General features: G+C 44.1%; 1 protein-coding gene across 1 annotated transcript; it reads left to right on the top strand.

The window, feature by feature from the left end:
- The first annotated feature begins 20,507 nt into the window (after nt 1–20,507).
- Evx1 (even-skipped homeobox 1) lies at nt 20,508–23,894 on the top strand. The gene is made up of 3 exons (XM_048337812.1): nt 20,508–20,997; nt 22,560–22,822; nt 23,346–23,894. The coding sequence occupies exons 1-3, from the start codon at nt 20,571–20,573 to the stop codon at nt 23,892–23,894; spliced, it is 1,239 nt and encodes a 412-aa protein (XP_048193769.1). The 5' UTR covers nt 20,508–20,570.
- The last annotated feature ends 48,195 nt before the right edge of the window (nt 23,895–72,089 follow it).

Genomic DNA, 72,089 nt, shown 5'->3' with positions numbered 1-72,089 from the left:
AAATTAACTTACTAATGGAAAGATCAGAGAGAAGTGAACAGTGATAACAATCTTGTATTCTTGTGATGAGGAAGGGTTATGATTTAAAAAAATCTTTATTGTACTATGTGGGAGGAAATACTTATCTAATGCATGCCCATTTAGAAAGATATCAAATTTTGAAGAAATACACACTGTGGCAAGTTAATGCCCTTTATACCCCCTCTCCCACCACCCCAAAGCAACAGTTGGCTAAATGTTTCTCCAGATATATGTATATGTAAAATATACATATGTTTCCTATATAATCATCCATGAAAAGTCACTGATCATATCTGATTAGTTGCAGAGTTTGCTTACAATAATTTTCTCCATTTTATCAAATATGCAATCCTATCATGCTATACAAACTTTCTGTGGGTTTTTTGTTTTGTTTTGCAATGTATTCTTTCCATTTAGTATGTTCTGAGACCCATTTGGCGGTGAGCACAGATTTCCTTTGTCTATATAGTATATTCCTTTGTGAATATGTTCTAGTTTTAGGTAACCATTATTTAACTTACATGTTGCTGATACATTGGAATATTTGCACTTTTTTTCGTTATGAGTAAAATGATGTAGCAAATATCCTTGAACACGTCGTGTAGGAAAAATTTCCAAGCATTATTCTGAAGACAAATTAAAATTCATACATGTCAAATTGCCCTCCCCTCAAAAGATTTTTACCTTATGACAGCAACAACAACAAAACGGCGTGGGGTGGGGGGGAGCGGGGAGGACAGAAAATTTATTGCGTGCCCAAGGCATAGCATACTATTGTCCTCGCCCTTGAAATTTTACCCATAGTGTGTGTTTGAGCCCCCATGCAGCCGGTCTTCAAAGTTGTTCTCCTCCAAGTAAACGATTTGGAAACCGGGCTGCTTTATTTGAATTTGGCGGAGGGTGGCTTCCGGGAGGGCGGGCTGGAGCTAGGCGGTGTTGAAAGGCACACCGCAGCCAGGCGCACATATGTACGCCCCAGCGGAGGGGCGGGTTGCTTGGGGACCCTGGGGAGGGGTGTGGGGGGGGGAGGGGGGAGGTGACTGCAGGGCTCCCCACAATCTGAAGGGCTAGACACGGCCGCCAGGGGCCCCAACAGAGAAACCACCTTTTAAACCGAGACAGGAAAGGATGCAGACACCAGCCCGCTACTCCTGGGGGTCGGGGGGTCGAATTTCCTTCCAATAAATGCGGACAATTGGGTGGAGGAATTCCCTCGCTGATCCTCCATGTCCGGCCCCTCAGGCCTGCGGCGGGAAGCTGCCCGCCCCGGGGTTCTTCGCACCCCGCAGGAGCGGCACTGCCCACAGCCAGATCTCCAGAGCCGCTGGCTCTGCCGGTGCTGATCGCGGGAGAGAATGCAGGCTCCCAGGTTCCCCCAGAATTCCTACTTCCTCCTCTCCCAGGCCGCACCCCTGAAGCCACAGCCGACTGTGCCTCCAGCAGAACCCTGGGCTGCCATAGGCCCGGGACCTCTGGCTGATCGAGCCTTTGGGGTTTGGCAGGACACTGGCTGAGAGTTGGGTTCTGTGGGCCTGGAGCAACTTAGACCACTTCAGACCATCACAGCAGGCTGAGGAAACAGGCTGCACAGGAGCAGCTAGGACACTATAAGAAGTTCTTGATTGCTAGTCCCATTCTTGACCAGAATGCCATAATCTCCAGATGTGGGACCACTGCATCCTCTCCAACCTCCAGACTGGCATCTAGTCCATGTCTTCCTTGAGCTAGTGGGTGGCCGAAGACTCCAATTGGCCTAGCTGGCCATTACCACATTTGAGTCAATACAGATTCGGTCAATACAGAATGGAAGTATATGCCAACACTATTGACTAGAGGGGAGAATCTGCTGCCTAGGCCCTCTCAATTCCTTCACTTGACTAAGCCATCCCCCCCAACCCCATCTCTAATGTACCTACTCTGTAGATATTGGTGTCTCCCCTACTAAAGTCATAGAACGATATTTGATGCTGTGGATTGGCCAAAGTTACCCAATGGGTGGCAGAGTTGTGATTGATGCTCTTTTTTATTTTTATTTTTGTTGACCATAGGGCTTGAACTCAGAGCCTGGTTGCTGTCCCTGAACTTTTCTGCTCAAGGCTAGAGCTCTGCCACCTTAAGCCACAGCTTTAATTCTGGTTTTTCTGGTGGTTAATTGGAGATAAAAGTCTCATGGACTTTACTGCCCAGACTGGCTTCGGACTTTGATCCTCAGATCTCAGCCTCCTGAGTAGCTAGGATTATAGGATTATAGATGCTCTTATTCTTTGATTACAGCCCAAAGGAGGGACAGTGTCTTGTCATAGGGCATCCAGAAAAAGACAGGAGCAAGCTTAGAGTCTACTTCCCCAACTACTAGCCCATTCTTCTGGCTGCATGGGGAGGTTTGACCAAAATACAGCCAATAGTCAAAGTTGTTGTAGATGATCATAGCATGGTTCCTGGGCTTTGACCCAACACCTGCCTCTGTCTACACCTTTAAAATGGAGGCAGTCCAAGAGAGCTGACACAGATCTTGCTTTCAGCTTTCAAGTGCTGGATTTTTGTCTAAGAAACAACTGTGTAGAACTGTGAGAAGTTCTGTTCCCTGTCTTCATTCATAGTCTGAAAATAGGCCTGGCTAGTATCATAGTAATTATGTTTGAAAGTGCTAATCTGATCTCATTAGAAATCAGTACATGTAGTTATCAGGGAATTTTCCCCAAACCTTTTAACTTGCCACCTACAGGTATAGGGAAATAAGAAAAGTAATAGCCAAGGCCTTTGGCCAGCCTTATCATAATTCTAAGCTCTGTCCCACATTTTTAACTGGGGAGCCAGAAAGAATTGGCTAGATTAGGAGAGGGCCTACAGTGGGTGGAGACACCCTATCATAAAACATAGTGAATGGAAAATGATTTGTTGGTAATAATAACTAGTATGGGAAAGGAAAAGTACTTTTAAAGAGGTTTCTATTTTACTTAGGAGTATTTCCCACCCAAGACTAAACCATGTAAAACAAGCCGGAGACCTTGATGTCTCTCCATCAAGGAAATAAAGTATAAGGCATTTACACCAGGTTAGCATATGGAATATCTATCTGTAATTGCATCAGCTAGTCAGACATATCTCCTTACTTCTCCTGCAGTGAGCGAACAGCTTACAAAAGCTACAGTTTTTATTGGAGAGGCTCAATTTGGATTTGAAATCAAGAAAGCTTAACAATATCCCCTCTCTATGAAATTACCACTCCATTCTGGTAAAGTCCAAGATGTTTAATAGCTCACATAAGGTCCTACAGCAAATTAGGAGCAGAAATAAAAGAGTTGGCTGTTATTCTCAACTGGTCTCCTGAGAAAGGTTCATTCATTTCTATTACATCTTGAGAAGAACTTCTCTGTTCTCTTTATAGCCTTTCCTATATGTAGCTCATTTAGGTGTCACTTCTGTGCAGTAAACTTATTTTTATGCAATCTGTTTCTCTATGTATATGTGTGTGTGTGTGTGTGTGTGTGTGTGTGTGTGTGTGTATCTATATATCATTTTTCCCCTCTGGATTAGGGTTTAGCTATCCTTTTAAAGAAATGTTTACTGTGGCTTGAAGTTGTATGGAAAATGTATAGTTTCTCTTGCTCTCTCTCTCCTCTCCCCCTCCACCCCCAGCTTAGTCACCATTCACAAAGATTGGAGAAATTCACATTTTTTCTCTTCTGTCCCTTGGAAAATGAAGGAGACACATCTCTTGTAGGTCTTTGGTCCTTTCAGTTATGTTTGTTTATTTTTGTGGTATTGGGATCAAACCCAGGGCATTTTCCATGCTAAGCAAGTGCTCTATTGATGAGTTAGAGCCCCAGCTTCCTGCTTGCTTGCATGCTTTCTTCCTATTTCCTTCCTTCCTTCCTTCCTTCCTTCCTTCCTTCCTTCCTTCCTTCCTTCCTTCCTTCCTTCCTTCCCTCCCTCCTCCCCGTCCCTGGCTTTCCTTTCCTCCCTCCCTTTCTTTCCTTTTCCTTCCTCCCTCTTTCCCTTCCTTCCTTTGTTCCTTCCTTTTCTTCCTCTTCTTCCCTCTCTTTTCCTTTCTTCCTTCTTTCTTTCCTTCCTTTTTCCTTCCCTCTCTTTTCCTTTCCTTCTTCCTTCCCTCCCTCCCTCCCTCTTTTCCTCCCTCCTCCCTAGCTTTCCTTTCCTCCCTCCCTTTCTTTCCTTTTCCTTCCTTCCTTTTCTTCCCCTCCTTCCCTCTTTTCCTTTCTTCCTTCTTTCTTTCCTTCCTTTTTCCTTCCCTTTCTTTTCTTTTCCTCCCTCCCTCCCTCCCTCCCTCCCTCCCTCCCTCCTTCCCTCCCTCCCTTCCTTTCTTTCTTCTTGCTGGTACCACTGCTTGTATCAGGGCTTGAACTCAAGACTTCACACTCTCATTTAGCCTTTTCCCTAAGCATTAGTGCTCAACTACTCAAGCCATACCTCCAGCCTGGCATTTTTGTTTAATTGGAAATAGAGTCCCTTGAACTTTTCTTCCCAGGCTGGCATTGAACCTGAATCCTCAGATCTCAACCTTATGAGTGGCTGGGATTACAAGTGTGAGCCACTGGTGCCTGGAGGCCACCTACTTTCTTTATCTGTGTGTTCACAAGGCAGGTAGAGCACAATCATACTGTGTTCTAATGGATATTGGAGGCTCAGCTCCTACAGGCCAAAAACTTTGCCTCACACCTAGTAAGAAATAGTTCTGGCTCACAATCTCATAAGACCTAAAACAGGAACTGGAAGAAGTGTAGCTCATTGACACAGGCCATATTTAAAGCTGTGGGTTCCATCCACAGTACAAAAAACAAGCCAACAAATGAACCAGAACAACATGCAAAATAAGTATGGTTTAAGCAAGATAAAGATTTGGGTTTCTCAGTGGTTGTTGGTGGCTCATGCCTATAATGTGAGCTACTCAGGAAGCTGAGATCTTAGGATCAAGATTCAAAGCCAACTTGGTCAAGAAAGTTGATGAGACTTTTACCTCCAATTAATCACCCAAAAGAAAAAAAGCCAGGGCTTGGAATATGGCCTAGTGGCAAGAGTGCTTGCCTCCAATACATGAAGCCCTGGGTTCAATTCCCCAGCACCACATATATAGAAAACGTCCAGAAGTGGCGCTGTGGCTCAAGTGGCATAGTGCTAGCCTTGAGCAAAAAGAAGCCAGGGACAGTGCTCAGGCCCTGAGTCCAAGGCTCAGGACTGGGGGAAAAAAAAAAGAAAGAAAGAAAGAAAAAAAAGGCAGATGTGGAGTTGTGGCTCAGGTGCTAGAGTGCTAGTCTTGAGTAAAACAAACAAACAACAAAAAATAAACTCAATAACAATGCACAGGCTCCGGGTTCAAGCCACAGGACTAACACATGCGCGCATCTGTGTGCGTGCACACACACACACGCACTCACAATTTAGATTTCTCACCTGGAAGTCAGTGTGGTACTCCAAGTTCAGTGCGGTACTCCAGGTTCAGTGTGGTACTTGATATCAAAGACCTAGGCTCCTTTTACCTATGACTCTGCCTACATAGGCCCCAAATCTTAGCAGACAAGCTCCAGGTTGCAAGATGGAACAATAATGAAGACTGGGCAAAGAGGTTCTTCGTGTGTGTGTGTGAGCGTGCATGCCAGTTGGTAGGCTTGAACTCAGAGCCTGGGTGCTCTCCCTTAGCTTTTTCATTCAGGGCTGGTATTCTACCACTTGAACCATACTTCCATTTTGGACTATTTGGTGGTTAATTGGAGATAAAAGTCTCACAGACTTTCAGAGCATTGTATCAATTCTCAGATCTCAGCTTTCTGAGTATCTAGGATTGCAGGCATGAGCCACCAGTGCCTGGTTTGCTTCCTCTTTCACTTCTTTGTCTCTGTCTCTATCTTTCTATTTCTCTGTCTGTCTGTCTGCCTGTCTCTCATAGACTGGATATTGCTATATTGCTCAGGCTGGCCTCAAGCTACTGTGCTAATGTGATCCTTCTGCCTTGATGCCCTGAGTAGCCACCATTCTTGGCTTCTTTTTGTTCATATACACTCATTTCCTACAGATACAAAAGAAAGCTTCAGGCAGGTGTTGGTGGCTTAGACCTGTAATCCTAGGTGTCCAGGAGGCTGAGACCTGGAGGATGGAGGTTTAAAACAAGCCCAGGCAGAAAATTCCATGAAACTCTGCCTCCAATTAATCATCAAAAAGTCAGGTTGGAGTCATAGCTCAAGTGGTAACATGACATACATGACCAAGCAAGTTGAGTTTAAGATACTCAGTTTTGTAAGAAGGAAGGAAGGGAGGGAGGAAGGAAGGGAGGAAGGGGGGGGGGAGGGAGGGAGGGAGGAAGGAAGGAAGGAAGGAAGGAAAGAGAAAAAGAGAGAAAGAATTGATAAGATACTGAACAAGTGAGCTCTCTTGGAAGTTCACCCTCTTCTTCATCCCTCTTTTCCTCCATTCTGCCTCCATATGCAAATTCCTAACTTCCTTCTGTCTGTTTCTATAATGTGTTAGTGGATTACTAAGGCCCAAGGGAGTAATACCTGGAAACTCAGCTCCTCCCACGACGGTATGTTACATAAGCAGAAGAACATCACCAGAAGTCCAAAGATCAAAAGCTAAAATGACAAGCAACAGGCTCTATATTGGCCAATAACTATAAGCAAGGCAGAGCAGTCACTATTCATCCCATTTTATAGGGGAGGAAGCTGCAGTTCCTGGAGTTATGTAACTTGTCCACGCCAAATAGTGGTGAAGTCCGTACTGAATTCTGTGTCTATTTGGCTCTGACTATAAGTTGATATCCACTGGTGTATTTGCTCCAGGAATAGGGTTCTTGTTTTACTTACTCCTGCTTTTCTCCCAGGAACTCATGGAACTGCAACAAGCACACAAGCACACAAGCACACATTCAGGGACTTCATATACAACCATGGCAATAATAACTTTTATTGTATTTTATTTTTAAATGTTATTTTGTGTAAGTGTGGAACTGGGGGCCTGGGCACTGTCCCTGAGCTTTTTTGCTCAAAGCTAGTGTTCTACCACTTAAGCCACAGTTCCACTTCCAGCTTTTAAAAACAATTTTTGTGGTTACTTTGAGATAAACAGTCTCATTTTCCTGCCTGGGTTGGCTTTGAACCACTATCTTCAGATCTCAGTCTCCTGACTAGCTAGGATTACAGGCGCCTGTCACTAGTGCTTGACAGCTAACATTTGTTAACATTTGTTAAGTCTGTATGTATTAGATAATCTTCTAAGTACTTTATGTGTACTAACTTGTTTTATGCGTTTTGGTCCCATCTTACTTTTTTTTTTTTTTTTTTTTTTTTTTTTTCCGGTCATGGAGCTTGAACTCTGGGCCTGGGCTCTGTCCCTGAGCTTTTCAGCTCAAGGCTAGCACTATACCACTTGAACTACAGTGCCACTTCCGGTTTTCTGGTGGTTAATTGGAGATAAGAGTCTTATGGACTTTCCTGCTCAGGTTGGCTTTGAAACTTAATCCTCAGATCTCAGCCTCTTGAATAGCTAGGATTATAGACATGAGCCACCAGTGCCTGGCTTTTGGTCCAATTTTAATGATGAGGCAACTGAGGCTTGAAGAATTTATGTGATGCCTAAGATCACATAGCTGGTATGGTGAGGGATAGAGATGGAATTAGAACCCAAGCAATTTAATTTGAGTATACATTCTTTATTCTAAATTTCCACTATAGTTGAGGATTAGCTGCCTCTTATTATTATGAATCCACTGCCTATATCTCTATATAGAAAAATGTTTATTTCCTAGGTATATCTTGATCTTCTTTCCACTGTTGTTCTTTCTTTCTTTCTTTCTTTCTTTCTTTCTTTCTTTCTTTCTTTCTTTCTTTCTTCTTTCTTTCTTTCTTTCTTGTGTGTGCGTGTGAGTGATGAGAGTACTAGAGCTTTGAACTCAGAACCTGGGTACTTCCCCTTATTTTTTTGCCAAAGGCTGGCCCACTTTCATTTGAGCCACACCTCCACTTCCAGTTTTTGATGTTTAATTAGTTATAAGACTCAAACTTCTTTTTTTTTGGCCAGGAATGATTTTGAACTTTGATCATAAGATCTCAGTCTCCTGAGTAGCTAGGATCACAGGCACAAACCACCAGCACCTGGCTTTCTTCCCACTATTTTTGATTCCAGTGAATTGTCATTTGTTCAAAGGACACAGGAACCTGGATGGCATTTATGACAATACCAGAAAGACAATTCATTATTTCAGTTTTGCACTAACCACCTCCACATGTGTTTACTTTCAACAAAAGTGTGAAATGCACTGTAGTTTTGCTGTCAGCATTCATTCCTGAGCATATATTATCTTCTATGTAGGAACAGGTACCCTCCCTCCACATACACTGCTGTTTCTCCCTCATCTTGATAACAACATTGAGAAAGATTGGCAGACTTGAAGTGAATGTAGGGTACTGCCAAGATAGGTGAAGGGGACTGGAACTCTCCCAGAACCCACTGTAGGCCAGACACTGTGAGAAGTCTTTTCCATCTGCCATCTCATTAAATCTTCAGAGCAACTCTGAGAGACAAACTTCCTGTTTTCTCCATCAGTTGCAGCTTAAATCTGACAACCTGAAGACTGAAGTCACTGGCTGGTAAGCACCAGTACTGGGGTTCAAACTTAGATCTGTCTGGCCCCCAAGTGCATGCTTTTGCTATGTTATCAATTCTTGCTGCATTACCAGAAACCTTGACTGGACAAGTTGGAGAGCTCTGCTCCATCCTGGAATCTGTTTCCCATGCAGTATAGCCCAGCTTCCAGCTTCCTCAGACATCCCTAGGACCTGAATTTCTCTTTCTAGAGTCCAAATCCAGAATTCTCTCTCCTTCACACCACCTTGCCCTCACCCCCTATTTTCCTGCTAAATCAAAAGATCTCAAAATTAATATCACCATCCACAGCAAAAGTGGATTTGCCAATATCAGAAGTAAAATTCATTATTTACAAGCATGGGTTCGTTTCCGCCTTAGCATCTGTGTGATCTAAGGCCTGTTATTTAATATCTTTCTTTTTTGTTGTTGTTGTTACTTTTTTAAATTAATTAAATTTTGTTGACAAGGTGTTGTGCAAAAGGAGTACAGTTACATAATAAGGCAGTGAGTACATTTCTTGTGATATCTTACACCCTCATTTTTCTTTCCCTTCCCTAGATCAGGTAGGCATATATACAATACTCAGTGTACCAAAATCATATACAGTAACTATGTAGTGTAAGCCAAAGGAAGTATCTTTCTTTTTTTCTTTTGTGTAGCTTCTAGGTCTTGAGTTCAGAGTCTTGTGTTTTTGCTTGGCTTTGTCACTCAAGGCTAGCACTCTACCCCTGGAGCCACCAGTCCACTTCCAGCTTTTTACTGGTGAATTGGAGATAAGAACTTCAGATACTTTTCCACGCAGGTTGGCTTTGAACTGCTATCCTCAGATCTTAGCCTCCTGAATAGCTACAACTTCAGACGTGAGCCTCCAGTGAGAGGCTGTTCTGTAACTTCTTTAAGTGAGAGTGTGAAAATTATGCTCTTCACTCCCAGCCGGGGCACATGGCCTTCTCTCTGTCTAGTGCCTGTAGGGGTAAGTTATAAGACTCTGCTGGAAGGACAGTCCCCCAAAAAAGAACATTGGTGCAGCTTTGGAATTAATCTGGCTCTTCAATTGCAGGAGGGTCATACCTGGAATTAAATCATGACTAGACTGTTGCCAGTGGTAAAAGTGCTCCAATTCCTTTGTCAGGGCCTAAGACCAGGACAGAGTTAAATCCTGGATCCAGGTTCCTTTCATCTCTTTGTGTGACTGTTTTTGTAATGGTCCTCTTCTAATTCTTTCCAAGAACAGTAAGGCTCACTCCAAATAATTAGGAAAACTTTCCCAAGTTGACATATTGCCAATAAGAGAATTTATAAAACAATTTTAAGCCCATTATATTAAGATCTATAGTAACAGAACATTATGTGATATATACTTCCAGTTGCTAGTCTCATTTTTCAATGTCTCTTTGGGCATCTGTCAGTACTTCCAGGTAGGGAAGGAACTAAGAATAATTCATTCGGTAAATTCTCCACAAAATCCTCACTTTTGTCTCATGAAGAGTATGAGACTTAAGATAGGTACTGGAAGCTCATGCCTGTAATCCTAGCCACTCAGGGGGCTAAGATATGAGGACCATGGTTCGAAGCCAGCCAAGGCAGAAATGTCAATGAGACTCTTATTTCCAATTAACCAGCAAAAAGCTGGAAATGAAGGTGTGGCTTAATAGTAGAGCACCATCCTTGAGTGAAAAAGCCAAGAGAAAGCATAAGCCCTGAGTTCAAACCTCCTCCCTCCAAAACATCAGAATGTTTAGTCCTTGTCATGACTGTGTGACAATGGTCAAATCCTCTGCCATCTCCAATCTTGGTTTCCTCAACTGGAACCTGGAAAAATCAACTCCGGCCCATCCTATGCCATTAGAGACTTGGGGAGGAGCAACCAATATACAGATCAAAAGTTTGCCTGCACAGCTTAATGAACACATGGATGAATGGTAAGGACTGATAAGATTGTGCCTGAGAAGTGTCTGAACTGAGAAGGAATAGTAAGACAAGAAAGAATAAAGACAAGGATATCAAAAAGAGTAATGGTGTTCCTCAATTTGCCTTTCATAAGCTGGGTGCTCTTGGAGGAGGCACTTCCTCTCCTTGGAATTTAGTCTCTTCATCTATGAAGTGGGGGTTAAAAGAGAGCCCCTCACAAGCCTTTTCTACCAAACAGGACAGTAGAAATGAAAACATTATCTGAAAAAGAAAGCCTATATAAACAGACACAGTTGTTCACTCCTGTAATTTCAGCTACTCAGAAGGGAGGCACATAGATAGGAATTTAAGGCCAGCTTAGGCAGAGGTAGGGAAACACTTTCACAAAAATAAAACATAGGTGCTGGTAGTTCACACCTGTAATCCTATACTCAGGAGGTTGAGATCTGAGGACTGCAGTTCAAAGTCAGTACAGGCAGGAAAGTCTGTGAGACTCTTAAAAAAATTTTTTTTTTCAGTTGTAGGGCTTGAACTCAGGGCCTGGGACTCTTTATGCTCAAAGCTAGTACTTTTGTGCCACATTGCCAATTGTAGTTTTTGAGTACTTAATCAGAGATAAGAGTCTCATGGGGACTTTTCTGCCTGGACTGGCTTTGAATTGCAATCCTCAGATCTCAGCCTCTGAGTAGCTAGGATTACAGGTGTGAGCCACTGGTGCCTGACTTTCTGTGAGACTCTTATCCACAAAAAGCCAGAAGAGAAGCTGTAGCTCAAGTGGAGAGTGCTATCTTGAGCAAAAAAGCTAAAGGACAATATCTAGGCCCTCAGATAACTATAAATATCAACCATGTGCTGTACACACACACACACACACACACACACACACACGACAGAAGTATGTTTCAAGTGGAAAGGCACTTGCCTCGCATGTTTGAGGCCCTGGATTCAATCATCAGCACTGCACAACCAGGTCACTATTAGTTGTTGTTGTTATTGTTATTACTATTATTTGTGTATTGGGGAATGAACTCAGACCCTTGCACATGCTCAGCATGAATTTTACCATTAAGCCACATCATTGGCTCCTATTATTATTAGTGCTATTTATTGGAATTCCTGGTGAAATTCCAGTATTCTGGAATTGGCTTCAACTAGTGTAATCACCTTTGGAAATAAAACCCACCTTTGACATCACAGGCCTTGCAGAGGTGGATATTAAGCCTAGGAAGTAGAAGCCTGCCCCTTGCCATCATTTCACTGGGCTCAGATCCCACCTTTGCCATTAGCAGCCTATGTGAGCATGTTACCCTTTTTTAACTTGATTTTTCCCCAGCTGTACAATGAGAGTGATGGTGAAACTGTAGTTATCTTCTAAAGTTGTGAGAATCAAGTGACCTCCAGGCACAGCATTTAAAATAGTCCTCAGTGGCCAGAACATCTCTCTTTATTCTTGGGTATCGTCTTTATTCAGGTGTTCTTAGGTACTGTGGTTCAATGCTGTCTAATTTATTAAATAGTATCCCAGAGTATAGATACTAGATACTATACCAGATAGCAAGATAGTGTTTAGATACTTACCTTGATAATAGATATTATCCCAAGAGCAGTTTTCCAAGGGCAGTAGTCACAGTGATGCCCAGGAGATCCCACTGCCTGGTTTCCAGGACGGCAACAAGCAGGACCAGTGGATGGGGTTGGGTACACAATTGAACATACTGCCTGGCCAGGGAGAAGTATAGGACAAGCAGAGCACTGGTGGCTCACATTCTCAATCCTAGCTACTCAGGAGGCTGAGAGCTGAAGATCATGGTTCAAAGCCACCCAAGGCAGGAAAGTCTGTGAGATTCTTATCTCCAATTAAGCACCAGAAAACCAGAAGTGGCACTGTGCCTCAAAATGGTAGAGTTCTAGCTTTGAGTGAAAAAGCTCAGGGGCAGCTACTAGGCCCCGAGTTCAAACCCCATGACCAACAAAAATTAAAAACAAAACAAAGCAAAAAACACATCTTTGTGACAGTTCCACCCTCTGCCACTTTCTAGGTGAGTGGGGTTGGTAGGAGGTGGTGCACAAGAGTCACCTCTCTCCTCCATCTGTAGTTAAGAGTCCGGCAAGAGAAAGCAAGTCTAAGTGGTGGGAACCCACCCAATCCTCCTGAGGTGTAGCTTAGAGGCAGGAGCCTGGGGCGGGGAGGGGGTGCTCCCTACGGGTGAAGATCCACTGCCCTGGGGACGGGCATGCACTGGGGCCGCTATCCCAGAAGAGTCCAGGGATGCCAGCCAGGGAGGATGCAGGGAGGCGCCGCCACTTCCGCCACTGGCGATCGGCAGTGGGGGGCGCACCGAGACAGCAGTTCGGGAGCTGCGCTTTGTCACAGCGGCAGGCAGCGAGGGGCGGAGGACACGGAAAGGGACCGCAGGGACCGGACAGGGCGGTCGATCTGCTGCCTGGCCCAAAGGGACGCCCAGGGGCTGCAGTCACCCGGGGTGTGGCCCTGGGTCTTAGACTCCACACCCGGGCTCAGCCGGGATATGCACTCTTCTGGGCACTCGGCTCCGGGGCTGACACCCCTTCCTGAGCCTCCTTCAATGCAACTCCCCCCCTTCCCCGAAGTGAGTGCCCCGCTCCTCCAAACGCGCGCACCCTCCGGTACTCACGGTCGGACCCGTGGGCCGGGAACCTGTCCTCCACGGCGCTGCGCGCTGCGGTCCTCCAAATGTGCAGCCTCCCTTCCCCCTATTGCCGGGTTCCGCGGTGCTGACGACGGTAACTGCCAAGCCAAACTGGAAGGAGGAGCTCTGTCCCGGTCTTTCAGTCATCTCAGTTGTCTGGGTGTTACAAGATGCGTTTTTAGGGGCGCAGCGCCAACGTCAGAGGGAGAACCTGGTTTTTGGAAGCCTGGACGAGTAGGATTAAAGCCTGGTCTCTGCCACTTTCCAGCTGTGTATCACTGGGAAAGTTCCATAACTTCTCTGAGTTAGATTTCCGGTGCACAAGCTGCACAACAGGAGGGACAAGACCCCATCAAGCACTCAATAGAAGTAGGGACAAGTCTAGGCCAGGAGGAGACTCCATAAAAAAAATCAGCCTCCAGAAATCCCGAAACAACGCTTTCTCCATTTCACCACGAGAGGCTGAGCCCGCCCAACCAGTCGGACTTGTTGACCTGGGACCCCCCAGCTGCTTTCCTCCAGGGTGGCACCACCTTGGCGCCTTCACTGCCCCGCCAGTCCCAGGCCGGGTGTAGCTTTCTCCTCCTGGGCTCAGACCCAAGAGAAATAAGAGAGACCCGGAGGAAACAGACTCAGAAACATAGGCCCGCACCTGGGAGAGGCACAGAGGCCCATTTAGGGGCCCTTTAAATTGTAGAGGTCCCACCATTTAAGGAATCTGCCCATGTTGAGTTCTGGTAGGGCAAGGATGATATGTACAGCAGTGGGATCCTCCTTCTTACTATCATTGGGTGGGGTGCACTTGGGGGTTATCCCCAAGAGGGAGGATACAAGACAACCAGTTTAGTTTGATCTTCAGGTCCTTCTGAGCTTCAAAAAGGTTTGCCTCCTTACAAAATCTATTAAAACAAACCAAACCAAATGAAGGCTGGGGATGTAGCTAGGTGACAAAGTGCTCCATTAGCATGTGCAAGGCTCTAGGTTCCACCCCCAGCACCACAAAAAACAGAACCAATACCAGAAAAACCCAAGAATACTGTCCCCTCTCCCCCAAATCTGGAAAAGGAATTCCTAGTGTTACAGAGTGATAGCTCAGCAGTCCCTACCACTGTGTCAAAGGAATTCAGCTCAAGGCCTGCCTTCTAGAGATGCTCCAGCTATGCCATTTTCTCAGGGAACTTAAGGCCAAGGCCTAGTGTTTTTGGGTGGTGGATGGGCTCAGGTCAGGTCTCAGGTATGGGCAGAGCTGGCCATCTGCTCAGATTTTGTCTTTTGGGCTAATCAATCCCAGAGGACAGTGTGAGGGAGGGAACTGCCTTGAAGGGAAATGACCCAGGGCAATTGTACACTCTCAGACTAACAGATCAGGCCACTATGCCAGGGTTATGGTGGCTCTAGAGGGGGAGGGAAGAGAAACCTTAGGGACTGAAAGCCAACTTTAGTGTCTCTGAACATTTTTCTGTCAGATATAGGAGGAAGCTGCCACCCCTAACAAGTCCTGGCTAGCTGAGTGGCCCTTGAGAATACTGATCCTTTCCAGAAAGGCATTCAATAGGGTGGAATGGTCAGAAAGAGAAAACTAAGCAATTTCTTAGGGTGTCCAAAATTAGCAGCTGTAGTGACATTCTAGATATTTCTGAAGTCAAACCTTGAAGATGTTGAGTTCTCAGTTGTTGGGCACAGTAGTTAGTTTCTCCTAACTCCCATCCCCGAGGATAGGTCCAGCCTTCTTACAGGCCTCCCAAGTGTTCATTCAGCTTCCAATTCCTGCCATATAGAAGGTCAATTTCCAAATGGTTGGCAGCTATTTTCTTTACTCTCCTTGATGCCTGAAGGAAGTGGCCAGAGCACAACTCCACTTTCTCACTGGAGTTCACAATGGGAACTCAAGAGATGGAAGCTGAGGTGGAAGAGAGAAGGCTTCAGAAAACCACATTTTTTAATTTAAAAAAAATTTAGATAAAGCCTTAGCACCCAAAGCCTGGAACCTCCTTGAACCCAGGGCCTTACTTATGCTCAGCAGATGTTTGACCCCAGTGTCAACTTGTTTTGAGTGTGGATTTCAGGCCAGAGGAAGGGGATTTGAATCCTTTCATTTATTCTTGAGCATCTCAGATGCAGTGATTCATAGCAGGGAGCATGGAAAGAGCTAATGCATGTAAAATGCTTAGAACAGTGACTGCTTTTCTAAAGCGGAGTCCTCTTTGCACTCCTGGGAAGGTGTGTGTGTCTGTGTGTGATGTGTGTGTGTGTGTTAAGGAAAGATTGGTAGTAGTGTGAGGACAAGTCCAGCTCTGGACCTTGAGACTTTTATCCATGCAGGTATATTTAGAAGGACATGCTGAGATCCCTAGACCTGAGTAGATTCCAGCAAGGACAGTGATTTTGTGCTTGATGGACTTATTATGAAAGATGTCAGGGGATGTCAGGGGGAGGAGAGTTAGAGCATCATTGAAGGTTGAGGCAAATCTCAAAGCCAAGGAGGAACAGAACTGGGAAAAAGAACTGGGCCTGAGTTTATATTCAGCCATGTCCTGGCCACTGGTCATCTTGAAATTGTGGGAATGATACTACTGAAGCCCTTTAAAGGAAACGTTTGTTGATTGAGAGAAAAGGATGTTAAGGCACATTGGAGAATCCATACTGCTCCACTAGGATGGAGCAGGGAGCTATACTAGCCATTGTGCTCAGCGTGGGAAAATTGCTAGTGAATGGGAACAAGAGTGTCAGTCCTGCCTTGGGTCTTCTGGCTCCAGGTTGGGCTACTGGGCAGACTTTGGCTGAACAGGGCCAGAGAGCTGCCAGGCTCCAGTTTTTCAGAGGTCAGACAGATAAGTGTCCAAGTTACATCAATGGCAGGCAGGACTGCCTGCTTCTGGGAATCTAAGGAGTAGCAAAGGTTGAGGGGGATCAGAAAACATCCTGTTCCAGGTGCCATACTCTTCGCTTCGTACTCATACTCTTCGATGACTCTCTAGGAAAGAGGGGTCATACCTGTCCACATCAGATTTTCAGAAGATTCAGGGTTCTCCTATCTGAAGGAAAACTTGCTCTGTGGTTCCAGAGGCAGCTGGGCACTGACAATGACCCTCTCAGCAGACTCTGTTGCCCTTGGTACCATAGATCTGTCATCCAGTCATGATCTGGCTGCTTGTGGGAGCCTGACCTGGAGCTTGAGAGCAAGCACGGCTTGTTCTCCTATGGATGTACCCCAGGGGCACATTCTACAGTGTCACTGGATTCCCAGAAGGACATCAGTAGCTGCCACAGAAGTGGAAGCAAGTGTGTGTGTGTGTGTGTGTGTGTGTGTGTGTGTGTGTTAGGGGGCATGAGGGGTCCTGTCAATCACTGGTCTGGCTATTTTTAGTGTGAGATATCCTGGATGGTCACTAGAAGCCCCCCAAACAATTCCTACTATGGAAGAACACCTTATTGTTTGAAAGGAAGCTCCCTTTGTTCTTACGTTTTACCAAAGAGCTAACAATTTTTTGTAAAAAAAAATCAATTCTTTTTCAGTTCGAATTTTTGCTGATACTGAAGTAGGCAATTCAGCTCATGGCTCTTGGCCTCTGGACTTCCCACCTTTCTCTTGGCTGAGAAGACTGCATGCCGCTGGGTGGCCTGGCTCCAGGCTGGGAAGAGGCTTAGCAACCATGCAGACAACGACCCCCATCAGACTGTATCCTCCAACTCCCGCTGCTGCTCTTGGGAGCAGGGGTTTTCTTGTGAAGCAAAGTGGTTTTAGCCAATCAGGATATCTGGTTATTTGGCTTCCGATTCCATTTAAAATGACCCACAAACTCCAAGTGCCAGTGGCTCATACCCAGCAATATTAGCTACTAGTAGATGCTAGCTACTAGCTATTAGCCAGGGCAGAGAAATTGGTGAGGCTCTTACCTTCAATTAATTGCCCAAAGCCCAGAAGTGGAGGGGGCTCGGTGGTCGACAGCCAGCCTTGAGCACAAAAAGCTAAGTGACAGCATCCAGACTCTGCGTTCAAACTCCAGTGCCAGCAATAATAAAAGATGCTAAAATGGACGTCTTATCTCCAAATCTCCTCTGGGGATTTTCACCCCTCCCCCTATTCTGCCCAGCCTCCAGCCTCCAAAGGAAGAAGAGCGGGAACTTTTGAAATCCTCAGAACTTCAATCTGAGAAGAGCTGGCCTGACTTGAGCTGGTTGCCCAGTAGGATGGGGGGGGGGGAGGGCGGGAGCGGCGGGGGGGGGGGGGGGGGAAGGGGGAGAGGTGAAGGGGGATGGGGGAGTGAGATATGCTAGGGGAGGACAAGAGTTGACTTCAGCTGCTGTCCACCCTGTAGGCTTTCATAGGGTTCTTCTAGTTTTACCTGCTCCTCAGATTTATCTTCCTGCAAGGCGAATAGTATTTGTGATATAATAACAACACTATTAAAATGTACTCTCTCTCTCTCTACACACACACACACACACACACACACACACACACACACACACACCAAAAATCAAAACAAAACAGCGAGTTTATCAAGCATTCTTCTGTTTTCGTCATCTTCTCAACCTCTTTTCATCTAATGTTGGTGAAAGGCTGATTTTAGAATAAATGGCAGTTAACTAATATTTTTAGGCATTCAGGCATGACTGAAAAGATTGGAGGCTTCTTTGAAAGGGAGGGCAGAAATCTAGAAAGCTTAGGGTGGGGGCAGGACTGAGAAAATATATTCACAGAAACTCAGATCTAGAGCTTACAGTAGGCAGCTCCTTCTCTCCTGCTGAGCCCCTACTCAGCCCCCATCCTGGGTATGGGTGGTGAAGCCCTGCTCCTACAGGCAGACCCAGGAAGGAGACTAAATGGCACCCCTTGATCTCACAATCCTACTGGGCTTTCATCTCCAGGAAAAACTCAGAGGAAAAGAGGATCAAACACAGAACATTCCCATTGAATGCAAAGCAGGGGCGGGGCAGGGGAGTCTGGAGTCTCTCTAAGGACTAGGCAGCCCCCATAAGAAATGGGAGGAGTGAGATGTCTGTGAGAATGAGCCTGTGAGGATGTTGCTATTGGGGAGAAAGTGAATGTCACCCAGGCCCAACCTTCAAGTGCCCAATAGAGCATGGGCAACAGAGGTGGCAGTTAGGATAGACGTACACTCAGGAATCTTGATTTGTAAAAGAGCAAGACAGGTGCTCTCTTAGGCTCTGGCAGTGGGAGGAAAGGGGCAGGGCATGATGGAATACACAGGTAACTCTTCCAGGCAGTACAAAGTCTTAGGATTTGTCCTCCCCCCCAAAGTCTGACCCCTCCTCTCTGGCCTCTGAAATACTTCCTCAGATTTCTGGGTGAGCAGTGCTCAGCAGGCGGTGGCATGGGGACTTATAAAGAGTCAAGATATCTATTCTGTAGATATCTATTCTCCACTCTCAGGCCATCTGCCCCTGTCCCCCAAGCAAGGTTCATTCGCGAACCTCTTTTCAAATTGACGGGAAAGAGAAAGCACCTGGAGGAGAATTTTGGTCCTTTCTGGAACCCTCTGGCTTCTTCTAGCACTTCCCTAATGCGGAGGGGAAGGAAGGCCAGGGTAGAGTGGTGAGAAAATGGAAGAGGAAGAGAAAAGTGGCAGGCAGTAGATGAAAGCTGATCAGCAGTTTTCTTCAGAAACTGGAGCTTTGGAGGAGAGTGGTGAGGAGCCACCCCTTCTCAGTGCAACTCACCATAGCAGCTTTGGTGAAAGGGGCGGAGAAAGAGCCGGCCAAAAAGTGCACAACTCCTGCCCTCAGCAGAGCTCAGAGAGACTCAGCCCACCCGCCTGCCCCCCCCCGGGGGGGCTGCTGCTCACCTTCCTAAGGGGCCTGAAGCCTCATCCAAAAATTCTGCTCAATTATCCCACCCCAGCCAGCATCCTTCGTGGGTATCAGAACCTCTTGTCAATTGCTATTTCTGGGCATTTTCAATAATTTTTCTCTTTTACCCTCAGCGTTTAAATCCACTGACAACTGTCCCTGGCTAAGAGCCTTGGGGGTCCACTCCATGAGTCCATCCTCTGCAGAACCCAGTGCCTGCTTGGGATGTTGTCCTAATTCTTCCATTGATACCTAGCACCTTCTCCCAGTCTGAGCCCTCCAGCGCTTCCCTGGCAGGGACTCACGTATGCCCAGCATCCCTTCACTGGAAAAAAAATTGGTTTCTGGGAGAATTCGTTGATTTTGAACGAATAACTTAAGATACAACCAAGAAAATAAACAAGACCATTCTTAGAACCTCTCCCACCCTACATACCTGAGGTGCTGACGAGGCCCGAACGGAAAGCGATTTCTTCTATGAATACAAGTCAAGCCAGGCCGTGGAAAGCTTACGGCCATCTAAAGGTCAAGAATTACAAAATAATAATAACAATAACAATTTAAAAAATCATCTAACACTTTTAGTCAGCAGCCAAGACAGTTTTTTTTAAGAAAAAAAAAGAGATTTCTTGCCCCATAGGAAGAAAAGTAGCAAAGTTGGATTCCAGAAAGGAGACAGGGGTGGGGGGAAAAGAGGGAGGAACGTATACCCCAGACAATGTGGGGGCGGGGAATACGCTTTTTGGTAGCTTGTAAAAAAATAAAAAGAAAGAAAAAAAAAAAGAAAAGACTTTGGAGCCAGTTTGAGATGAGCTGCTAGGGACAGGCAGATGTAATAATGCGAGAGGACCGAGGCTTGTTAGTCGGCTTGTATACTTCCAAAATGCAGTTAGAAAATTTTGCATCAGTGTTAAAAATCATGGCACCAAGCAAACAAAAGTCAAAAACAACGATAAAAGAAAATCAAAATCAAAAGCGTTTTAAATTACCCAGTCCCACAGCCCAGGCGGAACTCGCTGGGCGCCTTAAGCTCTCTTTTCTTTCTGCGGAATTCCATTTGCATCCCCTCTGCCTGGGTGTCTCCCTCTCTCAGTGTGTGTGTCTCTCTGTTTTCACACTCTCCTCCCCATTCGAGAGAGGCCCACACCTGGCGCATCACTGCCGAGCCATTAGCTGCGGGTTTCCTTTCATCTTCGCTGTGGCAGACGTTTCTATTTATCCACTTGCGCTCGCCGAGTGGCGTCACCAGCGGTACTGTAATGACGATTGCAGCGGGAGGATGACAGCTTAGAAAGAAGAGGGCAATGGGGCTTCCTCCCAGAGGCGGTGCGGCACGGAGGAGCGATCGCATCACAAGGTGACCCTAGTTCCCCATCGCCACCTCCGCTGTCGCCGTGGACGTCGCGCTCCAGCTGCTCCACGTCCGACCAGTCGCCCGCTCTCTCATTCCCTTTCGCAGCCAAGAACTATTTATTTGGCCCGCCGCTGGGGTCTTAGGGAGCCTGGGGTTAGAAGCTCACTTGAGGGCTTTCCCCTCCCTCCCCTCCGGAAAGACCCGGGATGGAGAGCCGAAAGGACATGGTGATGTTTCTGGATGGGGGTCAACTTGGCACTCTGGTTGGCAAGAGGGTCTCCAATTTGTCCGAAGCCGTGGGGAGCCCGCAGTCCGAGCCGCCTGAGAAGATGATGCCCCATGGTTGCCTGAGCCCACGAGCTGGCCCTCCGGCTATCCGGGAGCGCGGCGGGGGAGGCCCGGAGGAAGAGGCGGCTGATGGACTAGCAGGCAGCAAGACGGGGCTGGGCACCGAGTCACGGGCAGCTGGGGCGGCCATGCTTGGTCCAGGACCCCCAGTCCCCTCCGCCGACAGCCTCTCTGGCCAGGGGCAACCCAGTAGCTCAGACACCGAGTCGGATTTCTATGAAGAAATTGAGGTGAGCTGCACCCCGGACTGCACCACCGGGAACGCGGAGTACCAGCACAGCAAAGGTAGCCACCGCGCGCCCCTCCACTCCCCGGGCCTCCCTGGCGCCCAACCTCAGCTCAGGCCAGGAGGAAGACACTCCTTTCCCTTAGGGCAGGATGGGGGGGGGGGGAACCAACCCAAATAACTTTTTTAAAAAAATCTGTGAACTGGCAGGGGTCTCCTACCGTGTTCTGGCATTGGTGGGTCTGAGGGTGACAGCTGTGCCTTGTGGGGGAGGGGGCAAATCTTGGCCTGATGGGGTTTCAAAGTGTACCCCAACCCCCCAGTGTTTTGTGGGAATGCTTCAACTGAGCGGGAAGACACCTTCTCCAGGGTGGAGTAAGATCAAACGCAGTGTGGTGGGGTGCAAGGCGCATCAGGCACGGAAGCCTGGAGTCTATAAAGGACTGTAAATCCCGCTCGACTCTGGCTGCCCGGGTGCAGCAGCCTTCCGACCAGTTTGCACGTCGGTCAGAGGTCCAAATTACCTTGTCACTTCCCGGGCTTGTTGGCGCCAGGTCGGAAATGGTCCCAATGGTCTAATTGCTTTTGGTCTCCGGTTGCATTTGAAAAGGCCAGGATCGGGTCCTCCCTCTTCCTTCTAGCCTTCCCAGTCCCATTTCTTCACCCAAAGGAAAAGGGGCTGCAGGGGATTGGAGCCCCACCCTTCTCTGGGGGTAGGCTCAAAGAGGCGGGAAGCCTAGCTGGAGAGACTCTTCCCACTCAGCTAATGGGAGTGGGGTTGGATGTCCCAGAAGATACATTTTCCCCCTTCTTAGCCTGGTGCACTAATCACTCCACCTAAGCAGGGTGGGAAAATGGGAGGGCTCACCAGTAGACACCCACCACAAAGCTGTGGGGATGGCTAGGAGGAACTTGAGTGGGCAGAAAGATGACCTCTTGAGTTGGGTACCCAACATCTTGTACCTATCTCCACCCCAAATCATTTTACCACCTGCTCCATCCACTCCCTACCATAACATGCCATCAGAACTTCGGATCCTCCACTGAGCTGTACACCCCTGCAACACACACACACACACACACACACACACACACACACACACACACCCCTGTGCTCCAATTCAGGAACATACCAGAGCAAGGAAACTGCATGTCCAGCACCCTACAATACACTACTAGGTCACAGACTTCACAATATCCCTGCACTAAGGTGCATCTCAACTCATTTGTCTGTCATACGATGTGCATACATCCTCTTGCCTAGCCCTGCTGCTGGTGGGCAGAAAGCGCAGGGAAAATATGCTTTGTCTATGACCTCTGGCAGGTAAGGAAGGCTGTTGAGAGCCTCCTTACCCAGCATGCCCTAGACTCAGGTCTTTGGAAGTGCAACTAGACCTAGGATCTCAAACCCTCTACGTTCTCACCCCAATGATAAGGGCCTGTCCTGGAGTTGCAGAGCCCCTGCAGAGGGACTTACTGAGGCCGCTGAGGGGTTTGTCCCTTCACATCTCTCCCCTGCCCCCCCCCCCAACCTTGGGCCTACAGCTTCATTTCAGCAGCGTTTGTGTATCTGTTGTGTGTCTGTGTGCGTGTGCTTGTGTGCTCTGGGCTCCCCGCACAGGGTCGGGCTCAGAGACACTGGGCAGCAGTCCCAACAGCGGCAGCGAGACTCCCAAGAGCAACGGCGGCAGCAGCGGCAGCGGGAACAGTTCACAAGGCAGTCTGGCCTGCAGTGCCAGTGACCAGATGCGTCGTTACCGCACTGCCTTTACCCGGGAGCAGATTGCCCGCCTGGAGAAGGAATTCTACAGGGAGAACTACGTCTCAAGGCCACGGAGATGCGAGCTGGCGGCTGCCCTCAATCTGCCCGAAACCACCATCAAGGTAGGAGTGGGCAGAACAAACAAGGGGGGTATGCACCCCTGTAACAGGAAGTAAATACCCACTTGCCCATTTCCTAAAGTGGGTGCAGGAAATCAGGGCATGGAGTTCCCCTCGCCTGATGCTCTCAGGTCGTTCCTGTCCCTTTTTAAGGCAAAGGACAAGGGGGATGGAGTGCCTTTGCAGATGACAATGAAGTGTCCCCATGGTAGAGAATGCATTTCTGGGGGGCAATGTCGTCCACCTCCTCACACCCTGGGATGATGAAGTCCTAGTCTTCCTCCCCTCTTCCCCCAGCCCACTCACTAGAGCAGTCACTCCTGGTAGGCACCCTGGGGACCTTGGCCACGTGGGTTGAGAAAAAAAGAGAGATAAAGAGTGGAGTAACACCCAGAATCTCCAACGTTGAGGTACCAACCCCAGGTGGTGTCTCCGTCCTGTCCTGTCTCCCAGATTTGGACAGGATTTTTAGGCTGCAACCATTGGTCCCAGCCCAGCCACTCAACCTGCCGGCTCTTCTCTCCAGGTGTGGTTCCAGAACCGGCGCATGAAGGACAAGAGGCAGCGGCTGGCCATGACGTGGCCGCACCCAGCGGACCCCGCCTTCTACACGTACATGATGAGCCACGCGGCCGCCGCGGGAGGCCTGCCCTACCCCTTCCCATCGCACCTGCCCCTGCCCTACTACTCGCCCGTGGGCCTGGGCGCCGCGTCTGCGGCCTCGGCCGCGGCCTCGCCCTTCAGCGGCCCGCTGCGTCCTCTCGACACATTCCGAGTGCTCTCTCAGCCCTACCCGCGCCCCGAACTGCTGTGCGCCTTCCGCCACCCGCCGTTATACCCGGGCCCTGCGCACGGACTGGGAGCCTCGGCGGGCGGCCCCTGCTCCTGCCTTGCCTGCCACAGCGGCCCGGCCAATGGGCTGGCGCCCCGGGCTGCTGCGGCTGCCGCCGCCTCGGACTTCACTTGTGCCTCCACCTCCCGCTCGGACTCCTTCCTCACCTTTGCGCCCTCCGTGCTCAGCAAGGCCTCCTCCGTCGCTTTGGACCAGAGGGAGGAGGTGCCTCTCACCAGATAAGGGGCCGCTCGCGGGCTGCCGGCTCCAGGACGACCGGAGAGGGGGGCTCTTAGAACTCAGCCAGAACATCTTCTACCCCCGAGATGCCGAGGGGGTCCTAAAGGACCAATGGGACTCAGCCTCCAGGATCGGGAGACCCAAGAAGCAAGCAGCTGCGGCTAGCACCTTTGGGGGAGCAGGAGAGGTGATGCGAAGGCAGAGGTTGAGAGAGCTTCATTTGGGGGTGGCTTTGCCATCATTCACCGAACCCACCACCTCTGAGTGGGTTGAAGCTATGGCTCCATAGCTAAACAAAACTCAGCAGCAACCCATAGCTAGCCCTTTGCCCCATCCCTCACCTCACACTCCTTCCTCACCTGCCCCCCTCCCCTGCCAAGTCCAAGCACTGAAAAGGGAAATGGCTGTTTCTGAACAAAATGCTGTGTGTGCAGAGCAGATAGAGATTAATCTTCACCATCTTTTCTAAGGCATGGCAGGGGGTTTGCTGATGACAACACACTAGCCATTTTTAAGGGAGAAAGAGAGAGAGATGATTTACTGCCAGGGAGACTCTTGCCCCTTGGCAAGGAACACGAGTGATCTCTGATCTTCCTAGAGCCTCAGTTACAAAGCATCTCCTGGCTCTGACATCTACCAACATCTGACTGGTTGCTCCCAGCCTCCTGTCAGCTTTCAACTCGCAACTCCAGCCCTAGCTCTTTCTGTTCAGAAGTTGGCAGGAAAGATGCAGATACCCCTCATGGCCCCTTGGCAGCTTCTATGAGGCCAAACCTCTTCTCTCTGAGTCCCAGACATATTCGGATTAGCAAGTGATGTGTGTAAGGAGGGTTTCTGAATGCAGAATGTATGTATAATAATGATCAAGCCCAGATCAGCCCAGAGCTGAGCTTGTTTAACAAGGCGCCCAGGGAAGAGCTTAGAGAGTGGGGGCTTTAAGAACCCTCTCTCATTTTCCTAACAAATTGCCACAGGGGGCTTGACTTTCAGTTATCAGTGGGTGACTTCTGACCTTTTGGGACACCCTGTCTCTATCCTTCACTAGGGGTTGTTTGGGAATCTCTCAACAAAACCTCATGATCACACTCATTCTTGCAGACAGTTTTTGAGGAAGAGAACTTTTACCCCCTTCATCCCAGTTGTGAGGGAGTGGTTCTTTCTGTAGGGAATGAATTTGGTTTGAAGTTTTCCTTCGAAGCCCAAAGAATTTGCTGTTATGATTTGTTAACCATGTTGCAATAAAAGCTGAACATGATTCTCACTTTAGCATTTAAATATTAATATTCATTAATTTTTTGGCAGCAAGCAAAATATTGACTGTTTCCGAATTGCTAGTTTACCCACCGTGGACTTCAGTAGGGAAGGAACAAAAGCATGCCCTCACACACAGCAGGGAATAGCAGGTTCCAAACCGATTGTGGCAGGAAATGAAGGTCTGCTTCCTGTTGCTCCAAGGTGTATGTTTCCTTAACTCTGGGTCCTCTATAGAAAATTGGCCCACCCTGAAGTACTAATGCCCCCTGGGGCTCATCCTTTTGAGGAGTGAGAGTGTTGTTACACCAATCCTTTTAGAAAACGGGCCCCTGCTGTGGTCTCTCTGAGAGCTGGGGAATGTGAGGCTAGTGGACCAGGGCAGAGGAGCGAGGGCGCTGGGTTTGCTAGCAGAGCTGGGTTTGCATTGAGGGTAGGGAGAGAGCACAAAGCAGCGTTGCTGTGCTTAACTTCAGACTAGAAGCCATTGGGAACAAGAAATTCTAGAATGTTACAAGAAGGTGCCCAGATCCACTGGCTGCTTTCAGCAACTTGTAGCCCCTTCAACCGCCCCCCCACCAAAGGAAATGTGTAGCTGCATCCAGTAGTCGCAGCTGAAGCAAGGGAGAGATGGAGGCTTTCTGGGAGGGTAGGAGGCTTTGAGTGTCCTGGACACTGGGGCTTCTGTGCTCGTGTCTCAGGGAGCAGGTGACACCTCAACCGTCCCAATCCTTCCTAGCTTCATAGCCAGCCCTGCTGCCCCTATGTCCCTTGCCCTACCAAACGAAGCCCGGAAGCAGAGGTTTCCAGGACTCGCACTCCCAGCCCGCCCCGCCCCCAGGCTCGGCTGCTGCTTCCGCAGCCGGAAGCTCCCTAGTGCCAAATGCAGGCAAATTTTGCTGTTGCTCCGCATCGGGCAGAGATTGCTTGCGACAGGTAAATGGGCTGCGGGTTGCCTTAATGCCAGGCGTATTTTCAGTTAATAGGGAGGGAAAATGAGGTGTCTGCAGCGATATTGGAAAGTACAAGATCGATGATCCGGCCTCGTGTCCAATCAGCAGCCTTTAATTGACTGTATTTTCTGGGTAATTGAGCCTCTCTTCCTCTAAATTGAAGTAGAAGATATAACAATACATCTTGCCAGGAGGAATTACTCATTACTTCATAATGAAATTTCCCTTTTGCCAAGGTTTGCGGTTTGGCGCTAGGCACTGCTTCTTACACTATTCGACTCCTCCCACAAAAGAAAAAAAATCTTAGCTTGCACCCGGCAACCTCGGCTGGTCTGGTCTGACCTCTCCCAATTTGGTGGGGAGAGTAGGGATCACCCTGAAGAAGGCACTGCTCACCCGCAGCCTCAATTTCTACCTATCATATGAAGAGGTTAGATGAGGCAAAAGGCCTGACAAAGTATTGTTTTCGTTTGTCAACTTTCTCAGTATGTCTTCTTAGGCTTTATGCCGGTGGCCCCATTTTGCAGGTGGAAAAACAGAGGTTCTGGGTCTCCCGCAGCTATGAGCTTCTGTCTCTTGTTTCCTCCTCCCTCCTCCTGCTTTCCTGGGGGAGGACCTCTGATTCAGGAGTCACCCTCAGCGAAGTTTAACATCTCTTTCCACCAGTCAACATTTGCCTGCAATTGCTCAGTTCTAGCGGACAGGGAGGGCCTGGGGAAGGGAGCCACTCCCCAGCTCCCGCTCCCTCGCCTCTGAGCCACCCTGAAAGACTAGCCACCCTGCAGCCTGAAATGAGTGCAGGGCCAGGCCGTCGCTGGCTTGTTAGCTTGTGATTGATTGCCTTATTAAAGCGTGTTCTTGTAAGTGTGACCAAACTGATTGCATTGCATATGTTTGGGATAATGCTCATTTTAAACAACAGGATAAAGCGGATGAGCTCGGCAGAGTCTCGAAGACAAAATGATTTCAGCCAGCAGCTCCCTAACTCTGGCATTAAATTGTCCAGTTACATAGCAAATCACTTGGTCCTTCCATCCTTGTCCCAATGTCTCCCCCCCCCCCCCCCGCCTCTAAGTTTGATTGCATGGAATACCCCAGAAATGGTTTCTGTAGTGACTATATTAGCTCCACCTTCTTAGGCTCCAGACAAGCTTGGAAATTCACCAGGCATGGAGCCCTCTTCCCCATTCCAGGCAGAGGAAGAGGAGATTCAGGATGTTCCCAGAGGGGCATAGCCCCAGAAAGTCACCCTAAATGGGATCCTGGGTCTCCATAGTAAGTATCCTGTCCTCTCACCCTCAATCCCTTCATGAAAGTTTCAAAGATTCTTTTGTTCCCCAGGCTTCTGCTCGCTTGCTTCCATTATTCTCCAAAGAGGAAACACCCGCTGCCATATGTCTGTCGGGGAGCAAGGGTGTCACAGTGGACATTTGCCGAAGACATCCAGATGGATGGCATCCTCCAAGTGGAAAGAGGTGTGCCTGCTTATATATTCTCACCATGCAATCAAACTGAAGAGTGGTGCAGGGAGGAGTGTAGGGGTGAGGGTAGGTGGGGGAGGACAGGGCAAAAAATTTTTTTAATTAAATTTCTCCCATCTCTTTTTCTAAACCATTACTTACAGCGAGATTCTCTTTCTGTACGGTTCCCTAACAAAGAAATGTTCATCCTGTCTCCACCCACACCTGTCAACTTGCACCACAGCCAAACTACTGGAAGATTGAACTTCCTAAGGGACACCTTTGAGACATGCTGGAATTCTGATTTGTTCAAGATGATGACCGTCATCAGGACAAATCAGAAACGATGCCACTCTCCAGGGTGTCATTTCCAAGTGCTATTGCATAGATTCGTTTGCAGGACCCAGCTGAAACAGGTCTGGCTAAGTAACTGGATATATTTGCAAATTTCTTCTATCACTCAGCTCCTTCCTAGTTCTGACAGGGACAGGCACATTAGAGTGTACTAGGGTGAAACAAAAGTCCAGACCACCATTTGTGCCAGCTACAGGACCTTGAAAAGTTGGCTTTAAGAAAACAAAACTGAAACACACACACACACACACACACACACACACACACACACACATGCTCATCCATCTACAAAGCAAACAAACACGAAGTCCTTTTGAAATTCACCTTCTCAGCAAATAAATACTTGTGCGTGATATTCTGAGCTGGAGCTAGAGAAAGATTGCCACTTAAAAATAACATGAAAGCATTAAGTAATTATTTAAAACAAGGCTGTTTAGAAAAATATTTGTATTTATTGCAGCTGCTCAATTGGCCTCGTTAAAGTCGGCAAGCATTTAAATTGTGTTACAATCTCATTTAAATCCTGCTCCGTTCCAGCAGGCTGAAGAGCTTGAATAGACCAATCACTTCATAATGATGATGAATGAGAAATTAATTCAGATACAAGCAAGACAATTTAGGCCTTCATCTGTTTAAATAGCCTTCCAATATTATTCGCGATCGCGGGTCACAGATTGAATCAATTGTCCAATCTTGTGAAAGTCATATCCTTGTATCTTCATCGAGATTATTTATAGCGCAGTGAGGGCTGCTGAAAGGTATACGCTGTTAACAGGGACAATTACTTAAAGAGAAGCGTTTATAAAATGGAAAACAAATGCCAGGGTTGGTAACAAATGGGATCAAACGCAGCCATTCCAATCTGGCTACTCGAGGGAAGGGGGCAAGCGCAGTTCTGCAGGATGAAAGGCTCTGGGGTCGAAATCTGACCTCTCCAGGGCCCAGGTGAAGCTAAGTTTTCTGGGCGCGTGCGCGGTGGCTGCCATGGCGTTGAGAATACTCTTTGCCCCCCCCCCCCAACCAAGCCGGCTTGAAGTTCTCTCTTCCCTCGCTCAGGCAATGACCCTGAGAGGGCCCAATTTGTGCTTGGGTGTCAGTGCTGCTTGTACCGGGCTCAGGACTCCAGTCTGCCTCTGATCGCCGCGGTCAAGTGGCTGCTGGAAGAGCCTTGGTAGTGAAGGGGGTGGTAGCATATTCCGGGGAGCGGTTGCCGGTGGTGAATGGATTCCGGAGACTCGTCCTCTACTAAAATTTGACCGACTGACCTGAGGGCGGGGAACGGCCCACATTTCCGTGGGTCCTCCTCGAGTGCTCCTCGAGTTGCATCCTGTCCTTGGAGGTACTCGCCCCGCTGCCCCATCGCCAGCTGGCTCCTTTGAGCCTAGGGATCAGCGTCCAGTTCTCCCAAAGATTCTTTCCTCTGCCACCCCGAAGTGCCTCTCCCCGAATCTGAATCTTGAGATAATCTCTCCCTGGGAGAGGAGAGATTTCGTAGCCTTCCTCCTGGCAGGCGCGCCTGGCAAGGAACCTGTGGAGGTGACTGTCTCGACGTCCTGGTGACAGGTGCCTCCCTGAGATGTCTGTCCCTCAACCTGTTTAGGAAGGACCAGGAGCGTGCACGCAGGGAGATGGTCTGGGGGCTCTGGTACGGTCCTGGCGCGCCTGGGCATACCCGTGTGCCACATCCGCACGGGTCCCAGGGATAAAAACAAGGGGTAAAGGCGGCTCTCGGTAGGGGAAGTGAGATGGCCACACCACAGAGAAACGGAAAAATAATTTGCTGTGGTGCGGTAAATCTGGAAGGAGAGGAGAGCAGGTGGCTCGCAGTGAATGCGGAGGTAGAGCAGGCGCTCACGCGGCACCGCAGGCGCGCAGTGCAACACACGCGACACTCCTTGTCGGAGTGGGTGTTTTCTTTCTTTTCTCCCTTTCTCTGTATTTCTGATCTGAAACAAAAGCCCAACTAACGGACTCCTGGCGCTCTGAAGACCCACTCCCGGGAGCGACTTTGATGTATTGCTGTCCAATTAGTGCCTTTAATTGGTGTCCTCCGGGACAGGCAGGCCCGGAGCTGGGACGTAGCCTCCTCTCGCCTCTCCTGAACACTGGAAAGGTAAAATTTATAACGCACTGTTGTAACCCCATGGGAGAGTGAATGAGCGAGGGAGGCAGGGAAAGAAGGAACAGAGGAATCTCCATCTTGTAGAGGATGCTTTCTCTAACCTCGGGGGTCCTGAGAAGGGTCCAGATCACTCTGGTTCTGCTTAGCTTTCTGTGCAGGAGGATCGAGGCAGCTGAGTGGGGGAGGATTATGAATTTGCTAGTAGAAAAGCCAAAGGGAGCCCACATTGTCTGCAGAAGCCCACCCCATGTGGTCTCCCATCTCGTTAATAATGGCTGTTTGTTAACAAGGATGCGGAGGTTAAATAATCTGGGTGGAAGATTAAACACGCCTCATCTAGGCGCTGGGAGCTGAGCTCCGGAGCAAGAGAGCTGCATCAGAATCGCCTGGCTCGCAGGAACCTAGAGGAAGCAGAAATAAAGAGGCTGCCAGAAGCACTGAAGTAGAAGAGTTAGGGTCTAAGTCCTCCTCCTCAGGGTGTTCTGCCATGAAGCCAGCAGGGGCCCAGTTTCTAGAGCGCCGAACAAAAATTCAAAAAGGCTGTTCCAGCATCCTCTTTGGGGAAGATCATGACATAGCACCTGGTCCTTCACCTAAGGCTCCCTTTGGAGTTGGGGCAGCCATCCCGGCCTCCCAAGGAAGCAAGGGCCTTTGTACCACTAAGTGCAAAACAGGAAGACAGGAAATGTGGCTTTTAGTAGGGCCCTGCTTCTCAATAGTTGTGTAATCTGCATTCTGTTATTCTCCCTGCTCCATTTTTCTATCTGTATAAAATAGGAGATAGAGCTTCACATAGATGATGTGTAATGCTTCTTTTTAATTTTCTCCTCTCTGCCGGAACCAGGAAATAGAGCAACTCATCCTATGTCCCATCTCCTGTTTAACTTGAGAGTGTTCAGTCAAGGAAGATTTGACTCTTCAGTCTCTGATTGTTTTCCCCCAATGTGTCGGACAGTCACAGTGCAGCATGTGCATTTTTTTTTAGTGAGAGAGCAAACTATCAATTTGAATTTTCCCATCATTCCCAGATATAATGTTTTGTAAAGGAAGACAAGCTAGAAAAAATCCTAAGGAAGAAAAAAACTAGCCTGGTCTGTGCATAGAGAAACCACAGTGAAGTATAAAGGAATTGGGAGAAAAAAAGAAAAAGGAGTTGGAGCCCTGGAGTAGATTGTTGCTTTACCTAGCATGTGCAAAGCCCTAGGTTTGATCCTGCAAAAACAAACAAATACATAAATATAAATTAAACTAAATAAGCTGTGGGTGGGGGAATACATGCCTTGAGATCTCAGCAATTAGGAGGCTATGGCAGGAAGACAGAGTTTGAGGTCAGTCTAGACTGTCTTACATAGTGAATTCAAAGCCAGCCTGAACTACATAGACACCATCTTTAAGGAGAAGATGGAAAAAAAGAATTGGTGATATAATGAGGACTTCTTTGAGAATAAACTGTGCAAGAGTTCGGAGAGAGAGAAAGAGAGATTGTGTAGGAGTACAAAGACAAGGCCTTCCTTCGAGACCTGGTGATATGATAGTGAACAAAAGAATTTAACTAGAAGGCCCAAGATGTATGCACCTAAAATGCCAATTTCCTATTTCTATACTTTTTAGCAGTTGGAATTTCCCTCATTAGCTACTTTCTTTTGCTGTGTGTGTGTGTGTGTGCAAGCAATTCTAGATGCCTTGAACTTGCTCTTCTTGCTTGTTTAGCTGGTGTTCTACCACTTGAGAAATGTCTCCACTTTGCTTTTTGCTGATTATTTGGAGATGGAGTCTGCCAGATGTTTCAGCTTGAGCTGTCTTTGAGCCATGATCCTCCAGATTTCAGACTCTTGAGTAGCTAAGATTTCAGGCATGAGCCACTGGTGCCTGTCTTCATTAGCTAATTTCAAAACACATCACCTTCCCACCAAACAGGGAACTTACTTGCTGAGCTGAAGTCTTCTAGTTTTTGGTGAATGGGCATTTGACTTCAAAGCAGAAGGTAGAGGAGTACCCATTGAGTGTTCCTCTAGAGCATCAATAACTGTGTCTCCTACATTCTCTGCCTTCATTTGGGAAGCCCATAGGACAAAGTTGTGGTGTGGTCAGAAAGTTCAACAATATTCAAATTATTGAATACCATGCCACTCATCATTTACCAGTCTTTGCAATGTTGCATTTAATTCTCACGGTGGCCTCTTAAGGGGGAATACTATTAGCATTCTCATTTTACAGATGAGAAAACTGAGACACAGGGAGTTTGTAACTTAGCCTGTGTCACACAGCCTATAGACCAGCATGAGTTTAGAGTTCATACCTAAAAATCCCCTCACTAAAGCTGACTATGGTGTGGTAGGATGGTTATCAGCAGATGGAGAATATATTTGTCCATAAATTGCAATATAAAAAGTGGGTTTTACTAGGACAACAGTGGCTCACGCCTGCAATCCTAGCTATTCAGGGAACTAAGACCTGAAAACAGAAATTTGAAGCCTGGCCAGGGAAGTCCATGAAACTCTTATCTCCAATTAACCACCCAAAATCCAGAAGTGAATCTATGTCTCAAATGGTAGTGTGCTAGTCATGAACAAAAAAGCTAGAGACAGCACCTAGGCCCTGAATTCAACCTCCAGTACCATGTCTCTCTCTCTCTCTTTCTCACACACACACACACACACACACACACACACACACACACATGAGCACACAGGAGTTTTGATAAAGGCAGATAGTGTAAAAGGACACATGTCTTTTTAAATTTTTCCAGTGTTATGGATCAAACCCAGGGCCTGCTAGGTGAGTATCTTTCCATTGTGCCATATTCCAACTATTTATGTTTTTAAAAAACAAAATTCCATCCTGACTTGCAAAAATACATCCAGTGTTTCTTTTTTTAATGTATAACATATTTTGTTATAGCAAAACAATTGATTACCAACATTATTCCCTAGAAACTTACTATTCAACACTCTCTACTAAGTCCAGAAGTGAAAGATATTAGATAGCTTTGATTTAGTAGTTAAATATAGTTCAGTTAATACTGTTTTGACTATGCAATTAAAAAGTATGCTTGGGTTGGACATAGGCCTGCATGCCCTGAAGGCTGAGGTTAGGAAGACATGAGTTCCAGGCCAGCCTGGGCAATATAGCAAGGCCCTGTCTCAAAACCAAGCCAAACCAAAAACCGTATTTTCAAACAACATAGAAAACATAAGAAAAACAACAAAAGTGGCACAGATGAGTTACTAAAGGAGAATTTAGCCTGCAGCTTCGCTCCCTGAATTGGCAGCTGTTCTAGAACATTCATTGAGCTACATCTCTTTAACACTTGAATAATGAACATGTAGTTTGTCAGATGGTTTTGGCAGGGAAATGTACTATGCAGAAATATTTAATATTTTAACTATTTTTTTTCCAATTACAGGTTTCTGATGAGGGTGCAGCCAGTGTTTCTTTAGTGTAAGTTTCTCAAGAAATTTTACCTAATGAATGAGTACTTTTTGAGTACTTCTTTCATGGCCAATACTAGACTAAACAAGACACACTGTCTTCTCCAATTTGGAGTGGATTGTATTTAGATCCTCTTACACCCAATCTGTACTTTGCTTGAAAAGAGCTTATTAATGGTGGCAGCTGGGGTCACTGGGATCCTATGGTAGGAAATATACTTGCTTGACAGGGAACTTGGCAAAAGAGAGCTTGAAATATAATTCATCTGTTACCTGACTTAGGACATCTATAGCTTTAGTATTAGAGGCTTTATATTTTACAAAACAGAATACAAATGTGCTTGCATTGGCATCTATTTATTAAGACATAAAGCATTTGAGCAACACAAAAGTATAGATTCTGGAATCAAAGTTCCTGGACTTGAATCTTCACTCTGACTCTGACAAGTTGTGTGAGCTTGAATGTTTCCAAACCACTTGGGAAGGGAAAGTAGAAGAAAATGTCAGCACATTAGTAGATATTCAGTAAGAGCTATCAATTCTAATTGAGCTGGGATTAGGATTCATATGGAGAGGATCTGGGTCTCTTTATTGCCTTTATGTATTCATGATTTTCTTAGATTATCTATCTAACCCAAGTTTCAGTAGCTGGCAATTCAGAGAAACTGAAGAAACTTAACTTTTCTGAGATAGGAAGGACTCTTTAAATTGGTTTCCCAGCAATGGATCTTTCTTCTTTTTGCGTTACTGGAGTTTGAAGGAAGAGCTTCACGTTGCTAGGCAGGCACTTTATGGCTGGAGTCAAGTAATGAATGCAGGATGTTACACAGGAAATATGCCACTTCTGGTCTCATTTTATTTTATGGCAAGGTTGAGTGACCTTACATGCCTTTCATATTTCACTTAGGCCATGCTTACATGTCCAGATCTAAAGGGCAAAGCTACATTTCTTCCAGGCTGCTCTAGGACCTTCAATGGAAGTGGACATTCCAGTTGCACATCTCTAAGGTCAGCAATTGAAGTCAGTGAAAGGCAAGGGCTGAAGAAAATGGGGCAATCAGGCATACTTTCACCTACTTGTTACCCCACTAAAGACCAGGAAGGAAGCACAAAGGAGGAGTGACTGGCTCAGGTTAAGACTGAGAGATAAGCTTGTATGTTGACTTAAGTGTGCCTTAGGGGAAAACATTTGAAGAGCTTCACCAGTTTCTGTTACCTAGATAACCAGTACTGAGCCAGGTGCCTTTAGGAATTAGGATTGCTTAAGATCAGAGATAGACTTTGACTAGGGGGTTGGGGGTGGGTGGGGGTTAGAAGGAGAGGTTACCAGTAGAAGAAATGAATTAGAAAATTTCCTGGAGCTGGGAATGTGGCTTAGTGGTAGAGTTACTGCCTAGCATTCATGAAGCCCTGGGTTCAATTCCTCAGTACCACATAAACAGAAAAAAGCTGGAAGTGGTGCTGTGGCTCAAGAAACTCAGGAACAGTGCTCAGGCCCTGAGTTCAAGACCCAGGACTGGCAACAATATATATAAATAAATAATTTCCTGAACCTCCAAAGAGAATTTCTAGAATTCCAAGAAAATGCCTAGTCAGCATTGTCTGAATAGGTTAGCTTCTGAACTATGACAATATTTCTGCAGAAAAGGTATTTTTTCTGCAAAGAAAAATTTTTTTTCTGAAAAAAAAAGAAAACACTTAGGCCAAACACTAGATCATATCTATAGTCCTAGCTAATCAGGAGTCAGAGATCTGATGATCACAGTTCAAAGCTAGCCTGTTATGGGGCTTGAACTTAGGGCCTGGATGCTGTCCTCGAGCTCCTTTGCTCAAGGCTAGCACTCTACTACTTCTGGTTTTCTGGTGGTTAATTGGAGGTAAGAATCTCAAGGACCTTCCTGCCTGGGCTGGTCTTGAACTGTGATGCTCAGATCTCGGCCTCCTGAGTAGTCATGACTGCAGATGTGAGCCACCAGTGCCTGGCTCTCTTTCACAAAAACTCTTACTTAAGAGCTGGAACTGGAAGAGTGACTCAAGTGGCACAGGGCAAGCCATGAACAAAACTCAAACAACCAACCAAAAAAACACAAGGGCACAAGGTCTTGAGTTTAAGCCCCAGCATCAGTTATAAATTAATAAACACATGAATAAATACATAGGCTTATTTAAATGCATGCAGTAATTCTTGAAGTGTTAGAAATGTCTTGGTAAAGGATGTCTTCTTCCGGTTGCCATAGCTGGAACTTACATTTGCTAGGACAAACTGTACCAGGTCAAAGGAGATGAGAAAAACAGAGATGAGACTAAGTTAATCACTGCAGTCATAAAGCTGATGGTAGAAATAGGAATTATCACTGGGTTTAGAGGGCCATACCTGGGTTTCGAGTCATAGTATAAAATATATAAATTTCCCATTCCTTGGGCTCACAACTCGACACTAAAGACTCACTCCTGCTCTGATACTCATGTAATAAATTAAAATTGCATCTTTGGCCTGGTGAGATTCTGTTCATATTTTATTTATTTACAAGAGGGTTTTAAGAAGATGTGACAAAGGTTATTAATGTACCTCTCTTTACAGATAGTCCAGTTGTGGATGGACACTTAGGTTGTTCCTCTTTAGCTATTAGTAGTGTTGCTGCAGTGAACACGATAGTGCAGTTGTCATTGTGAGCTGATTATTTCATCTTCTTTGTGTTTACTTAGGAGAGGGATTGCCAGGGTATATGGTAATTCTGTTTATCTGTTTGTTTGTTTTTGCCAGTCCTGGGGCTTGACATCAGAGATTTCGTGAACTATTCTTGGGCTTCTTTTGTTCAAGGCTAGCACTCTACCACTGGAGCCACAGTGCTACTTCTGGCTTTTTCTGTTTATGTGGTACTGAGGAATTGACCCCAGGGCTTCATGCATGCTAGGCAAGCACTCTACCACTAAGCCATATTCCCAGCCCTCTATTTATATATTTAGTGCAAGAAACTGAGGCTTGAACTCAGAGCTTGGACACTGTCTTTTAGGTTTTTTGCTCAAGGCTTATATTCCTCCAGTTGAGCCACAGCTCTCTACTTTTAGTTGTTTGTTTTTCACGTTATTATTATTATTATTATTATTTTTTTTTTTTTGGCCAGTCCTGGGGCTTGGACTCAGGGCCTGAGCACTGTCCCTGGCTTCTTTTTGCTCAAGGCTAGCACTCTGCCACTTGAGTCACAGCGCCACTTCTGGCCGTTTTCTGTATATGTGGTGCTGGGGAATTGAACCCAGAGCCTCATGTATACGAGGCAAGCACTCTTGCCACTAGGCCATATTCCCAGCCCTGTTTGTTTGTTTTTAAAATCATTAATTGGAATTAAGAGTCTCACGGACTCTCCTGCTGGCCTGGAACCTTGATCATCAGATCTCAGCCTTCTCCATAGCTAGGATTATAGGTAACCAGTGCTCCACTGTTTTTTATTTCTTTGAGGATCTGCACATGATGAATAGAAAATTTCACAAAACATTTCATGTTTGTATGTTCCAATGTGCCCTCTCTGATTTGAGAGGATGAAGTAAGAAGTCACAAAGATGAATTAGGGTTTCTCTCTCTCTCTGTGTGTGTGTGTGTGTGTGTGTGTGTGTGTGTGTGTGTGTGTGTGTGTTGTTTTTAGCTTGGGTCAGTTTTCTAGACTATGTGAAAGTGTATCACCCATACCCCAGACTTTCTAAAACTTTGTGTTTTTAAAAACTTGCTTCAGTAAATTGAAATGACTGTTTTTGTTGTTTTCCCCACAACTCCACTTCCTGTAGCACCCAACAAATTCTCCCAATCAGGCTCTGTGCTATCAAGATATATCATAAAATGTTAAGGGTTATAGTAGGACTTACTTTGAAAAGACAATTTCAGCTGATGGATAGTTGAGATGATTTCTTTTTTTCCTTTCTTTTTTTTTCTTGCCAGTCCTAGGGCTTGAATTTGGGGCCTGGACTCTGTCCCTGAGCCTCTCTGTGCTCAAGGCTAGCCCTCTACCACTTGAGCCACAGTGCCACTTCTGCTTTCCATTTATATGGTATTGAGGAATCAAACCCAGGGTTTCATTCATACTAGGCAAGCACTCTACCATTCAGCCACATTCCTAGCCCTGAGACTATTTCTTTATGCAAGTATGTATCCATGTATGTGTATACGTACTTATTTATTTTGAGACAGGGTCTTGCTATCATAGCCCAGGGTATCCTTGAACTCAAGATCTTCCAGCCTCAGCCTCTTAGTGCTGAGATTGTAAGTGTGGCCAAGATACCTCACAACTGAGACTTGTTTAAATTATCTTTTTGTGTGTGTGTGAATTTACTGTATGCTATTTTAACACAGTATATACACACACACATGCACACACACAGAGTGGAGATTGAACCATGCACTTCATGTGTTCTACCACTAAGCAACCTTACTTATCCCTATTGTATATTTTGGAATGTGTGGGTTGGCTGGCCTTGAACTTTACATCAGTGTACTAATAGATGCATTACATTCATTGCCTTGGACTGTACATTAATGCTAATTCTGAGACAGATTCCTATCCGTAGCAGTAAACTGTAGACCTCTTAGTTTTTCTCCTTACCATTAAGATTAATTCCTGATGACATAGATTCAGTTTGGCCCTTTTTCTACAATGTAAATTTCAGAAAAATTGTACTTAAGAAATGGCGTTGCCAGAGACAGACAATGTTTGAATGATTTGTGGAGTGCTGCCTATTGATGGACAATCTCTTTACTTAAGGAATGTTGCTTTGGTTATTGGCTAATGAATGTGGTTTAAAGCAAGTCCTGTGTCTTATCCTGTCTACTCTTCAATGTCAATTAATCCAATTTCAGGACAAAGCAATACATTCTTACAAGAAGGGTATCTGAAATATTCTCAATTTTTACTTGCCCTCTCTCTGCCTTTAAACCCATTCTTCAGGTCATGTCTCACTTCCTATCACATTGAGTCAAGAAATAAGTGAACAGCATAGACACCTGGTCCATGTAAAAATAATTGATTCTCAAAACTCTGTTTTTCCTTAGTACAGTAGGACAGTGTATATGTTGATTTTGTGTAAAGTGAAACGCCAACTTTCTTAAGCCAGCCTTCCTTCCTTCCTTCCTTCCTTCCTTCCTTCCTTCCTTCCTTCCTTCCTTCCTTCCTTCCTTCCTTCCTTTCTCTTTGCTGGTCCCAGGGTTTGAACTCAGGGCCTGGGCACTGTCCCTGAGCCTCTCGGTACTTGAGGCTAGCACTTTACCACTTGAGCCACAGCACAACTTCTGGCTTCCTCTGAGTTATTTATTGGAGATAAGAATCTCACTGACTTTCCTGCCTGGGCTGGCTTCAAACTGTGATCCTCAGATCTCAACACCCTGATGTGAGCCTTTGGCCCCTGGCAAATCTGAGTTATCTTGGAGGATAATGTCTGATCTCAGAACCTCAAAAGGAGCCAAATGGTAATGAATATTCATGTAAGAGTGCTAAAACTTTCACAGTGGGTCATAAAAAGAGGAACTTCTCACCAGGTGCCACTGCTCAAGCCTATAATCCTAACTACTCAAGAGGTTCAAAGCCAGCCCAGGTAGCAAAGTCCTTGAGCCTCTTATGGTTCAATTAACCACCAAAAAGCCAGAAATGCAGCTGTGGCTCAAGTGGTAGAGTGCTAGCCTTCAGCAAAAATGTTAAGGAACAACACCCACGGTCTGAGTTCAAGCCCTACTACCAGCCCTAAAAGAAAAAAAATCACCTCATATCAATAAGTATTTTATATACACTAGTTATAAATATGTGAAAGATGATGTAAATTGGCTTATTTTCTGTACTTGGTGGGGGGAATGAAAAGGTTTAGTGAAAGGAATTATGCAAATTGATCTACTAGTAATTTCCGTTATACCTTTGAAAGTTGATTTTACTTTTCTTCAGTGCTAGGACCAAAGGCCTTGCACATGCTAGGCAATGAAAATGTGTTCTTATATAAATTATTTTGCTTGAAACACATTAGAAATCTAGCTTTAGAACTCCAATGCTGATGCCAAGCAATACTCTTTATGATGGGGCTCTATGTTTTTAATTTTCCTATTATCTCTTCAAAGAAGCTGGTCAAATGAAAAAAAAATCATCCTTTATGACTTTCAATTTTTATTGAAAACAACTCACCAATGACCTCAATCATTGTCAGTTCTGTGGAATTAGAAACATTGCTTCTGTTATTGTTCAGAAGGAAAATTTGAAGTCCTATGCTGGGAGAGAAGTTTGAACACACCTTCCAGGGAAGTAGAACCAGATTCATAAGAATTGGGATGGTTTTCTCAGTAATAAAAAAAAAAAAAGAGGTTAGACTTTGAAACCAGTTAAACACCAGTTCAATTCTCTTTTGACCATTTATTACCTGTGTGTGAAAATTAACCTCTTAGACTGCAGGACCTTCTTTAAACAAGAATGCCTACTAGATCCTGAAGAATAATGAATGTAATCTGATGGCAGTACCCCAGACTTCCTGCCTGCTCCAAAGCCTCCTCAGGACTCCCCTACCTGAAGATAAGAAGGAAGCTTTGAAGTGCAGGCTCCATTAGTAGGGATTATCTCCCCTGCTGGGAGGTAGACCTAAAATCTGCCTGGAATGAGAATTGCAAATTGGGTCTCTAAAATCCTGTTTGGAGCATTTTTGAGTCTTAGAACTACCAACGTTAGGTGTGATACAGCACCCAGTGGCAAAATTTTAGAAGCTTTGGTTGGTTCTGTAGGATGAGTTATTTGGAGAAAAACAGAGAAACCAAGTCAAAGACCTAGGCTAGTTTCCAGGAGGGTGGTGGAAAGGCCAGGGCCATTTTCTGGATGTGTGGAGAAGGTCAACCTGGAGATTTGGAAACAGCCCAGAAACAGTTGACACTTGTCTCTCTGTTCCTCATTCTCTTAGAGATATTTCTGGTCAGGAAAAACACCAATCCTCGTCTGTTCTCCCTGCATAAACCCTTACCTGCTCTCCCTGTGTAATTTCCACCTTGCAAACTCCACTATTTCTTACAATAATTCTTCTAACACTGAACAAACTCATTTTTTGTTTGTGTTGGTACTTGGGCTTGAACTCAGAGCCTGAGTACAACTCTCACTTAGTCTTTTCTGTTCAGGGCTGATTTTCTACCTCATGAACCACAGCTCTACTTCCAGCTTTTTTTTTTTTTTTTTTCCTGGTTAATTGGTCTCATGGATTTTCCTGCCTGGGTTAGCTTTGAATCACAGCCTTCAGATCTGTCTCCTGAGTAGCTAGGATTACAGACACAAACTATCAGTGTCTAGCATGAACAAATTCCTGAATATTTCTTAGATTTTTCTCTCTGTCTCTCTCTCTCTTTCTCTCTCTCCACATTTGCTAAAACAATATTCAGACTTACATATTTTCTGATGGTCTCTTTTTCTTTCCATTTTTCTTATGACCTTCTAGAGGGTAAAACACTAGATGACTTTTTCTCAATGACAACTAGCACGTTAGAGATAAAAACACTAGAGAACATCCTCAGATTCACTTCTCCCTTCCCACCTGATCCTTCCTACCCCATATCTTCCCTAGGCTGTGGAGCTGGACCACAAAGACTGGCCTGAACTTCAGCAGGCAGGTGAAGGCCATGTATATACTGTGAATATATAGTTTGGAAAGTTCTACATAATTCTGGTCTGGAATTTCCAGCTCTTTCTCTAGGATACAACTGCTTTGGATAAAATATTTATGGAAGAAACAGGTGTACATCTTTTTTTTTTTTTTTTAATCACTCTACCACTTTGAGCCACAGCTCCAACTTCTGGTTTTTGAGTGGTGAATTAGAGATAAGAATCTCCCTGGGTCTTCTCTGCCCAAGGTAGCTTTGAATGGTGACCCTCAGATCTTAGCCTTCAGAGTAGCAGGAATTTTGCTCAAGGCAGTGTTCTACAACTTGAGCCATAGACCCACTTCCAGTTTTGGTAATTTATTGACAATAAAGAGTCTTACAAACTTTTCTGCTTGGGCTAGCTTCACAATCTTCTCAGTCTCCTGCGTAGCTAGGATTACAGGCATGAGCCACTGGCACTTGGCAGACACATTTTTTATTGGATTTTTTTCATTGTACAAGGAAAGGTCATTGTGGCATTTCCATAATGCAGCATTTCCATATATGCACACAATGTACCCCATGTATGTTACTCCTTTATTACTCCCTATTCTGCTTCTAAAAACATTTCAACAGGTTTCATTGTTCCATGTCCATATATGCAAAAACACTACTTAAACCATTTTTATCCCCATTCATCCTCTTGATTTGCCCTTCTCCCTCCTGTTGATGCCCACTGTCACACAATAGCATCTGTTTTACTTTCCTGCCATTCATTTTTAGTGTATATCAATTGTACCAAGACGTTTTTACCATGGCATTTCAGATGTTCATATATTATAATCAAAACAGCCTTTTCTATTGCTTTCTCTACTCCCTAACCCCCTACTAACCAACTGCTTTCAAAAAGATTCCTTATGCCATCTTCATACATAGTTGTGACATATTTTGAAATTATTACCCTCCACCACTATTTTTCTCTCTTCTTTCCCCTTCAATGATTCAGACATAGTCCCTTATCTAGAATCATGTTCTCTCTCTCTCTCTGTGTCTATGTAATATGTATGTATATGTACATATATACACACATATACATATATAGTAGATACATATGGACATGTCCATGGATATGTATAATCTAGCCTACCACAAATGACAAATGAGAACATTTGATATTTAGCTCTTTGACCTTGACTTACTTTGCTCAACACGATGATCTCCAGTTTCATCTATTTCCTAGCCAATGGCATGATTTCATTTTATGTAATATTCATATATCTATAGACATCTATCTATAATCATATTTCTTCATCCATTTATCTGTTGTTGGGTACCTTGGCTGATTTCAGTTTAGCTATTATGAACAGCACTACAATAAACATGGGTAGGCAGATATCTTTCTAGTATATTGAATTTGGGGCTGGGAATATGGCCTAGTGGCAAGAGTGCTCACCTCGTATACATGAAGCCCTGGGTTCAATTCCCCAGCATCACATATTTAGAAAATGGCCAGAAGTGGCGCTGTGGCTCAAGTGGCAGAGTGCTAGCCTTGAGCAAAAAGAAGCCAGAGAAGGTGCTCAGGCCCCGAGTCCAAACCCAGGACTGGCAAAAAAAAACTAGTATATTGATATATTAAATTATGTTCTTTTAGATATATATGCCCAATAGTGGTATGGCAAGGTTATTAGGTATGCCTATTTTTAGTTTCTTGAAGAATCTTCATACTGATTTTCATAGTGGTTGTGTTACTTTACATTCCCATCAACAGTGTATGAGGGTTGCTATTGTTTGACTTCCCCCCCCCCTTTTTTTTTTGGAGGGGAGGGTCAGTAATGGGGCTTGAATTCAGGGCCTGGGTGCTGTCCTTGAGCTCAAGGCTAGAGCTCTGCCACTTTGATCCACAGCTCTACCTCTGATTTTCTGGTAATTACTTGGAGATAAGAGTCTCATGGACTTTCTTGCCCAGCTGGCTTTGAACCACAATCCTCAAATCTCAGCCTCCTGAGGAGCTAAGATTACAGGTGTGAGCCTTCAGCACCTGGCTGTGTTTGATTTCTTCTTGATTGCTATTCTGATTGGATTGAGATGGAATTTTAGTGTATTTTTTATTTGCTTTGAAGCAGAAAAGGAGAAGTTTCTAATTTGCCCCAGGCTCTATAATTCCAATCTCATCCATGAATCATTGTTGGTCACTTTGGTCTTCATTTTGGGCAGTTTCCATTAATGGGTTTTTTTTTTTGTCTTTTCTTTTTTTGGTACTGGGGATCAAACCCAGGATACTGCATTTGCTAAGCAAATGCTTTGCCACTGAGCTACATCCCAGCCCTGCCATTAATGTTTTTTGTACCATCATTTAATTTTTTTTCTTCTTAAATTTTATTTTATTGTAAAGGTGATGTACAGAGGGGTTACAGTTACATAAGTAAGGTAGTGTGTACATTTCTTTTTAACAGTGTTACCGCCTCCCTTGTTTTCTCCCATTTTCCCTCCCTTGACTCCCTTCCTCCCCCAAATTGTAAAGTTCATTTCTAACATAGTGTCTAGTGAGTATCATTGTTGCATTGGTTTACTTTTACCCCACCGTTTCTGTGATTCCCCTCCCCTTCTCTAAATCTGGTGAACTTACATACAAGACAAAGGGTACTGAAATCAGAAACAGTGATCACAGGGAGTAAACCAGAGGAGAATAAAGAAAGAAAGACAAGATAAATAACTTCTAACAACACACTAAAAAAAAAAGACAGAAAAAAAGAAAAACAAAACAACCACACACACAAAAGTTTCCATATTGTGAAGATCATTTTGATTAATATCATTTTGTAAGATTATATGTACATAACTACTGAGCTAGTGTGAACCTTTGTTAAGACTATCCTAGGCATATACTAATGATTACAAATGAGGAAAGCCATGGAGCCTATGTTTCTTTGGGTCTGGCTTACTTCGCTTAATATGATTCCCCCGCGCCCCCCCCCCCCCCCCCAGTCTTTCCATTTCCTTAGGAGCCGGCAATGTCATTCTGATGGAAGCATAGAATTCTATTGTGTATATGTACCACATTTTCTTTTTCTTTTCTTTTTTTTTTTGGCCAGTCCTAGGCCGTGAACTCAGGGCCTGAGCACTGTCCCTGGCTTCTTTTTTGCTCAAGGCTAGCACTCTGCCACTTGAGCCACAGCGCCACTTCTGGCCATTTTCTGTATATGTGGTGCTGAGGAATCGAACCCTGGGCCTCATGTATACGAGGCAAGCACTCTTGCCACTAGGCCATATTCCCAGCCCCAGGTACCACATTTTCTTGATCCAGTTACCCACTGGCCTCTGGGTTCATTCCATATCTTAGCTATGGTAAGTAATGCTACAATCATCATTTGATTTGTGTTAGCACTTCATGGTATTCAAGGATAGCTGATGAAACTAGTTGCTACCTTTGGTTTGATCATTAGCTCCTAACTCATGAGCACAAAAATTACATGCAGGGGCTGGGAATATGGCCTAGTGGCAAGAGTGCTTGCCTCCTATACATGAAGCCCAGGGTTCTATTCCCCAGCACCACATATATGGAAAACAGCCAGAGGTGGCGCTGTGGCTCAGGTGGCAGAGTGCTAGCCTTGAGCTGGAAGAAGCCAGGGACAGTGCTCAGGCCCTGAGTCCAAGGCCCAGGACTGGCCAAAAAAAAAAAAAAAATCACATGCAAAAGTGAATAGGAAGAAGTTTATGCACTTGCTTTACATTTGTGATATTACAAAAGGATCCCTAAAAAGTAACTAGAGAATCTAATTGTCTAAGGATTTATTTCGGTTCTGAGCACTGTGTTTAATATGCCATTATAGAACGCTTCAATCTCTGCGCTTAGCACGTTTACCTTTCGTCGTGAAAAATAAGTGTACCTTTGGAGAGAGACATGAGCAAGATTTGTAAAACAAATCACAGATTTACAAATGAGAAATATGGCAGCTATTTAATGGTAGGAAGATTCAAGAATTAAATTCTGAAATTCCTGATAACATTGCCATGTTAGCAGATGCTTACCTTTTAAATAAAAATGTGCTTTTACTAGACCCAGGGAGAATCTTTAATTATCCTTACTATTCAAAGATTTGATTTATATCAATACAATTGATGAAAGTGCTCTGCAATAGGTTTTCAAAATGCTATACTTTACACACAGCACATTGAATTGATTTTCTCATTTTAAGATATGTCAAGTTTAAATGTTTCTCAAATGCTTTGCAGAATATTAAAGATTTCCAGTGTGGTACATATACCCTGCAATCAGGCTTCCCAATGGGACCATACATTTTCTGGAGAAGCAATTAGTATTGAGTGATTGGTTATAGAAGGTACAACAGCTATCCAAAAATGTCAAGGTAAAGACACTTGACAATTAAGTAAAATCATTTAACAAAGATGCTCTGGAGCAACGCAGTATTTTTACAGTTAGCATTTTAATGTTTCATATCATACATTCATTCATTCCATCCATTGTCCTGGAGAAGACCTTATTTATATTAAGCAATCACTCTACCATGTGTCTGTCCTTGATAAAGTTCTATAAGCTGGGTGCTGGTGGCTCGTACCTGTATCCCCAGCTACTCAGGAAGCTGAGATCTAAGGATCCAGGTTCAAAGCCAATCTGTTCAGGAAAGTCCAGGAGTCTTGTATCTCCAATTAATGATCAAAAAGGCAGAAGTAGAGCTGTTGCTCAAGTGGCAGAACATTAACTTTGAATGAAAAAGCTAAGGGACAATGCTCAGGCCCAGAGTTCAAGCTCCAGCAACAACACAAAAACCAAACCAAACAAAAAAAGCTCTACAAATGTAGTTATGCATATCATATACCTATAATCACAACTACTTGGGAGGTGAAAGCAAGAGGATTTGAATTGAAAGCCAGTGTAGGTTAAAAGGTAGCAAGATTCTGTCTCAAAAACAAACCCAAAGGGTAAGAGAATGGCTGAAGAAGGCACAGAGTACTTGCCTAGCATGTCCTAAGCCCCAGTTTCAATCCCCAGAAATGGAAAACAAAACTCTGCAAATGTGATTGTAACACTGTTCTGAAACTTTCTTTTTTTTGAGTAAATAATGTTCTGAGCTTTTATCTTTGAACTTCTAAACATATAAGTAATTTTCCTTCCTTTTGGTGGCTGCATTACATTGTAATGCCATTGTAAGAGTATACCAATATTTGCATAGCCAGTGGCATCTAGTTGTTTTGTTCTTTGTCTCTTGGAAACCTATATTCAAGAGTGCTATTATACCTTTGCCATCCACATATATGCTAATGTAGCATGGATGATTTGGTAACTTCTCAGAAATGGAATCTCAGAGTAAAATTCAGAACCTGACACTTTGGCTTATTGGCTTATTGAGCCATGCCTCTGTGAACATGTATGTGTGTGTGTGTGTGTGTGTGTGTGTGTGTAGTTAATATTTTAATTTTTTTTAAGTTTTTTTTCTCCTGGTCCTTGGCCTTGAACTCTGATGCTGGGTACTATCCCTAAGCAGCTTTTGCTCAAGGCTAGTGCTTTACCACTTGAACTATAGCACCACCTCCAGCCTTTTTTGTGATTAATTGGAGAAGAGACTCATGGACTTTCCTGCTCAGTCTGGCTTCAAACTGCAATCCTCACATATCAGCCTCCTGAGTAGGTAGGGTTACAGGTGTGAGCCTCCGGCACCTGGCTACATGTGTGTTTTTAATTTTCTTAATTACCTTGAAGTTCCCTCGAAGTTTCCTTCTCAAGCTCCAAGTCTCCCCTATGCCAGGAAAGCTGAATTTCTTGGAATACTGTCCTAATTTGAACACAGCACAAATACACACTCAGCCCTATGCATCCATCGAGGCCATGTTTATGGATTCAACAAATCATGGACTAAAATTATTCAAGGAAAAACATTGTATTGGATATATACAGATGCTTTTCTTATTAATATTCCCTAAACAATACAGTATAGCAACAACTTTCATACCATTTGTATTGTATTAAATGTTATAGGTAATCTAGAGATGATTTAAAGTATTAGAGAGATGTATGTAGCTTATATACAAATACAGCACTGTGTGTGTGTGTGTGTGTGTACACCTGTGCACTGTGTGTGTGTGTGTGTGTGTGTGTGTGTGTGTGTGTGTACACCTGTACTGGCACTTGAACTCAGGGCTGGCACTGTCCCTCAGCTTTTTCAATCAAAGTTAGCACTCTAATACTGAGCCACAGATCCACTTCCAGCTTTTCAGTGGCTAATTGGTGATAAAGAGTTTCACTGACTTTCCTGTGCAAGCTAGCTTTGAATTGTGATCCTCAGCTCTCACTCAGCCTCTGGAGTAGCTAGGATTATAGGCATGAGCCACTGACACTCAGCTATGAAACCATTTTATATAAGTCATCCAAGTTTGTGCGTGTGTGTGTGTGTGTGTGTGTGTGTGTGTGTGTGTGTACTGGGTCTTAAATTTAGGGCTTTACACTCTTGCTCAGCGTTTTGGCTTATGTCTGGCACTCCCCTCTTTGAGCCCAGCATTTTTGCTGATTAATTAGAGATAGAATTTCTTTGACTTTTCTGCCCTGGCTGGCTTTGAACCACACTCCTCAGATCTCAGCTTCATGAGTAGAATTATAGATGTGAGCCTGATGCCTGGCTCATTCAGGGCTTTTGGTATCTGCTAGGAGCCTGGAATTTATCCCCCATGAAGAGTGAGGGACACCTGTACATGCACTTAAAAATAGAATTGATTAGCATGTAACTGGCAAGGACACCACCCTCATTTAAACCTTCATACCACCAAAAAGATACAAAGGAACTCTCAATGCTGAATGCTAATTTCACATTTGATAATGACCTTCCAAAAGATGAAAAAGCTATTGTCTATCTTTACTAGGAGCAAAGTGGAACCATATGTGATCAGCTTCCTTACAGGGTGCTGTCCTTTCTCAGGACAATCACAATCAGACACAAGTATCATTACTACTTCCAGAAATAAGATCCATCTCTCTGATTTTCTTCAACTCCAGAAATGGGATCTTTAGAGAAGTTTCCTGGGTTGCTTTCTCTGTTCATTCCTGTCCTGGGTGAGATCTTTGAAATTACTTCCCTTCCTGCGAACCATCTGCTCTCATATGGGAGGCTAAGAGATTCAGTCCTTTTTCTTCCATACCGTAATTCCTCAGTTGGGGTCCATGAGTAGTATACATCATTTGCATATTCCCATGCACAAACATGCTCTCCTTTCACCTCTGTAGGTGAATGATATCTTAAAGACCATAGCCTTCTTTGTTTGCCTTCCTTTTTCTCAAAACCTTAGCATAGTCATCTGTTTTCTGTGAAGATAAGAAGTCCAAGGTGGGCCTGGCTCCCGTGTGAGTTGTTCATTCTGTCCATGAACTGGAGAGTATTTTATCTCACCATCGGAATTCAGGAATCTCGGTAATATTCCTGGGCATGTGACCTTTCAGGCTGCAGATTAAGGATCCTTCCCTTCATTTGTAGTGTTATCTTTCCTGAGAACTCCTATTATCCATATATTATACAGCCATTAGGCTGTTAGGCTAGTGCTCTACCATTTGAGCCACAGCACCATTTCCAGCTTTTTTGGGGAGGTGTGTGTATGTGTGTGCTTAATTGAAGATAAGAGTTTCATGTACTTTCTTGCCTGGGTTGGTTTTGAATTTCAATCCTCAGGCTTCAGCCTCTTGAGTAGCTAGGATTACAGGCATGTGACACTAGCACCTATTTTTGTTCTGGGCTCAGCTATTTCTGCTGACCAACCATTCTTTTCAATTCTTTTTAAACAAACAAACAAAAAAACGGTGGGTAGGTGTTAGTGGCTCACTCCGGTAATCTTAGCTACTCAGGAGGTTAGGATCACAGTTCAAAACCAGCCCAGGTAGGAATGTCTGGAGGACTTATCTCCAAATAACCATAAGAAAATCAAAGGTGGAGTTGCAGCAAAAAGTGGTAGAGCTCTTGCCTGGAGCAAAAGAGTTCAGGGACAGCATAGAGATCCAGAGTTCAAGCCTCAGGATCAACATAAATAAGTAAATAAATAATAAAATAAATAAAAATTGTAGTTTTAGTTCCAGAAAAAACATCATTTCATGCTACAATTGACTCTCTTTATATACTTTTCTTTGGGGGGAGGGCAGTCCTGCGGTTGGACTCAGGGCCTAAGCACTGTCCCTGGCTTCTTTTTGCTCAAAGCACTCTACCACTTGAGCCACAGTGCCACTTCCCGGTTTTCTGTTTATGTGGTGCTGAGGAATCAATTGAACCTAGGGCTTCAGGTATGCAAGGCAAGCACGCTACCACTAGGCCACATTTTCAGCCCCTTATATACTTTTATTAAGTTTTAGATACAACTAAATAAGAGATCATCTAGGTAGACTCTTGCTTTTTAGAGACCATATTGAATTCTTGGCTCTTTTCACAGTGAACAATGGAGATAAAATCTTGGCTGTCTACTCTGATCCATTTTCTTGTTTTCTCTGCTGGGTTATTTATTGGGAACAACTTGTAGTGTGTGTGTACGCATGTGTGCATGCATGTGCACGCACACACATACACACGTATGTATGTTAGTAATAAGGCTTGAACTCAGAGCCTCACATTCTTGCTTTTCTTTCTCACTCGAAGCTGGTATTTGATCAGGGTGTATTACACTCATAAATTGACATGTTGAGTTGAAACCCCTTTGTACAACTACTTAAAAAGTATTTTAAAAAAATAAATGAAAACTAAAATAAATTATTTTAAAAAATAAATAAAAATCAACTTAGAAAAATAAATAAAAGTTGATGCCCTTGCCACTTGAACCATACCTCCATTCTCACCCTGGCATTTTGCTGATTAATTGGAGAGAAGGGTCTCACAGACTGCCAGGGCTGAATTTGAACTGTGGTTCTCAGATCTCAGCTTCCTGAGTAACTAGTATTATAGTCGTAAGCCACCAGTGTTCAGCTACCAGAAGCAATTTTGATGAAGTAAATTCTATACTGAAGATCTAAAGGCAAGGTATTCATTTATACTCATAAATATATTATATTCATAGGATAATATTTAACCACTCACAAACATACAAAGAAATAGAAGTCACATGAACTGATACTGTGAGAACGGCTTTGTAGGAATGGTTACAAGGAAGTTTCTGACTCCCCTTGGTATTTTTTTCCTTAGTGATACCTAGTTTTATTCCAGTGTAATTCAGGGACTGTGACTCAAAATTGTCTCTTCTCCTAGTAATGGCTTGAATCACAACATATGACAGTTAAATTAAAAAGATAAAAGTTTATGGGCCAATTACTCTCGAAGTAGCCACACTCAAAACTAGTTTGTGTGGCTTTTCTGCCAACTGACTACTAATAATTACATATGAAAGTTATATTAGACAGGGTAGATTTAGGGCATGGTAAAGATTATTGAATGATACAAAGAGACTGGTCATTCCCATGGTGAACAATGAACAGATTTATGTTGGTCCTTGCTAAATTATCCATCTGGCTCTTGGATCATTAGTAAAACACTATTTTTAACCATCCCTAGTGCTTAAGTTATTTATTTATTTATTTATTTATTTATTTTTGGCCAGTCCTGGGCCTTGGACTCAGGGCCTGAGCACTGTCCCTGGCTTCTTCCCGCTCAAGGCTAGCACTCTGCCACTTGAGCCACAGCGCCACTTCTGGCCGTTTTCTGCATATGTGGTGCTGGGGAATCGAACCTAGGGCCTCGTGTATCCGAGGCAGGCACTCTTGCCACTAGGCTATATCCCCAGCCCTTAAGTTATTTTATATCTGATACTTGATATTCAATATATCCTGCCAAGGTAGGGAAGATGATTTAAGTTATTGTACTTACTGTTCCTTTTTTTTTTTTTTTTTTGCTGGTCCTGGGGTTTGGACACTGTCTCTGAGTTTCTTTTTGCTTAAGGTTTAGTGTTATACCACATGAGCCACAGCTTCACTTCTGGCATTTTTGGCAGCTAATTGAAGATGAGAAACTCATAAACTTTCCTACCTGGGCTGGCTTTGAACTGTAATCCTCAGATCTCAGCCTCCTGAGTAGCCAGGATTATAGGCATGAGCCACTGGTTTTACTATTTCTTTTTATTACACTGGGATTTGAACGTGGGGCCTTGTGCTTGCTAGGTAAGCTTTCTACCACTTGAAGTACTTGCCCAGTCCTTTTTGATTTAGTTATCTTTTAGATAGGGTCTCATGCTTTTGCACTTGGTCTTGGTTCTCAGTCCTCCTGTAATCCCAAAATAGTTAGAATTACGTGAGGGAAACACCATATATCACCTTTCAAAAATTGTTTTCTTAACTTGAAAATGGAAACATAAAACTCTTACCATAAGAAGAAGGAACCAAGAAAGAAAGGACACTACTTGCTTTCAGAATTCTTATGTCTTCTCTTTGATTCTGATCCTCTTTAGAAAAGGAGTAGAACATGTATTTAGGTCACTGCTGATTCCCTTCTACTAATATTTTCAACCCTTGCCTTTAAAAAAATATATGTTTCCATGACATTTGATGTGACTGAACTTTCCTTCCCCTTCCCACAGCCCTTTCTCTCCCTTGCCTACATGATCCAACATTCTTGTGAGTTTTTCTTATACCAATCTGTCCTCTCTCCATCTCATTTATTGGTTCACATTTTCTTCTCATTGTCTAAATTCAATTCTTAACCATGTGCAAATGCTGATAGAGTACTTACTGAGAAGTGGTCATGAAAAGAGTGAGCCAGAAGTTGACATCATGACTCTTCTTACAGTTTATATTCAGTGGGGGACAGACAATAAGAAAGCAGACAAATAAAATAATAGTCAACCATAATAATTAAATGAAGGATTGTGAAATAAAGGATTGCAACTAAGGAAATATGATTTAGAGAAAGGTTTGAGTCCATGAGATTTAAAATCCTATGTCTAAGATTTTCCAGAGAAAGTGAACCTGGGAAGGAGATGGAATTTCCTTGACTGGACACTACTAGGTAGAACAGGGGACAGGATCATGTCTGAGCTGGGAGCAGGTATATTACCCCTCGAGGAGGAAAAAATAGAAGATATTGGCAATGAAATAAACAGTGGTTGGCATGAGATAGACTGGAGAAGGACAAGCAGAGGAATGGCCAGGAGGATGTAGTGCAGGCAAGTGTGGAGTTAAGATTTAATCTAAGAAAAAGAAATCCATTGAATAGTATTACATGGGTGAGTAAGAAGCTTGAGCTAATTTTTAAAAAAATGCTCTGTGTGTGTGTGTGTGTGTGTGTGTGTGTGTGTGTAACAGGCAGGTCTACAAGCAAGGAAGTTGTGGAAGGTATGTCGGTTGGCCACCTAAAAGCTATTCCACACTCTATTTCTTCCTCTATACTGTCTGGAAGCAGTTAGACATGGCCACATGACCAGATCGGACCTGTGAACCATTAAACAAGTCTGCTGGAAACCTCTGGAAAACATATAAAGAGAACAAATCTAACAGGAGAGCTGGCTGGTGCTAACTTTCCCCCTGTTGCCATCACCTCTATTGTCTGTTGGCCACCATTATGTGAGTGTGAGGAAAATAAAAAAAGTTATAAACATAGACATAGAACCTCTGGAAAAACTCTAGAAAACAACATATCACCAAAATCATTAGTAGTCAACTAAATTACTACTTGCACCTGAAAGCATTTTTTCCTAACCCAGAAAATCTTGGCCACTTGAGGCTAGTGAGATAGAGTTGAGTCCTAACTTTATGCACATACTTCCATACTTCAAGTCTAATCCTCTCCCTCTCCTTCTCTCTTACCTCCTTCCCTTCCTTCCTTCCTTCCCTCCTTCCTTCCTTCCCTCCCTCCCTCCCTCCCTCCCTCCCTCCCTCCCTCCCTCCCTCCCTCCCTCCCTCCTTCCTTCCTTCCTTCCTTCCTTCCTTCCTTCCTTCCTTCCTTCCTTCCTTCCTTCCTTCCTTCCTTCCTTCGTTCCTTCCTTCCTTCCTTCCTCTCCACTCCCCCACCCCTGCAGTTCAATCTGATTCTCTCCTCTCCCTCTTTCTCCCCCTCTACCCTTTCTTTGCAGTACTGGGGTTTGAGCTCAAGGTTTGGAACTTGCTAGGCAGGAGTTTAATAAGCCATGCCTCCAGCCCCTCCTCCATCAATTCCATTTGCCTTTTTTTCTCTTAAATCTAAACCCTCCAGACACCTTGGTTCCCAACCTCTGGCCGACCCTTCCATAATCATCAGGTCAATAGGCAGGCTACTTTTGCATACCCATATTCAAGAACTGACCATACATCCCGATAGTTACTTTAAACAGTCCAACTGATTCAGCCTTGTCAGCTTCCAGATGGACCACATCTGCTTGTTCAGCTCAAGGCCATCTCTGCCTTAACTTCTGGTTCTGGTTTGTTTTTATTCATTTAAAAAGCATCTGTATGCCTTCTATGTCAAATATTTGCTAAATATGATGATGCTTTCATAAACTTTCATTAATCTTTATAACAAATTCTTGAAATGGTTTTATGGCTGCATTTCACTGATGAGAAGAATAAGAATTACAAGGGTTGCCTTGTTCAAGGGACCAAAAACCCTAGAAAGAGGCACATCCTGATTTTGAGTCTCAACCCAGTGGCCTTTCCTGAAATATTTAGCTGCAGAATTTTTGTTGTCTCAATCTGTGACAATCTCTCACTGGCTTATTGTCCATGAACATCCATTTCTACCCACCCACCATCCATTTCAGGAACCTTTTATTTAATTAACCATTGAATTATTTTTTTTTCCTGATACTGGTAAGTAAGTTCTGTACCATTTGAGCCACATCCCCTGTACAGGCACTTTCTGGAAGTTTATCTCATCCAGGGACCTTTATTTCCTCAATTTTCTGAATGTGGTATGTGTTAAAAAGTGTTTTTTAGGGTGGTAATTGTAATTGCCACTGGTTCTTGAGCATCTGGTAATTCAGTTTCTCTGTGGCTTTCCAAGGGCAGGGACAAGGAATGTCTGCTTCCTGAATATTCTGGAGTTGCCTTTTAGTAATTGGGAAAATACAATAGATAATGAGTATCCGTCTAATAAATAGGCAAGTAATGCAGGGGAACACAGAATCAACTCTTCCCAGTTCCAACTAGTTCTCAACACCCTTTGATTTTATTGTTATACGCAAAGACTCTGAGTTTAATAAGCACCATTTTCTTTTTCTTTTCTTTTACTTTTGCCTTTTACAAGAAAGATTTCAACATGTTCCCTTTTGTGGCATCATATTTGAGAACCTTTCTAATTAGCATCATATCTTAAGTACTTTTTAAATGCCCCCATTATATATTTGTCCAGTCGTCCATGGCAGTTTGGATGTATAATTGCTATTACAGATTACCTGGTGACCATCATTAAATAATTAGAGGACTTAAGCATGTGTAATGCCAATTAGGAAAATTATCAAGTGTGGAAAGTTAAGATAATAGGGAACATGATATGGACTTGTTTTGGAGCTGTGGTAAAAACATGACTACAGGGATATGAATGAATCTTTGAATTTACTGCATGAGGAGAAAGAAGCCATTTTCAGGATGGAGAATTTGCCACAATGGTAACTTTGGGAATTATGTCCTGTTTTTTTTTTATTCTCTCTACATTAGTAACTGATTGTGACTGCCAAAATTCTCTTAGGGCATTGTAGAGAAGCAAAGGAGGAAGATATAGCTGTGGAAGGCCCTTGATCTGTTCCTTTGCAAACCCCAGATCAGTATCACTGATCTCTATCCTTGCTCTTGCAGTGTTATGATCTGTTCAGCCACACTCAGCATGTTCTAGTAAATGACATCGATTCTTCCCTGTGAAAAAATGATGACTGCCATAGAACAAAGTTCCCAAGACTGTCTAAGAAAGAAGACCACTTGACCTGCCTGTTGTTGGAGTGTTGAACTGTTACAGTGGAAGAGCAAGGAACACAACATGCTTGCTGAAGGAATATGATGTGGTTTTGGTTTTGTTTGTGTGCCAATCCTGGGGCTTGAATTCAGGGCCTGAATGCCATCTCTGAGCTTTTTTTTTTCTGTACAAGGTTAGTGCTCTACTATTTGAGCCACAGCTCTACTTCTGGCTTTTTTTCATAGTTAATTGGGGATAAGAGTCTCATGAACTTTACTGTTCAGGCTGGCTTTGAACCATGATCATCAGATCTCAGCCTTCTGAGTAGCTAAGACTGCAGGTGTGGACCAACAGATCCTAGCTCCATGATATGGTTTGGAATGTCTTTTTCTTTTCTTTTCTTTTTTCCAGTCCTGGGCCTTAGACTCAGGGCCTGAGTACTGTCCCTGGCTTCTTTTTGCTCAAGGCTAGCACTCTGCCACTTGAGTCACAGCACCACTTCTGGCCATTTTCTGTATATGTGGTGCTGGGGAATCAAACCCAGGGCTTCAAGTATACGAGGCAAGCGCTCTTGCCACTAGGCCAAATCCCCAGTCCCTGTCTTTTTCTTTAAAGAAATGCCATTTCAAAAAAAAGAAATGCCGTTTCATATTCCTGAGTGGTAAGAAGTAGGTTTGATGGGAGTGGTAAACTAGTTGTGAAAATGCCATTTCAGAAACATGCACGAAATAACATGCACAATTCCACATGTGTTTGTACAGTTTTTTGAGAGGAAGGACTTATTATCTTTTCATTAGTCTTTTGACATCTGTGAGACAGTTGTTCATCTGGTGAAATGCACAAAGGATGGTGGCAGATGAGAGGTGGAGTGCTGTTTTGGAAATAGTACTAATGAAATCATCAAAGCCCAAGTCCAAATGGTGACAGGAGCATTCTCACCGCACAGAGCTGCTCTTCATAGTTGGATGGCACAGAGTTTTGGAGACTTTGGGGTCATTTGAACGTCACCACTGTGTATCTAGCTTGTCTGGAGACCTCTCTGGAGTCTTAGAGGAAAAAAGAACAAGGTGGGTTTCTTTTACTTCTCAACTACAAAATCTCCAGAATTCCTTTGTCAGGCTCAGGGAATCTGCTTCATTTTGAAGAGCCAACTTTGTGTGTGTGTGTGTGTGTGTGTGTGTGTGTGTGTGTGTGTGCTTGAAATCAAGGGCTGGGTGCTGTCCCTGAGCTCTGAAGAGCTCAAGGTTAGCGCTCTACCACTTGAGCCACAGCACCACTTCCAGTTTTCTGGTGGTTAATTGGAGAGTCTTATGAAGTTTCCTGGCTGGGTTGACTTTGAACTGTGATCTTCAGATTTCACCCTCCTGAGTATCTAGGATTACAAATGGGAGCCCCTGGTGCCCAGCTTTAAAAGCCAACTTTAAAGAAATGCATCTTGCTGAACTAGGAGTAGCTAAAATGACTTTGGGGCCATGGCCATGTCTGTAGTCATGGATCTACGCGTGTGCTTTAACATACTTGGGTCACAGTTGGTGATGGAAATGCATGTGCAGACACGTGACTTACCAGTTGACCTCATCAAGTCTGGTTTATGACCATAGTGACATCAGGGCCTGAAAATTTCCTGACATCTTCATACAAGAATTTAGAATGAGATTAGCAAAGAGGAGAAATACGATGCCACAAGAATTTAGAATGAGATTAGCAAAGAGGAGAAATACTATACATATTTTCTCTTCTAGGGGAAATAGAAATATCTTCATACATTCCTCCACATCTCCAAACTACTTAGATGTACCCAGACAATGTTGCCTTCCTCTATTCAGGTTGGAGACAATTTCCTCGTTTATGGTGCCACATTCACCATGTGGCCATCCAGGGATGACGGAGACCTAATGCAGATAATGGGAAGTTTAATCATTTCAACACAAATGGCCAGTCAAGGCAGCGTGAGGGAGGCCAAACATAGCTGGGGCCACAAGCAGTCCGATGAAGGAGCTGGGACTGAAATGAATCTTGAAGGATGAAAGAGAGGAAGCAAAGACAACTTGGGGGTGGGGGGTAAGCACTTGGTGTTGGCTATAGGCTAAGGAATAGGACAAGGAAACAAGAGGGAGAAAGATAGATAGGTAGATAGACAGATAGCACCTTTAAGCACCTGTGATTTTTAATATCAACTGAGTTCTTGGGACTGATATTACTTAGAATGATTCAGAGGTCATTCTAATGAGTTAAAAAGTTGTTTCATTGAATCACCCCTTTTACAAAAAGGATTTGAGATATTTTTCCTTTTAAAAGAAAAGTATCAATAGGATTTTTCCTTATTGATAACCAGATATAGGAGCTCACACGAGAGAACATGGGTGCATACATGCACAATTAACTTCAAGTATTTCTGGCACAAGGATGTTTGAATTTGTCTGAGAATATATTCTATTTGAAATCTCCAATACAGATTTATTAGAAATAATTATAGTTAGCCAGGCACCAGTGGCTCATGCCTGTAATCTTAGCTACTCAGGAGATTGAGATATGAGGATTGTGGTTTGAAGCCAGTCTAGGCAAGAAAGTCTGTGATACTCTACTCTCCAATAAACTAGCAAAAAAGCCATGATAGACCACTGGCCTTGAGCAAAAAGATTCTCAGGGAGAGCATCCAGGCTCTGAATTGAAGCCCCAAGACTTGAATTAAATTTTTTTAATTTAATTTAAAAAATACATAAATAACACCTATTTGACATTATTTTCAACTGCTCACTTGACAACACCTCCTGGGGGAGGGACTAGCTATATAGGAACTCACAGTGGCTGTTACAGGTGCAGCTACTAGGTACGTACTACTTAGAAGTTGTAATGAATATGGCAACCCACTGAAAACCTTACTTATTAATTGGCCAGTAGTAGGCATATATAATTTATGAGTACAAATCTGGTAGGTTACTTAGTATAGGGAAGCCTGAGCATCTGAGCTTGGTCCTTGCTTTAGAGTTTGTCTCCCTGACCCCTTCCCCCGGGCCACAGGAAGTCCTGCCATTTGTGGGCTTTGTCAGGAAACTCCTTTTTTTTTCCTATTGTTGACAGAGTAGTTTTTTTGTTTTTTGTCTTTGGCGTCCATAAATGCAGTTAGGATTTTCTTCCCAAATAACTAAAAAAGGGAAAAAAGAAAATGATCCTACATGCCAAGGAGAGGTGGCCTGCCCAAGTACTCAGGATTTGAAATGAGATTGCTCTTTTAGCAAAAGCAAAAAGCAGAGCCCCAACCCTGAAGTTCTTAAATATGGATTTTTTTAAAATGCAGCTTAGTACTGCCAAGGTGTTCTCTTTTATTGGATTTTCTTCCCCCTGCTGTTATTGGGACCTCAACTCGGGGCCTAGGTGCTATCCCTGAGCTTTTTCACTCAGGCTAGTGTTCTACCACTTAAGCCACAGCTCTGTTTTTAGTTTTGGGGTGGTTAATTGGAGAGGCAATTCCTGCTTGCTCTGGCTTCAAACTTTGATCCTCAGATCTCTGCCTCCTGTGTAGCTAGGATGACAAGCGCAAGCTACTGACACTTGAGTCTGGATGGCATTTTTGAGGACTCTGAGGCCCACTGCCTCTCTGGATTGCCAGGCTAGAGGTGGGCTTGGAGCCACGCTGCGGCCCCATAGATCATTGGCTTTCTGCTTGCATCTGCAGATTTCCTCATAAGCCGTCTGTAGGCCACAGTGCAATTAGACACCCATCGCACCAAGTTGAGTTTCTGAATCCTGTACATCTCCCTGGGCCTGACTTGCATATTAAAGACACATGGAATACAAGCTATCCATACATAATGTTTACCTGTCATGTGCACCCCTCCCAAGTGGATCTTATTTTTACGTAATTATCTTAAAGATCAAACAACAGACATGGGACTTGGAATATAATTGTTGGAAAACTTACTAATAACTAGCGAGGCAAAAGCAGCTGAGACACTGACTTTAGGCAATCCTATTTCTACCAGCTTGGATTTTACATTCATGCCATTATCTGTGGAAATGTTCTCAGATAAAATGTCATTTACCAATAGCTTTGCCAAGCCTGGTCAAAACAAACTCGGTCCTAACACAAGCTGTAGCATATTAAGTAAGGGTGGACAGAGCAATGATCTGCCCCCTAGGGCTGTCTTTTATCAACAAGAGCCGCCCAAAGAATAGAGCCCAGTGTTGTAGGTTTCAGTAGACCAGATGGCATGATCTGAGCACACTTTAATGACTTATTAGCATATTTTTCCAACCAGGCCTTCCTAGTTAAACCAGCTTGGAAAAATTTGAATTTTAAAATGTTTGCCTGAGTCTTCCTGAATAAACAAGGCTTGAACCTTTGTTTTCTTTCACTGGATGAAACAGTAACCATTGCTCTTTCGCCACAATGCACATAAAAACCACCAGGTTGGCTGTCTCTTCTTTAGTCCTTCTGATGGGAGGTTTTGGGAATGGCAGGCATTCTGCAGGCATTCATCTTGTGAGGTTTTGCACTCACGCTCAGTGATGCTTACTATGCCTTCTGTGACCTTGAGCCTTCCTTGTGGGAAATGAAACTGGCAAAGAGCCCACCTTGCTTTAAAAAGTCTTGTTAAAAAGTCTTTGGGAAGCTGAGTGTTACTGATTTATGCCTGTAATCTTAGCTATGCAGGAGGCTGAGATCTGATGATCATAATTCAAAGCCAGCCTGGGCAGTAAAGTCTGTGAGATTCTTTATCTCCAATAAAGACACTAATCTCTTATCTAAGTTTCTTATCTCCTAGGGAGCCTTCCTTCCTTCCTTCCTTCCTTCCTTTCTCTTTTTCTTTTTGTGCTATTAAAAACATTATTATTTACTTTATTATTATTATAAAGGTGGTGTGTAGATGGATTACAATTACATGAGTCAGGTTAAGGACATTTCCTTTTGTACAGTGTGTTCCCTTCTCTCACTCTGGAGTCTTATTTCTTAACCAGCAAAAAGCAAGAAGTGAAGGTATGGCTCAAGTGGTAGAATACCAGCTTTGGGTGGAAAAAGCTAACGGATAGCACACAAGCCCTGAGTTCAAGCCCCAGTACTGGGATATACACACGGACACACACGGACACACACACACACACACACACACACACACACACACTTTTTTTCAGCATTTGGGGCAGGGGCTGGGCCAGGCCCTGGTCAGGGTGTGTACTCAGGAGCTTCTTGGTGTGGATTGGTTGTGGAGTGGTGGAACCACTATGCCTGGAGGAAAATGGGAAGGAGGAATTCTGACAGAATGGAAATCACAGGTAACCAGCCTGCCTACTACAGTTTGTTCTGGAACCTTTCTTTTCTTTTCCTTTTGGGTTTGTCTGAGTCTATTTCTTGTGTTCTCTTCCCCAAGTCAGCTCTTGGCACTTTTTGTGGTTCAGATGCTCTCAGTGGAGGTTGCCAGTAGCCACATGTGATGAAAGTTGACAATCTTGGTGCCCTCACAATGAGGCTTTCTTGTCATCTCTATTACAACTACAGTTACATGAGTATGTATTGATTTTGCTTTAAAAAGCCTTTCTATGTGATGACAGACACTGCCACAAATGCCTTGTCTCTAGTTATTTCCCAGTTTCAAGGGTCATGTAACACTTTTGTAGCCAATGAGATAGAAGCTGATATCTATTGGATACAGTCTCTGGAAAGGATGATTTTTCCATAGTCCTGGGGTTTGAACTCAGCGACTGGGTACTGTCCTTGAGCTGCTTTTCTACCACTTGAGCAACAGCTCCACTAGTGGTTTTCTGGTGGTTAATTGGAGATAAGAGTATCAAGGACTTTCCAGCCCAGTCTGGCTTTGAACCTCAATCCTTAGATCTCAGCCACCTGAGTAGCCATCTGAGCCACTTCCTGAGCCACCAATCCCTACCTACTTCTACTTTCTTTTTGTTGGAATATTTGTGAAAGGGCTAGAGGTGGTGTAGCTTGTAGTCATAAGATGATAAACTATAGGGCAGAAGCCATTATACTAATATAAATGATATAAATAGCTATAAAATGATATAAATAGCTATGTTCAGTGGCACAGGTTATAATCCCTCAAATGAGGCAGGAAGATTGAGTTCAAGCCATAGTGAGACCATCTCAACAACAACAAAAATAAATTAAATAATGCTCATGTTTTAGAGGCATTGTAATTCGTGCTTTCTACAGTCTTATCTCAGATTAGGAAACAGAAGCCAGAGGTAGCTGTACTAGCAACTCATTCTAGTTCTCAATACAGTAATATTTTATTATATCAAAAGACAATTCCTCAATATGTTATTTCACTATGAGTGCCATAGTTGGTGCTAATGCTTTTATATACATTTTTTATTTAAGCTTTGTAAGAAGTCTGAGAAATAATGCTATTGAGTCAATTTTGTCCCCTCAATTACATGTACAAACTCGGATCCCCCAGTGTGGCTTTATTTGATGATAGAGCCTTTAAAAGGTAACTAAGGTTAAACGATGTCGTAAGGGTGAGGCCCGAATCAAATAACATTAATGTTCTTACAAGAAGAGACAGCATCCATTGGAGGGCCCAGTCAGATGGTAGACATCTACAAACTTTTAGAAAGAGGTCCCTCACTAGACTTTGACTTGATGACATTTTGATGTTGAAATTCCTGCTTTGAGCAACACATTTCCAGGAACACATTGAACTCTATGGTATCAATCTATGCCAGTACCACATTCGCCTTCCGGACAAATGTTTCTGTTGTGTAAACCTTCCAGCCTGTGGTGTTTTGTTACAGCAGCCTGAGCTGACCAAGACAAGTGGACACTATTATTATGTCTTGGCAGATGAAGAACTTGAAGCTCAGGAAGCTGAAGTATTTTCAAGGCCACAGGCAGATCAGTGCTACTTTCCCATTAAGAGATAGTAATAAGGTTTTGAGATTGTTTCAGCTCTGAACACACAATCATAATACTTCGAGACAAGAGTTGGCAGTGTTTCCGGGAAGGAGCAAGACATGGGGTCTCTAGCGCACTGTCAGCTCTGCTGTGAGACCAGCCCTGGGTAGCACAGGTATGAACAAGGCAGGGCTGCACTCAGAGAAAGTTTTCTTTCCAAAACCAGGCTGCAGTCAGCATGGGGCCCATAGCTCAGGCCACAGTTTGCTGACATTTGCTTCGAAACAATGTTAACATGGCGATGCTTTCGGGATGAGCTATGAGTTTGAATTCTGCAGCAAGACTTTGGGTATTCCAGGTGAGAAAGACGATCCGCGCCCAGCCAGCGTAGCAGCAGCGTGTTTGTGGGGACCCCGCGCGATGCTAGACGTGGATGGGCTCTGGGCTTAGCGGAAAGGACGCGGCCCTGGCACAGAATTGGACACCGGTGGTTCGGCGCTCCGGGAAGCCCCGCCCAGGCCCAGCCGCTCCGCTTGAAAGAACTGGAGCCAGCCTGGCGGACGTGGGTCGCTCCTGCGAAGGCAGCAGGCATCGCCACCTCTCACTGGGGGCGCTTCGTGCTCTGGCCACGACCTGTTGTTAGATGTGGGGGTGGAGCAGCCCTTGGGAAGGTTCCAGGCTCCTGGGGGTGGAGCCTGGCCCTGCTGTGAAGCACGATCAGTAGCTGAGCTGTTGTTGGCACTCGAGAAGGGAGCAAGGGGTGAGGCCAGGTGAGGGAGGAGCCTGGCTTCAGCCTCCCTGCGCCCCGCTCCAACCCCATATCTCTGAAAGTGCCCCGCTTGCTGCAATGCCAGGAAACCGGGTCCTGGCTACCCCAGTTCCCCTCTCCTTGCCTGTTGCTTTCTGTATTCTTTTTTTTTTTTTTTTTAATCCTCTTGCCTCAGCCTCTAAGGCTGAGATTATAGGCCTATGCCATTACCCCCAGCTTTACTTATTTTTAAGGAGAGTTTATAAATAGTTGCTGGCCCTTGACAATTTTCTTTTTGAGAAATTCAGGAAATCAACTTTGTGAAAAAAAAATTTAAAGAGAGAACAGAGCAGAAGGAAGTCCTTACAAACACGCCTTCTTTTGAAATGGTGGAATTTACTTGCTTGACATTCTCAGTCTACTCTTGAAATCTGCCTGATGCTGGTGGCTCACACCTGCAATCCTAGCTACTTAGAAGGCTGAGATCTGAGGATCAGGATTTAAAGCCAGCCCAGGCAGGAAAGTCCATGAGTCTTATCTCCAATTAACTACCCAAAAAGCCCAAAGTGTGTGTGTTATGGCTTAAATGGTAGAGCACTTGACCTTTTCTGAGTTCAAGCCTCAGTATGGGCTCTCTCTCTCTCTCTCACTCACTCTCTCTCGCTCTCTCTCTTTCCTTACCTACCTACCACAATAAACAACTACATTTAGAAAAAGCAAAAGGAAACATCTGCACTTGGGCTGTGGGCCTCTCTGCCCTACCTTCTGCAGTCCCCACTGTGTTGGAATCTAAGCATCATCTGATCTCTCAGTTCTGCATCCTGAAATGAGAGCATGCTGACACCTTCAACTTCTTACATGCACAGATGCACACATTCAAGTGCATACATAGGCATGTGCACATGGGCAAATGTGCACACAACCATGCTCAATCATACATGAATGCACAACACATGTGCATAGGCATGGATCTGACTGCAAACACATAGACATTTCCCTCCTGTGCGTTCCTGTAAGGGAGGCCCAACATGAAGCCTTCTCAGGCATCCCCTCCTCCCCCTGCCCCAAGCAGAGTCCCCCTCTGCTCTTCCCTCCCAAGCTTGTATTGTCTTCATCTCTTCTAGCACACAGTAGGTATTTCAGAAATATCATCTGAATTGAGAACAAAAGGACTAGGAATAGGGTCCAACAATGACCTTGAATGGAGAGATTCTGCTTTTCATCTTTCTCCAAAGCTCTACAAAGACTCAATGAAGTGTGTGAGAAAGCATTTTGTGAGCCAGCTATAGATATGCACACATCCTCAAGGCCACACTTTTCCTCTGTGCATAACCTCCACACTATAGGACTTTTTATTTTGTATTTATTTTGTTGTGTCAGTCCTGGGGCTTGAACTCAGGGCCTGGGTGCTGTCCCTGGGCTTTTGTTTTTTTTGCTCAAGGCTAGCATTCTTCCACTTGAGCCACAGCTCCACTTTTGGATTGTTGGTGCTTAATTGGGAAGTTGCATGGGCTGGCTTTGAACCACAATCCTCAGATCTCAGACTCCTGAGTAGCTAGGATTACAGGTGTATGCCACCAGCCTGACTCCAGGGCTCCCTTTTATCATTCTTCTCTATCCCTTAGATAATACTTTTACATGCATTTTCACTGTGTGTGTGTATGTGTGTGTGCCTGTACTGGGGCTTGAACTCAGAGCCTCATGCTCTTAGCTGGCTTTCATTCAAAGCTGATGTGTACCACTTGTGCAACACCTCCACTTTTTTTTTTTTAAACTGGTTAGTTGAAGATAATAATTTCATGGATTTTTCTGCCTGGGCTGTCTTTGAACCATGATCCTCAGATCTCAGCCTCTTGAGTAGCTAGGAATATGGGTGTGAACCACCAGCTCCCAGACATATGCATTTTTTTAATTTAACCTTTGTAAGAAGCCTGAGAAGTAAGTAATGCTATTGGCTGAGTTGTGTCCCCTCAAATGTACATGATTCCTGAAGATACAGCTTGGTAATGGGGGTAGAAGGTGGAAGTAGGGAGGGGAGACATAGCCTCATGATAGACGCAAGGGCATAGATGGGGGTGGGGGGAGGGGGACATGTCCTCTTGAGATGAAGAAGTGATTTGAGAAGAGATGAGGGACTGTGATGCTCTTTTGTCTCCAAATAGAACTGGATCTTCTCTGAGGTTCAGGGGATTTTATTTCTGGCCATGTCCTCATGCATCTCCACTTTCGTGTTCTAACCTGAGACCAAGGCTCAGTTAGCATGGAAGAGGGAAGGGACCTCTGACACATTGCTAGCTCCTGAGTATTTTCTGGAATCTTCCTCCTGACAGCTACTCTGTCAGACCTTGGTCTGCTGCATGTCATCATCTTCTTAGCCTCTTTTTCTACGGTAACAAGGTCAAGGGACAGCAATGCAGGCAAATCTCTGAAGCTTAATGTGCCTAATTAACTCACATAGGCCACAGACCAGGAGCCTGCACTATTTATGGCACCAAGAAGTGAGAAAATGTCCCCTGCCATGGGGATCAGGTAACTAACACAGTTCTGCCAAAGTTTGGTTGTGAAACACGAAGCCTCTGAAACAAGTTGGTGTTAAGTGCACACCAAATATTCAATCCAGACATGTCGAGCTTGAACTATTCTGGGGCTCATAAACCTTTCATCAGAATCAGAGGTGAAATATTTGGCCTTATTTGTAAGTCCCATATTTCTAAAGACCTTGGGGGCTTATTTAGTATTCCCAGCAGAAGGTCACAAGGTTGCTTTTCAGGGGTCCTGCTTTAGTGAAACTGATGACTTTAAGCAGGAGATACTTTCATGACTTTCCAGAAACCAGAGCCTGGCTTCTCTTGCACGTGCCCCCCCCCCTCCCGCACCATTCCCTTTCTAAATGCCCTCACCCCTCCCCTCAAATAACCCCTACATAAACTCCCTTGTATAGCTGGCACAGAATCCTTAAGTTTTCTGACCACATCACTAAAAGGTTGATCTCATATTTAAGAAGGAGCCTGCTGCCTTTTAAGCAATGTGTATGGTAAAAGGCTCCATTCTGAAAGCAGTGATTGGATTGGCAGAGGGAGGGGACCTGATTTCACAGGATAATGTGTGCTAGCATTACAGGGTCCTTTGAAGTCAATTTAGTCACCTTCATTTTACAGGACGAAGACATCAAGGGGTGAAGTGACCAGCCTGAAAGCCCATGGCTGAATTGTGGCAGAGCTGTGTATGTGTGCCCTCTCTCTCTCTTTCCCCTAGCTATCTTACACACACACACACTCACACACACACACACACACACACACACACCCCTTAGGCAACTCACTTGACTATTATTATTGTTGTTGTTTTGCTAGTTGCTGTGGCTTGAACTCAGGGTCTGACATTCTTATTTGGCTTTTTCCCTCAAGGCTGGTGTTCTACAACTTGAGTCACACCTCCACTTTCAGCTTTTTGGTGATTAATTGGAGATAAGACACTCATGAACTTTGCTGTCTAGGTTGCCTTCAAACTTTGATCCTCAGATCTCAGCCTCTTGAATATCTAAGATTACAGGCATGAGGGACCAGGCTCATTTAACTATTCTTTCTCTCAGTTTCCTCACAGAGATTTTGAGGAGTGAGTAAGAGAACTCATCTAAACACATTAGTGCAACACCTGGCAAAAGGTGACATGAATAGTGTTTCCTAGGCCACTTTTTGCAACATTTAGGTCTGACCTTGTGTAAGCCACAGCAGACACAAATCTAAACCACAGAAGCAGCTGCCTTTCCCCCATCTGGTCCTGGTCCTTGAACTCAGTGCATTGGCACTGTCTTTGAGTTTTTCTACCCCCTCCCGCCTCAAGGATAATACTCTACTTCTTGAGTCACAGCTCTTTCCAGCTTTTTGGTGGTTAATGGAGCTAAAACTCTCCTGCCCAGGCTGGCTTTGAACTATGATCTTCAGATCTCAGCCTCCTAAACTGCTAGGATTTCAGGCATGAGCCAGGAGCACCCACCTAGAAGGAGCCTTCTAATGGGGCAGCAGGATGTGACTTAGAGGCTGTAATCATCTTCTCTTCCCAAATATTCAGTCTTTAGAGATTTAGACACCAAACAAAACATTATACCAAGCTACTCTCTTAGATTTCTACTATTACCTAAGGTATGACATTAATTTTTAAAATGAAGTGAAAATGTTTTCTTTATTCAACATGCTGAGAAGCATTCTGATGCTCGGTTTCTGATAGCTTTTAGAGATGTTTGCATAACTTAGATTATCATCTTTTTAAAACTTATTTTTATTATAAAGGTGATGTACAGAGGGGTTACAGTTACATAGGTCAGATAATGAGTACATTTCTTTTTGAACAATGTCACCTCTTCTCTCATTTCTCCCATTTTATCCTCCTGAACCCCCCCAAGTTGTATAGTTCATTTTCAACATAGTGTCTAATAAGTATCACTGTTGAATTAGTTTAGCCTTTGTCCCATCATTTCTATGTTCCCTCTTACCCTCCCCAAACCAGATAAACTTACATATAAGACAAAAAGTATAGAACTCAAAAACAGCGAGAAAATGAGGGGGGGGGGGGAAACCCAAATCACAAAAAGTAACATAAAAAAAAAACCCTCTTGTTTCCCTATGACCCAACAATTCTACTCCTGGGAATTTATCCAATTGACCACACACCAGGCCACACTAAAGCCATCAGTACAACCACATTCATTGCAGCATTGTTTATCACAGTCAAGATACAGAATCAACCCAAATGACCCTCAGTGGATGAATGGATCAAGAAAATGTGGTGGGGCTGGGAATATGGCCTAGTGGCAAGAGTGCTTGCCAGGTATACATGATGCCCTGGGTTTGATTCCTCAGCACCACATATATAGAAAATGGCCAGAAGTAGTGCTGTGGCTCAAGTAGCAGAGTGCTAGCCTTGAGCAAAAATGAAGCCAGGGACAGTGCTCAAGCCCTGATCAAGCCCCAGGCCCAGCAAAAAAAAAAAAAAAAAGGAAGAAAAAAATGTTCTCATTACCTGATTTCTGAAATGGTAACCACTCTGTACAATACCATAATAATACCAATAAAATTATTATTTAAAAAATAAAAAAGAAAATGTGGTATATATATATATATATATATATATAACAGAATTCTAAGTTTCTATTAGAAAGAATACTTTCCCCATTTATAAGGAAATGGCAAGACTTGGAAAAAATTATGTTGAGTGCAATTAGCCAGACCCAAAGAAACATAGGGTACATGTTTCCCTCATTTGAAGTAACTAGACTGTGCCTATAAATCTACAGGTGCACACAATGGATGGTAAAAGACAAAAATTGCACTTGAATATGATGAATTAAACAGAACTCCAAACATGCACACAGTGAGTCCACAGGAAGATTGTCTTGGGAGAGGATAACAAAGGCCCAATAGCTATTTGCATGTGATCATATAAAATGATGTTTTTGAAATAGACTATCATCTTTAGTGTTAACAACTCATCTGCTGACTTTACTACCTGGATGGAAAACACCACTCTTCAGGATCCTTTATTAAATTTTATTTTTATTTTTTATTGTAAAAGTGATGTACAGAGTGGTTACAGTGACTTAAGTCCATATTGAGTACATTTCTTTTGAACAGTGTCACCCCTTCCCTCATTTTCTACCAGTTTTTCCTGTCTTGACTTCCCTTCTCCAGGTTGTATAGTTCATTTCCAACATAGTGTCTAGCTGGTAGCACTGCAGAATTAGTGCTATGACTCTCTCCTCCAGGCAGAAACACATGGTTTGGTTCATGGCTGACAAGCAACGAACAGTTTCCTGAGCACCTATTATGCTCCAGGCTTTGCTTTAAGCATTTTAGTATTTATTTTCTTCTTGAGTCTTTTTAACAATTCTACAAGTCAGGTACTGGTTTCATTTTGAAGATGAAGAAATTGGGGCACACAGAGGTTAAAAAACTTTCCCAGAGTGACAGAATGCCCTCCCTCCCAGATGTTTAAGCCAGGCTTTAATACCAAGTGCTATGCCCCACAAAGTGCCACACTGGGGTGTCCATAGATCATGCCACTGCTACTTGGAAAGCCAATCAGGAGTTTATTTAAAAGAGGACCCTGCATATGAACTACCTTCTTGCCAAAGCTCTCAGATCATGGGTTAAGGCTGGCTTACAGACAACTTAACAAAAGCCATGAGCCTCTTTCCCTCATATATCTTTTCCCTGTGAGAAACACCAGTGCCCTGTTACTAGGTTGATTTTTGCTTTACCATTGAAAACTGGAGCTTCATTGTCAAGTGAATTCTAGCCTAACTTCCTCATCCTTCCTTCTGCATCCTTGAATAAAGACAAACTTGGATTTGCCTGTTAAGTTGGTCCTAAATCATTCCCATTACAGCCAAGCAGGCCCTAGCCAGCTCCTGGACTGTCTGGCAGGGCTGTCTGCTTGCCTTACAGTATGAGAGCTGTTTATGGACTGAAGTCCATATGCCACTTGACTACTTTGGATTATGTGTCAAGCTTTCTTTTCTTTTCGATATAAATTAGGTTAAGGAAGTCAGTCAAGCTGAGATTGTAGGAGATCCCTATAGATGCAGCCAGTGTCTTGGACTTTTGGACATGAAAAGGCCTTGTGGCAGTCCCAGGTGGATTTCCACTGGTGGCTGCAGGAGGGGACCCAGGCAGAGTTACCTCTCATAGCCTTCGGTGCTCTGAGGAGACCTAGACATCTTCTTTGAGGTGGATTTGTCTATAGAGGGTGGGTTTCCAGTTGCTTTGAAAGGCAGAAAGTGGAAGGCTCAGAGACAGTGTTGCCTTTGAAGTCCAAATGTCCAAAAGGCGCAAGGAGACAAATCTGGCTTGGTGCCAGGGCATGACTGTGATGGATGCTTCATCTCGTGGGAGCAAAATGAATGGTGTGTGTCTTGAAATCAAACACTTAGTGATTATTACTTTAGAGGTTTGTTTTTTTTAAAGCATCTTGCTCTCAGCTTATCACAGTTCATATATGACATTTCACATTTGGCTGAAATGGCTGGATTTTTAAAGACTTGAAAGATAAAATATATACCAACTTTCCAAATGCTAAACAAAGAATTAGAATGACAGATCACCATTGGTTAAAAGAGCTATTATCTTGAGTGTACATACAAAAGACTGTCTTCTCATTTGGGAGGGACATGCTCAGGTCACAATAATTAAATCTTGCTTTTCTTTCCATAGGTCCAGAGAGGTTAGCGAGGAGTCATAGCAGACAAAGAGAACAGCTGGATCATGCATCTTTCAGTGAGAAGAACTTGTGCCCTTCGTCGCTGATGAACCCATGAGGAAATCCTGTAGAAAAGACTGAACTCATCCTTTCATAGAGTACAAAATCTAATCAGCACTCCCAGAAAAGCAGAGGGAAGCATTAGAAAGATGAGTCTATGTTTATTTTTGTCTGCGATCTATGGAAATGTAGCTTTATGACTTGACTTGAGCTTTCATGGTTAAAATATATGGCATATAGAATACCATTTGTTGTCAGCCTAGGCTGGCCTCTTTGGATTTCACAAAAGTATGCAACAGGCTGGGTACTCACCAGGGCTAGGACAGTTGTGCTTTAAGCTTATAGCCTTAAGCCAGGTGCTGGTGGCTCACACCTGTAATCCTAGCTACTCAGGAGGCTGAGATCTGGAGGACTGTGGTTGAAGATCATTCCAAGCAGAAAAGTTCACTATACTCTATTTTCAAAATAACTAGCAAAGGAAGTGAAGCTGTGGCTTAAGTGATAGAGCAGAAAAGCTCATAGGCAGTACCTAGGCCCTGAGTTTAAGCCCCATGACTGGAAAAGACAGCAAAAGGCAGGCTAGAGGCATGACTCAAGTGCCTAGCAAGCTGAGCAAACTAGTACTGCTTGGAAAAACAAAAACAAAAACAAAAACAAAGATGAGGACACCTTGCATCAGACTCTAGAGAAGACCCTTATTGCTTCTGCTGGCTCTTGCCACCTACCCTCAGAGCAATGCCTATATTTAGTTAGGGTTTGCTGAAAAGAAAGATATCTATTAGTTGAGGCTAAGTTGATTTTTTTTTTTTTTTTTTTTTTTTTTTTGCCAGTCCTGGGCCTTGGACTCAGGGCCTGAGCTGTCCCTGGCTTCTTTTTGCTCAAGGCTAGCACTTGGCCACTTGAGCCACAGTGCCACTTCTGGCCGTTTTCTATATATGTGGTGCTGAGGAATGGAACCCAGGGCTTCATGTATAAGAGGCAAGCACTCTACCACTAGGCCATATTACCAGCCCTAAGTTGCTTTTTATGTTAAGATTTGCATTACATATACATTGTTAAATAGACCCAAAATAAATGACTAATGCCATTTCTTTTTAACCTTGAAAACAATATTCTACTTTAATCAGTGGATGAAACTTTGGGTTGTTTACACTTATTGGCTGTTTGAAAACGCTACTATAAACACTGTGCAAGAGTGTGTGTGGATCATGTTTCCTTTCTCTGGGTATATATATATATGTAGGAGTGGAATTGCTGGACCATATTTAACACACTGAGAACTGCCAAACTGTTCTCTGCTTTAAAAAAAAAAGTAGTTGTACAAAAGTATTTAAATTCAACATGCCAATTTATGAGCACAATACATTTTACATTTTCATCAATGTCATCTCTTTCTATTGATTTCTCTCATCTCTCCCAACCCCTCCCATCCCCTTGAGTTACCTCTGCTTTTTAACAGAGTGATGGTAACTATGGTACTTTAGAAAGAAGGTCTGGGTAAACAGTACATATTGGAAAAAGTTGGACCACAGTTGTGTTTGTATGTGAAAAAACACTCTCATAAAACTGGTAGACATTCTCTTGCAACCTGTTTCTTCATTTGGCCTACTTAATCTTTTTTTCCCCTCTCCATCTCCATTTCTAACTATTTTATTCATTCGTTCATTCATTCATTCATTCTGCTGGTCCAGGGGTTTGAACTCAGGGTCTGGATGCTGTCCTTGAGCATTTTGCTCAAGAGAAGTGCTCTACCACTTGAGCCATAGCTCCACTTCCAGCTTTTTGGTGGTGAGTTAGAGATAAAAATCTCACTATCTTTCCTGCCTGAGCTGGCTTTGAACATCGATTCTCACATCTCAGCCTTCTGAGTAACTAGGATTATAGGCATGAACCACTGCCACATGACGTATGTTTTTACTTTTTCACTGCTGGGGTTTCACACTTTCTAGGTAGATGCTCTATCATTGGTGCCAGGCTATCAGGCCTTTTTATTTTCATTGTTTTTCAGATAGAGTCTCATGCTTTTGACCAGGGCCAACCTCAGACCACTATCTTCCTATCTACAACCTCTTGAGTAGCTGAGATGACAGACACATATTTCCATAATCAGGCTTGTTTGTTGAAATGAGGGTCTTGGTAACTTTTATGCCTAGACTGGCTTTGAACTGCAATCTTCCCTATCTCTGTCTCCTAGTAGCTATGTCTATTTAGGTATGATCCTGTTCTTCTCTTTTCTTTTCTTTGTTTTTCAACATCTATTGCTCATGAGAAATTCATGGTCAATCTGATTAGTATTCTTTGGTTGATAATCTTTTTTGTTTTTACATCATTTAAGTTTTTTTCCCCTCATTTGTCCTTCATGGC

The sequence above is a fragment of the Perognathus longimembris genome, chromosome 2 (assembly GCF_023159225.1).
Source record: "Perognathus longimembris pacificus isolate PPM17 chromosome 2, ASM2315922v1, whole genome shotgun sequence".
NCBI lineage: Eukaryota > Metazoa > Chordata > Mammalia > Rodentia > Heteromyidae > Perognathus > Perognathus longimembris.
Note: the sequence above shows the minus strand (reverse complement) of the source record. Positions and strands in the feature narration are given on the sequence as shown.

What these genes read in the sequence shown, in the direction of transcription:
- Evx1 (XM_048337812.1), top strand. Translation starts at nt 20,571, where the DNA reads ATGGAGAGCCGAAAGGACATGGTGATGTTTCTGGATGGGGGTCAACTT. An exon ending in GGAGTACCAGCACAGCAAAG is followed by an intron (nt 20,998 to 22,559) that starts GTAGCCACCGCG and finishes CTCCCCGCACAG; the next exon opens with GGTCGGGCTCAGAGACACTG. An exon ending in TGCCCGAAACCACCATCAAG is followed by an intron (nt 22,823 to 23,345) that starts GTAGGAGTGGGC and finishes TCTTCTCTCCAG; the next exon opens with GTGTGGTTCCAGAACCGGCG.